General features: G+C 37.0%; 1 long non-coding RNA gene across 1 annotated transcript; it reads right to left on the bottom strand.

The window, feature by feature from the left end:
• Positions 1–20,908: 20,908 nt before the first annotated feature.
• Positions 20,909–45,082, bottom strand: LOC309630079. The gene is made up of 2 exons (XR_014245414.1): positions 44,668–45,082; positions 20,909–38,998 (listed from the first exon to the last, which is right to left on the bottom strand). It is a non-coding gene; the product is annotated as an uncharacterized lncRNA (long non-coding RNA).
• Positions 45,083–72,089: the final 27,007 nt, after the last annotated feature.

Below are 72,089 nucleotides of genomic sequence, written 5' to 3' on the forward strand. Positions count from 1 at the left end.
TCTCTAGGTATTTTTTGATTTCCGCTTTGAGATTTTCAGTGATCCCTTGGTTATTATTTAGCATATTCTTTAGCCTCCATGTGTTTGTGTTTTTTAGTTGTTTTTTTTTTCTGTAATTGATTTCTAATCCATAACATTTTAGCCTGAAAAGATGCTTGATACAATTTCAATTTTGTTAAATGTACCAAGGCTTGATTTGTGAACCAAGCTGTGATCCATCCTGGAAAATGTTCCATGTGCACTTGAGAAGAAAGTGTATTCTGCTGCTTTGGGATGGAATGTCCTATAAATATCAATTAAGTCTATCTGTTCTAATGTGTCATTTCAGGCTTGTGTTTCCTTACTAATTTTTTGTCTGGATCATATGTCCATTGGTGTAAGTGGTGTGTTAAAGTCCCCCACTATTATTTTGGTACTGTCAATTTCCCCTTTTATGACTGTTAGCATTTGCACTATGTATTGAGGTGCTCCTATGTTGGGTGCATAAATATTTACAATTGTTATATCTTCTTCTTGGATTGATTCCTTGATCATTATGTAGTGTCCTTCCTTGTGTCTTGTTACAGACTTTATTTTAAAGTCTATTTTGTCTAATATGATTATTGCTACTCCAGCTTTCTTTTGATATTGCATGGAATATCTTTTTCCATCCCCTCACTTTCAGTCTGTATGTGCCCCTAGGTGTGAAGTGGGTCTCTTGTAGACAGCATATATACGGGTCTTGTTTTTGTATCCATTCAGCCAGTCTGTGACTCTTGGTTGGAACATTTAATCCATTTACATTTAAGGTAGTTATCAATATGTATGTTCCTCTTACTATTTTCTTAAGTGTTTTGGGTTCCTTTTTGTAGGTCTTTTTCTTCTATTGTGTTTCCCACCTAAAGAAGTTCCTTTAACATTTGTTGTAAGCTATTTTGGTAGTGCTGAATTCTCTAAGCTTTTGTTTTCTGTACAGCTTTTGATTTCTTTGTTGAATCTGAATGAGATCCTTGCTGGGTAGAGTAATCTTGGTTGTAGGTTTTTCCCTTTCATTACTTTAAATATATCTTGCCACTCCCTTCTGGCCTTCAGAGTTTCTGCTAAAAAATCATCTGATAACCTTATGGGGATTCCCTTGTATGTTATTTGTTGCTTTTCCCTTGCTGCTTTTAATATTTTTTCTATGTATTTAATTTTTGTTTGTTTGATTAATATGTGTCTTGGCATGTTTCTCCTTGGGTTTCCCCTGTGTGGGACTCTGTGCTTCTTGGACTTTGTTGACTATTTCCTTTCCCATGTTAGGGAAGTTTTTGACTATAATCTCTTCAAATATTTTCTCAGGCCCTTGCCCTTTCTCTTCTTCTTGAACCCCTATAATTCGAATGTTGGTGTGCTTAATGTTGTCCCAGAGGTCTCTGAGCCTGTCCTCATTTCTTGTCCTTCTTTTTTCTTTATTCTGCTCCTTGGCAGTTATTTCCACCATTCTATCTTCCAGCTCACTTATACGTTCTTCTGCCTCAGTTATTCTGCTATTGATTCTGTCTAGTGTATTTTTCATTTCTGTTATTGTGTTGTTTATCACTGATTTTTCTTTATTTCTTCTAGGTCCTTGTTAAACATTTCTTGTATCTTCTTAATCTGTTCCTCCATTCTAATTCTGAGATCTTGGATCATTTTACTGCCATTACTCTGAATTCTTTTTCAGGTAGATTACCTATTTCCTCTTCATTTATTTAGTCTTGTGGGATTTTACCTTCCTCCTTCATCTTCAACATATTTCTCTGTCATCTCATTTTGTCTAACCTACTGTGTTTATGGTCTCCTTTCTGCAGGCTGCAGGGTCGTAATTCCTCTTGCTTCTGTTTCCTGCCCCTTGGTGAGTGAGTTTGGTCCAGGGGCTTGTGTAGGCTTCCTGGAGTGAGGGACTGTTGTCTGCACTCTGGTGGGTGGAGCTGAGTCTTTTCCCTCTGATCAGGAGGGCCGCATCAGGTGGTGTGTTTTGGGATGTCTGTGAGCTTAGTACGAGTTTAGGCAGCCTGTCTGCTATTGGGTGGGGCTGTGTTCCTGTCTTGCTGGTTGTTTGGTGTGAGGCATCTAGCACTGGAGCCTGCAGGCAGTTGGGTGGAGGCGGGTCTTGGTATTGAGATGGATACCTCTAGGAGAGCACACGCCAATTAATAGTCCCTGTGCCTGGGAATTCTCTGGTGGTCCAGCATCCTGGAATCAGCACTCCCATCCTGGAGGCCCAGGCTCAACCCCTGGCTGGAAAAAAATAGAGCCCACCAGCTTCACCATGCGGACAGAGAGAAAAGAAAGAAAATAAAGAAGAAAAGAAAACCAACAGGCAAACAAAACCCAAGACAAATAACAAAGAGAAAAACAAACACACAGTAGCAACAACACAACACACACACATACACAGAACAAAAAAGAAAAAAGAGAAGAAAACAAATAAACAGATACAGCAAATCTAAGACTAATGATGACTACAAAACCAAACTAACAGAAACAAACAAAGAAGCTGATAGAAAAGAAAAAAAGAGAAGAAAAATAAATAATTCAACCCCCCAAGAAACAAAAAAACAAGAGAACAAACAAACAAAAGAATTTTTAAAATGAATGAATGAATTCTCTGGCATTCCACTCTCTTGGACTCGGTGCTCTTACCCCAGAGGCTGAGGCCCAACCCCTGGTCTGGGAGCCAAGACCCCATAAGCCGTGTGGCACAGCAAAAAAAGAAAGAAAGAAAGAAGAAAACAAAAGAAAACCAACAAAACCCAAGACAAATGATAAAAGTAAAACCAAAGAAAAAAAAGAAAACAAAAAATAAAGAACAATCTAACAAACAAAAGAACCCAAAACAAAAACTAACAAAAAACAGTAAGTAATCTAAAATAAAAGCAAACACACAAAAATTATCAAAAAAAAGGAAAACCAAAAAACAAAACAAAGAACAAAAACAATAACAAGACTAAAACATGAAACAACAAAAAAGCGAAGTAAAAATAGAAAAAAATATATTAAATTTTTAAAAAAAAATAAAAAGAGAAAAGAAAAATAAGTAAAAAATAAAAGTAATAAAACCGAAATCAACAACAGGGTACTTCCCTGGTGGCGCAGTGGTTAAGAATCTGCCTGCCAATGACCAGGGCACACAGGTTTGAGCCCTGGTCCAGGAAGATCCTACATGCCGCAGAGCAACTAAGCCCGTATACCACAACTACTGAGCCTGCACTCTAGAGCCCGTGAGCCACAACTACTGAGCCCACGTGCTACAACTACTGAAGCCTGTGTGCCTAGAGCCCATGCTCCCCAACAACAGAATCCACCACAATGAGGAGCCCGTGCACCGCAATGAAGATTAGCTCCCACTCACCACAACTAGGGAAAGCCTGCACGCAGCAACAAAGACCCAATGCAGCCAAAAAAAAAAGAAACAGAACAAAACAAAAAACAAAAAGAAAAGAATAGTAATAATCATATTTTTCTGAGGCCTGTGCTGTCAGTGTCCTTGCCCCCCCAGTGAGCCACAGCCCACCCCTGCCTCCCCAGGAGGCCCTCTAATACCCCTAGGTAGGTCTCTGGACTCAATGTGGGCACTGTGGGGACAGCTCAGACACTGACCTGGCCCAACTCCTGTGTGTACTTGTCCCCAAAGTCCACAGCTGCTAAAGTTAGGCTGGTCTCAGTTGTGGGAGTACTCATTGTCCATTCAGATATTCCACAAATGCAGGGTTTACCAAGCAGATCACGGGGATCTGGCCTCACCTCTGTGTGTGGGTCACCCTCAGGCGTCTGTTCCCCACCTAGGCAAGAGGGGGTGAAAGAAGTGGCTGATTGGGTCTCTTAGGCTGATTGGGACACTTATTCAGGCCATGGAGGGATAAGGCAGCCACAACTGGGGTTGTGCAAAGTGCCTGCAGCAGCAGAGACCAGCAAGAAGTTGCAACAGACTGGGATGTGCTCACTCTGGTGGGATTCCCTCCCAGTGCCCACAGAGGCAGGGGCTGGTGGGTGGGGAAGGAGACTTCAGTGGTGGGCCTGCCCCTTGTGCACCACTCAACAGTGGCACCTCATTTCCAAGGCAGTCCATGCCTCCTCTAGGAGCATTCCTGGCCATGGAGCACCTCACTCCCATCCCCTCAGGCTGTCTCTGCACAGCCACCAGCAGTCCTCTCCCCAAATCCACTCTCCTAACCCCACACTTTAGCACTCTGACCCCACCAGCACTGGCAGCTTCTCATCTCAGGAGGTGCCCAGGGCTGATTCCAGAGGAGGCTTTTGTGTGGGCAGCATGTGTGGGCCTGCTGGGGCCTGCATGGTCAAAGGAGGGTTTGGCGATAGTGGCACTAAGGACCCTGGAGCCTGTGCACCACTCAGGACCCTGGAGCCTGCGTGGCACTCTCAAGGGATCTTGAATAGCCAAAATAATTTTGAGAAAGAAGAACGTAGCTAGAGGACTCACAAATCCTGATTTCAAAACCTCCTAGAAAGCTACAATAATCAAAACAGTATGGTATTGGCATAAAGACAGACATATAGACCAACAGAAGAATAGAGAGCTCAGAAATAAACTTTGGCATATATGGTCATTTGATTTTTGATAAGTGTTCCAAGGTCACCCAGTGGGGGAAAAGACAATCTTTTCAATAACTGGTGCTGAGAAAACTGAATATCCACATGCAGAAGACTTAACATGGCATACAAAAATAACTCAGAATGCATCAAAGACCTAAACGTGTGACCTAAAACTATGAAACTCTTAAAGGAAAACATAGGGTAAAATCTTTATGTTACCGGATGTAGCAATGACTTCTTGGATATAACACCAAAATCAGAGGCAACAAAATAAAGAATAGCCATATTGGACTTCATGAAAATTTTAAATTTTGTTAATCAAAAAATAATATCAACAGAGAAAAAAGGCAACCCACAGAACAGAAGAAAATATTCTCTATCATATATCTAATAAGGGATTAATATGCAGAATATATAGATAACTCCTAAAATTCAACAACAATAAAACAAACAACTTAGTTTAAAAATGGGAAGAGGACTTGAATAGGTATTTCTCCAAAGATAAACATCACTAACCTCTAGTGAAATGCAAATCAAAGCTACAATACTACCTCACATCCATTAGGATGATTACAATAAAAATTCCAGAAAATGTCAAGTGTTGGTGAAGATGTGGAGAAATTGGAACCCTTGCATACTGTTGGCAGGAATGTAAAATGATATAGCTCTTGTGTAAAACAGTGTGGTGAGTCTTAAAAAAATTAAAAATAAAAGTATCTTATGATTCAGCAATTCTTCTTCTGGGTACACATCCCAAAGAACTGAAAACAGGGTCTCATAGAGATATTTGTACATCCATGTTCAGTGCAGCATTACTCACATTAGCTAAATCGCGTAAGCAGCCCAATTGTCCATCAACAGATGAATGGATAAGCAAAATGTGGTACACAGTACAATGGAATATTAGTTGGCCTTAAGAAGGAAGGAAATTCTGATATATGCTACAATGTTGATGAACCTTGAGGACACTGTGTTTAAGTAAAATAAGCCAGTCACAAAAAAGATAAACACTGTCTGACTCTATATGATGTACTTCAAAGACAGAAAGCAGAATGGTGGTTGCCAGGAACTGGGTACATAATTTCACTTTTACTAGATGAAACCAGCTACAGGCATGGATGGTGGTGATGGTTGCACAACATTATGAATGTATTTAATACCACTAAAATGTACACTTAAAATGGTTGATATTTGTGTTGTACAACTGAAACTAATATGTCAATTATACCTCATTTTAAAAAATGGTTAAGATGCTAACTTTTATGTTATGTGCATTTTACCACAATAAAAAAACTGGGAAAAATCATATATGTTTTAAATAAATTAAGAGAAAAATATAGTTTATTATATTTATCCATAGTCATCATTTCTGATACTCTTCAACCCTTCCCCCAAATCTGACTTTCTGTATATTATTATCTCACTTAATGAAGTACTTCCTTTGACATTTCCTTTAGTTCATGTCTGTTGGTGATGAAATCTCTTAGTTGTTCTGTTTTTTCACTGGATATGGAATTTTGGATTGACTGATTTTTTTTTTTTTCTTTCAGCACCTTAAAAATAATTGTCCACTGTCTTCTTGTCTTCTGTTCTCCACTCTTCGTAATTATATGTCATTCATCATTCTTAACATTGTTCCCATGTATAAATATTTTGGATTTTTCCCCCCCAGCTTCTTTTAAGAATTTTTTTTCTTTATCTTTTCAACAGTTTGACCATCATTCACTTAGGTCTTTTTCCCTTGTATTTACCTTTCTGGGGTTTGCTGAGTTTCGTGTTTCTTTACATTTAAGTTTTTCAATATATTTGGAGAAATTCCAGTCATTTCCTCAATTAAATGTCTGCCTCATTCTTTCTCTCTTGATCTTCTCACACTCCAAATATATATAGATATGTTAAAATGTTTTATATTTACCCATGTCACTGAGGCTCTTTTCATTTGTTTTACAATTATTTTCTTTCTATTCTTAAGATTAGATAATTTCTATTGTTCTATTTCAAATTCCATAATTTTTTTCTTCTGTCATCTTTATTGTGGTGTTAAGCCAGTTCAGTGACTTTTCATGTCAGTTATTCTATTTTTAAGTTCTAGAATTAACACAGGGGTTTTTGGTTGTTTTGGTTTTTTTTTTTTTACAGTTTTTATTATTATGCTGAGATTCTCTACCTATTTTATCACTATGAGAATACACTCTTTACATCACTGGGCATAATTACAGGCTACTTTAAAATGCCTGTCTAGTAATTCCAATGTCTTGGTCATCATAGATTTAGTTTCTGTTGATCTTCTTTTCCCTTAAGTGTGAGTCATATTTTCTGTTTATTTATATAGTAATTTTGAATATTATATTTTCCAGATTTGGTGATTGATGCATTATTGAAACTGAATTGTTACTGTCTTCTGAAGAATGCCAATTGTTTTTGCTTGTTTTAACAATTAAGTTGGCTGAATTCAAGTTCTAAACTCTCTCCCCCATGATGAGTGGAAGCTACAATTTCTGTTCAGTTCTTTTAGTCTTATTGGACTTTTTTGAGTGAGCTCTGTGCATTCATAGTTCATACATCAGTCAGAGATTTAGGCAGAGTTTATACATAGACTTTGGGTCTTCCCATCTGAGGTGTTTTCCTTTTTAGGATTTTCCTTTTATTTTTTAGTTGTGGAGATAGCCCAAAACCTTGCCCTCTGATTTGTCACACCAGAAACACTTCATGTTTCTAGCCAAGTTTGCACAACCCAATGCAGCATGTACATGACTATACCCTACCTCAAAGTCACAAAAACATATATTCAACCAGTGTTTTCTTCTTCCAAAAGTTATTTCTCTCTGCTTTTGCCATCTCTACAGTGCTTTCAAATAGCTGTTTTTTATCGAGTTTATAAGTAGAGAGTTGGATTCTCGTTGTAAAGAAATTTAAAGATGATTTTTAATATGATTTATATGATTTGAGCTCATTTACATGTTTAATAGACTTTACTTGAATTTCTTTTTTATGAATATACTGTATTCTTTTTTTTTTTTTTTTTTTTTTTGGCTGCACTGCCAGGGATTGAACTTGCACCCTCGGGAGTGAAAGCACAGAGTCCTAACTACTGCCAAGGAATTCCCGAATATATCACATTCTTAAAAGTATTAATTAAGAATTTTTTTTATGTGGCAGTGCAACAGGTATATAGAGAAATAAATTATCTGAATGTTTCCTCACTTTTGACTGTGTGATGTAAGTTTTGGGATTTATGAGAGCAAGGAAACTTAAAATAAGCAAAAAATAGTACTTGGTGTCTCCAATAGAAAACTGCATTATTTAGAGTATAGACTTCTGGGTTATCCAAATCTAATTCTATGGGATATCTAAACTCTTCATTCCTTTTATGTTATTTTACAACTCTGTAAGGTGCAGATAAATTACAGTAATGCAAATAATTCTCATGATAAACATGCAAATAAATTCTGTCTGATGGAGTTTCAATATACTTCCTTCCCCTCATGGAAGATGCTGGTTTTGAGCCCATTTACAAATTCACTTTAATATTCCTGATCTATACATGTGTCTGTTCTTTGGATCTCCCTTTGAACTGGTTTTAACATCTGCCTGATTCCTTCATTAATGATGATTTAACAAAATCTTTAACATATGCTTTATATTTGTGTGAAAGCTATGATTTTACCTTTATTTGAAAATTTTCTCTTGACACGAAATACAAAATTAATTCAGTGCAAGTCATACTAACAGGTACTTAGTAATTCATCATCCCATACCCTTCTTGGGAATTTATTTTATCGAAAAATTTTAAATTTATTTAAACTTTTATTCAGTGTGCTTGGTGATTATATGTACTTCCTTAGTCACCTGGATAACCAATGAACAGTGAGCTTACCAGTTATAAAATATTTTTTAAAGACAGCTTTGGCTGTTGGAAAGTACTTTCTTATATTAAGCCAAAATCTTCAGGCAATTTCTAACTATTGGGTCTAATTATATTTCTTATGCCATACAGAATAAATATAATCCCATTGTTACATAATTGTCCTTCAAATATAGAAAATAGTCATATTCACTCTTAACCATTCTTCCCCTTCCAGGAAAAATCTCCTGAGTTCTTCAGCCTTCCTGAGATGGATTCTGAGAGGAATTGGAATCCCTTAATTATATTAGACACTCTGATATGGCACTACTTTACAATAGACCCTATAATTCTATGCCTATACATTGATGATTACATTAGCAATTTTGGCAAAGACATCACTATCTTTTTTTTCACACAGAGGTAAAATCATAATATGTGCTTCTGCCCATCCATATTTTCGGTACACAATATTTTAAGATTTTGTTTGAGGGCTTCATTTACATTTTAGTGATATGACTGGTGTTTGGTTTCAATTCTATAAAATGATCTTGACTATACATACATATACTTTATTTATAAATTTATTTTGTAATATTTTATATTTACAATGATACCTTTTTGGCACTGTCTTATTTTTTACTCTTTAATTTTGGAGGCATTTTAGATTTTTATTTTTGTTCACATGTTTAGCTTGATATGTGTACCTTTTTATAATGCCTAATGTTCCTTATTTATCATTCAACTATTTAACTTTTACTTTTGTTTTCATTTGATCCCTATTACTATGGAATAATCAATAAGCTTTTTCTATTTTTCTATTTTCTCATCTTCTCCCTCTACTTTTTATTTACATTACATCTGCATTGATAGAACATTTGCTATTTGTATAATTTCCCTTCTTGTCACCACTTTGTTTTCAAAGGAAACAAACAAAAAAAAAAACCATGGGGAAACACTGAATATGACATGTTACACAGTAAATATACATAAAATGATAGGATAAAACTGAAACCAAAAACATGTCATATTACAGTATTACAAGGGTCATGATCAGTTTTTTGGCCAGTCTTCCCAGAAATCATTTGGTTTGGATAGAACTTGTTCACTGGTAGATTCCTCAGGAAGGGCTTTTGAGACTAGTATCCCCCGCTTCTTGAAAGTTAAGTCCTATTTATTATTACTTTAATATTTCATTATGGCTTGGCTGGATATAAAATCCTTGGGTTCATACTTTCTTTCCTATAGTTTCTGAAAAATGCTACTCTGCTGTTTTGTTTTGTAATTGCTGTTAATATGATGCCAATATTAATTTGTTCCCTTAGTATATGACTTGGTCTTTTTGTCTAGAGACCTAAGGTTTGGTTTTGTTTTGTTTCCTTCAATATTAATTTCTAAAAATTGTATAATGATATGTTTTGGAGTCATCTGTTTCTGGCCCAATTTTTCCAGAAATAGTGGGTCCTTCTAATAAATAAATTCAGGTGTTTTATCTCTAGAAAGTTTCTTGAAAAATAGTTTTAAAAATGATTCTATTCCATTGTTATTGTTTTTAATTTTTTAAGGTCTCCAATTATATGTATCTTGGGTCTTCATTTTCCTATTTTATTTATCAGTCTTTTTTGCTTTGATCCTTTCATACCACTTTCTTTATGTTCCTTTAGCTATTTTTATGCCTTATCTCAATATTCTCAACTTAATTTATTCCCTTTGGGGTACCTTATGCTCTGCCTTCATTTTTAATTAATTTTTGTCTTTTCCTTCTATTTCATTCCTGATTATCATCCTACTTCACAGCTTTCTCAATTTTTTTCAACTTTTTTGAGTTTTTAAATTTCTGATTTAAGTTTTGTTCTTTTTTTAAAATTTATTTTTGGCTGTGTTGGGTCTTTGTTGCTGCACACGGGCTTTCTCTAGTTGCGGTGAGCAGGCACTACTCCTCCCTGTGTTGCACAGGCTTCTCATTGTGGTGTCTTCTCTTATTGTGGAGCACGGGCTCTAGGCACATGGGCTTCAGTAGCTGTGGCACGTGGTCTCAGTAGTTGTGGCTTGCAGGCTCTAGAGCGCAGTCTCAGTAGTTGTGGCACACAGGCTTAGTTGCTCCACGGCATGTGGGATCTTCCTGGACCAGGGCTCAAACCTGTGTCTCCTACATTGGCAGGCGGATTCTTAACCACTGTGCCACCAGGGAAGTCCCAAGTTGTTCTTACATAAACACAAGTGCTTGTTTAATAACATTTAATTTAGGTTGGAGTGTTATGTTATAGTTTCCTTCTGCTTAATTACTATTCTTTCAGGATTTTTCATGAGCTCAAATTTTTATTGTTACTTTCTGTTTTCTTTCTAGCTTTGTATGGATGGGGACAACCACTTGTTCATTTTGAGATGTCATCTTCTGGGACTAGTAAGCAGTTGTATGCAGGCATGGCTGAAGGGCTTCAGATAGCTTGCTAAGTTTTGTAGTTGACTTTGTTCTTTTCTCTTGATATAATGATATATAGTCTTTCAAGAGGCGATAGTTGTGTTTTCTGATTTCCTGATTCTGTTTGTCTGTTTCTACAGAGTCAAGCTACTTTTATATACCCTTGGTATTTTTTTAAAAACCTTGGCTAAACACAATCCATGATACACACTTTCTCTCCTTGACTTTCTTAATCATACTCTTTAATATCTACCTCTTCTTTCCTTTTTCATTGTTACCACCAAGTCTCAAAATAATGAATCCCTTTTATAAGTTTTCCCCTTTTCACCAGAAGCAATACTTTCTTGAGCCTCTCACTTTGAGTCCTGCACACAAAATTGCTTTCACTTCTTTAATAACTATTTTCTGAGTTACTGGTAACAAACCTGACTTGAGTATTTTCTTATTAAGTGTAGGAGTCTCTTTCTAGGGGTAATTTTATCTGAGTTCCATCACTCTTGGTCCCTTGTTCTTCTAACTCTTTCTACCTCTACCTCGCCTCACAAGCACGGGCTCTGGAGGTACATCGGTGCAATTTGGGTGTTTATTGACTTATCCATGGCTTAGGGCTTGTAGTGTTCTCCATGCCCTAGTTATGCTGTAGGCATCAGTCAGGGGTGGTTTTATTTCTTCTTCTTTTTGATCTCTATGGAGTTTTTGGAAGATGTATGAAAATCTTGACTTATACTGATGCTATCATCCTATGAAATATTAGAATGCAACAATTGCTCTTAAACTGGTCCTGATTAGCTCTCACTGGAAACAGAAAAGCCAGATTCATAGTGATATGATAGGTCACAAAGATATATGAAAAGACTGATATATAGAAATCTGTATTACTTTAACATGAAAATTCAAGAATGTTCTTCTTACTGGTCTCTATTTTCAAGAATTTTGAATACAAGTAAGCCCTGATTAATATGCATCAGGGATAAAATATTATGATTTTAGAATTTGTCTATTGAATTCCTCTCAAAACACAAAAACAAATTATCTGTGTAGAATGAATTATAGTTCTAAATTATTCATGCCCCTCTAATGCTGGCCTATATCCATATCATTGGCATACGTCTGTGGTAAGCAGAATATAATTGTGCATCTCTTTTCTTTGAGCTTAGCCAATTGACTTGCTTTGGCAAAATATGTTAGTATATGCGACATAACCAAAACCTTGAAATGTGTTTACATATTTGGGTTTGCCTTCTTGAACTCTTATTTTTAGTCACGAGAAAATCATGCCTCAGATAGTTGCCTCTCCATGGAGAATGAGACCCACATTGTGCAAACCTGGTTCTAATATGAAACTTGGAGGCAAATCCAGTCTAGATCAATGGAATTAAAGATGACCCACAGTTTCATGGATAAAGAAATAAGCCTACTGTTTTAAGGCCCTGAGTTTTAGCGTGGTTGGTTATGCAGCATCACTCACACAATTGCTACCAACGAGAGCTATGATAAAACCTAAAACTGATGGCAGTGTTTTGGGAACTAGTCAGCAGGTGACAAGCATATTGTAATAGGAAGCTAGAAAAACTATAAAGGAAGTTATAAAAAGGGGAAAAAATTTTAACCTATGCCATGTAGCGGCTAAATGTTTGGTAATACTGTCACTCATTATAGTGGGGAGAATAGAAAGTATACCTAATGAACTTTTCATGCTGATTGAGGAGATTTTGAGGTAGATTGCTGAAATCCCAACATGGCTGCTATAGGCTGCATATGATAAAGTTCTATAAGACAGGAAAGAACTGGCAAGGATAAAAATAGAGTTGAGAGGGAATATGAAGAATCCAGGAATGCTAAGATTGCAAAATTGGAAAGTTAAACTGCTTTTCACCATATTAAATATACGGCTATTAAAATATAGCCTCAGGGGAAAGAATAATTCTCTGGTACTTCCAATAAAATATAGCATCAGAGTATGTTAAAATTAAATGTGTGACTATAATACCGTTTTTTAAACCTCTGAAAGAATTAAATGAGCATCTAGTAGACCTCTTCAGCTGGAAAAAAATGAGGAATGCCTCCTAGAAAGTTTAAGAGTATGGTCTCCCAGATATCTTATACACCCAGGGAAACTATCATTGCAATGAAACAATTGTGGTTGTAGCCATTGGAATGTGAAATTGAATGAAATCAAATACATAGAAATTTTAGTTTTTGAGAGAGCTGTATTGGCAAAATCTCTCTCATCTGGACTAAAGAAACTGAAAGTGTGCAAGATGTAAAAAGAGCATTGAGTCTTCTCTTTTCTCTATGTGGAAAGCAGGTTCAAAACCTCCTCTGCTCTGAAGAAAAACATATTCTCCCATGTGTTCTTCAGAAGTGATCAAGAAGATTTTTTTTAGAAACGGAAAGGCCTCCTAAATGACAGAAAAGGAGCGATGGAGAACAGTGGGTGAGGGAATCATGCCCAGAGAGCAGACACAGGACCTAATCAAAGAGCATTGCCTGCTCCTAGGATGGGTGGATTTGGCACTATTTGTCGAGCAGGAGTATGAAATTTCTATGGACAATTGACTGGTATGTGCATTCCTTTATTACTTTTTTTGAAGGGGAATGTTTATGATGCTTTTTCCCATCCTTGTTATACCACTGTACTTCAGATTCTGCTGAAATTTCAATTAGCTTATGAATCACAAGGAACTGCATTTGGGCATAATGTAGATCTTCTGATTCTGAACTTTGAGTCTGCTCCTTTTGGTGAAACTTTTCTGGGGGGTTTTGCCTAGGAATGAGTATATTTTATATGTGAGTAATTATGACCAACAAAGAAGCTGTGAAAGATTGAATCATTCTTCTCAATTCTTAACTCCCTTGCAGTAACAATATACATCCACAGTCCTATCATGATGGAAGGAGAGAACTAGGCAACTCTTGCTTTGGGTTTCATCACAAGAGTTGTTTTAACCATAAGATGCTAGTGGATGTGATACAAACAAAGGCTTTAAAAGGTCTTTGAAGCTGAGCTTGCATTCTTGTGCTCCTACCTTTCATGTGTGAAGAATATGCCTTTGGTAGCTTTGGGGTCCAAAAAGGATGAGAGACACTTAGAGATAATCTGAACCCAACCTGCAGTTTGGAGTTAAGCCCCATCAAACCCATACAAGCCTAACCAAGACCAGCTGAACCTCAGATCCATAAGCATGAAATAAATACTTACTTTTTATGTTCTGAAGGGTATTTTTTAAACACAATATTATTATGGTTATATTTAAATCATGCACTCTCTTTTACTTAACAAAATACTTTGATGAACCTTTGGCAATTAGGAAATTCTTACTGCATTGTCTTGAAGGAGCATAAATGAAGAAAAGGTTGAATTTCTTGGCATAACAAAGTGATATATATTTGCAAGGAAGACCAGGGGCCCAAGCAAACGTGAAGGGACATAACAGAAGAAAGTTATCCTGAAATGAAATAACATCTAAATCTGTAGTTTATTTATAAGTTTGCACTATATTCCAGTAAAAAATTTAATCAAAAGCTCACATAAGTGATATCCTGATGAGTTTACTGAATGAAGTGCACAATTATTTCTTCTTCTGATTAAAATAACACTCAAAGTTTAAACTATTCTTCAATCAATTCTTGTGGGGGATTCCCCCTCATATCACTTTCAGTGCTCTGTAGAAGGAAGACCCCAGAGCTAGCTCATCCCAGTTTTGAAACGCAAAACAAAACAAAACCAAAAATTGGGTTTAAATACTCATCAGGGCACCTCTGACTACACTGAGAGGTCCATATTGGAGATGACCCTCAGATGAGTCAGAGAGCTTATGCTGTTTTTCAAGGTGGAGTTAGAAGAGAATAGCTTTTCCTTTCTTGTTGCTAAGCTTTGAGACTCTGTGTCTGGAGCTGTTTATAATCATATTCCTAATTTTCCTAAAGACTTCTCCCACAAAAGTCCTTACTTGGAAATAATGAAGTAAACACATGGTACAAAGCACAGAATGGAAGCAAATAAGAAACTGACAGCATTTGAGTACTTATTCCAGTCATCCTTAATGGTAGTGATACTCCTCCCCTTCTTGGTTAGTGTGTGTGCAATTTCAAATCTCTCTTTTTTGCTCATGCCAGTTCATAGTTAATTTCTGTCATTTTCATTGAAACTTTCCTAGTTAATGTTTAGGCTTCAATTAAAAAAAAAAAAAAACTCCCTTGGCACTATGACAGGGAAGAAAAAAAGCAGTTTACTTATTAGGAGTGAAAAAACATCCTCAGACTTTTTCATACTAATGACATAAGAATAATATCTATAAGTTCTGAATTCTGATTGGATAAAGAGAAAAATTATAAAATCAAGGTTTTATACTCATTTAAATAATTTTGAACATATAAAGGTAAAGACTGGCATTCTTAAACAAATCAGGAAATATAGCAAACATAAATTCTTAAAATCAATTTGTTAGAGGCATCAAACCAAAGACTGAATCAAACAAAGAACTTGGGAATGAAGACACTATACTATGAAAGGACTGGGAATAAAAACTGAATACCATGGATTATGGAATTATTGAGTCATGGCAAAATAAATGTGTGAGTTATGTTTAAAAAAAGAAAGAAAATGTTAAGACACTGGGAGAAAAAATACACCATTTGAAAATATATATTAAAACTTCAATGGATTAGACCAAAATTCCAGCACTGCAGTAAAAGTCAAAGGTTAGGAGTAGAAAAGGAGGGAAGCATGATAAGTTGGACATTGACAGATTAAATATATCACAGCAGAAAAGGCAGAAAATAAAAAAGAAGACAATTCAAGGGTTAGTTTGTTGAAAGAAAAGTGAACGAATTAAGATAAAAAATAGTCACCATAATTTTAAAACAAATAAAATAAAACACCACCAGTCAGTTGCAATACTGATAGTTCACGTGTAACACACTTGAAGAAACATCTTCATAGACAAAAAAGGGAAGCCTCCAAATAGATTTCATAAAACCCATATATCAGTAATCTCTCAAACCTAACAAAAGCAACACATTGCAAACGAAAAAGAAAACTAAATATTGCCCAGAAATATGTCTGCAGAACTGTTAAGTTAAATATTAACACAAAGAACCATGCAATACATGAAAGTAACAACTAACTGTAACCATGTACTCTTTATAGAGCAAGGATGTTTTAAAATAATGAAATTTATTTATTTGATTCCAGTATTAACTCAAACCTTGAAAAATATAAGACCATTTCACTAGCTTATGCAGGGATATTTAACAGAACTAAACCTTTATTCTTGATGAAAACACTTAATAATACCAGACAGATAATTACTTATTATAAATGTGACCAAATTAGCAAGCAGCCACAATTATGTCAAATTGTAAAAACTAGAAAGTAAAAACTAGAAAGATTTCCTTTAAAATTAGGAAAACTATATGGATACCTACACTCAATACTGCTATTTAACAATACTTTGGAAATACTAGTCTATACATAGATGCTGGAGAATTAAATATACAAAAATACTGAATAGAAAATTTTCTGCCTTATTATTTGCTATTAATATGATTTTACCACTGGGAAAATAAAGAGAAGTCACTGAAAAAATCTATAGAAAAACATATGGGGACTTCCCTGGTGGCACAGTGGTTAAAAATCCGCCTGCCAATGCAGGGGACACTGGTTCAAGCCCTGGTCTGGGACGATCCCACATGCCACAGAGCAACTAAGCCCTCGGGCCACAACTACTGAGCCCATGTGCCACAACTACTGAAACCCACGCACCTAGAGCCCGTGCTCCACAACAAGAGAAGCCACTGCAATGAGAAGCCCGCGCACCACAACAAGGAGTAGCCCCCACTCGCCGCAACTAGAGAAAGCCTGTGCACGGCAATGAAGACCCAATGCAGCCAAAATTTTTAAATAATTAATTAATTAATTAAAAAAAATATGAATCTAGTAAGGTGATGTAGTCACAAAATTAATGTACAAATACCAAAGGCTTTTTTGTCACAAAATATAAGAAAAAATTCCATTAAGTTATAGCAACAAAAATATAAAACTAGGAATAAACTTGCATGGCATTTGTAATGATAATATAGAAAAAAAGATAAATGGCCAAAGGACATAAGGGAAGACAAATAAATGTAAAAATATACTGTATTTGTGGAGGAAATAAACATTAGGAAAGCTCAATACTGTAAAACTATCCATCCTTCTCAGATTTATCTAGAAATTCAATGTGGTCTTAATCAAGATAGTAACAGTATGTTTTTCTTGGAACTTAAAAAAAGTTGATACTAAATTTAGTCTAAATTTAAAAACATGGAAAGATAATCAGGAAATTTTTCTAAAAAGGAAAAATGAGAGCAGACTACCCTTAAAATTAGTAAAACTGAAAATAAATCAATATCAGTAAAATCTTTTTCTTACTGGTTGGGGCTAGACAAATCAATGAAATATGCTACAATCTCCAGATAAAAAATTTTAAAATATAGAAATTTAATATACATTAAAATGTATTGCAAATAAGTGGGATAAAATATATATTATTAACTTCTTTTCTTGGTACTACTGGCCAGCATTGGTACTAGCAAAGTGGGGTTCGGATGTATTCTTGGTTCAGTACTTACACTAAAATAAATCTGAGATGAAGTAAAGGTTTAAAATTCTAAATAAAAAATAGAATAAAAGTTCTAAAGTAAAACATGGGAGACTATGTTTTTTAATACAGAGTGGGGAAAAATACTGAACATGACTTCAGAATGATTAGAGATGTCTGTAGGAAAGAAATAAGTAATATAAATAAATGGGGAAATTATTATATTTGCAACTCTATGACAAAAGCAAACTTTCTTTAATATAGAAAAAGATTTTACATATCAAAAAGAAAAAATGAATAATCAAAAATAAAAATGTGCATCAAGCACAAAGAGGTAATTTATATAGAAATGTACACATATGAAAAGATGCTCAGCCTCATTCATATTTAAATAAACCATTCTGGACAATCATTGCTTTATCAGATTGAAATGATTAAAAAATTATAATAGTTTTGGCAAAAGCCTGGGCTAGAAATAGATACTCTCCTATACTATTGGGGAGGGTGTTAATTAGCACAGTCTTTTTGGAAGGATATGTAATAAAGTCTATCAAAAATTTAAATTCACATACCTTAGCTCAGCATGTCCTCTTTCAAGAACAAGTTTTCTACAGATACACCAGCAGAAGTACCCTAGAAAACCAACACCAGAATGTTCATCATTGCACTGTTTATACGAGTGAAAAAGTGGTTAAAGAAAAGACCCCTCAGTGTTTATCAAGAAATAACTGGCTAAATATATGATGGTACACATTGTTGAAGGAGGTGAACAAAAGAACCCAACAGCAGGTTAACCTGAGAGCTGGACCTGGTCAATCGGAGCCTCCTCACCCCACACTCTCTCCTTGGAAACAACATTCTGCCCACTTTTCCACAGCCAGAGCCATGTTCAAGGATGCAGCCTTAAGAGAGCAGGGTATTGTTGAGACTATCTGGACTGCATACAAGACTGAATTCAGTTCAAGCCTCTTATAAACTTTTAAGATTCTGGTGGGCCAGTGTAGAGATCTACTCCTGGTGCAGACCCCCAAGACAAGCTTGGTAACAGTAAGTTTCCTTGCCTATTAAACATGCCGCCTACCACTCTAGAGTGGTCTGCCTCTTTCTTTGGTTTTCTCTGCCCTCCTTGTGCAGGAGCATTTCAGATTTCTCCCGGGGAGCTAAACATTTCAAACCAACGATTGGTGAGTCAGCCAGGACACTGAAGAAATGAGTCTTGGGAAAGAGGCATCCTCAGGGGAATTCCTGAGTTAGCCATGGACCTTTGTGTGGAGACGGGTGGCCTGTAGGTTAGATGCTTGTGGACCAAAAAGTGTGAACAAGGATTTCTCCAAAATGCTTGCTGGTTTGATGTGCTTGTTTGAGAGCTGTACAATGGCACTGTGGCAAAGTAGAGAAAAAAGGGCTGCTACAGTGGGCTGGACTTTCCTGTGGTAGTTCAGCTGGCCATCGATGCCCAACTAGAGGCTGAAGCCCGAGCTAGAAAGTTGGAAGAAGAACTGAGGTTAGAGAAGAATGTGTGGGTGTCCTCTGTTCTGTTCACTTCGGGGCTGGCAGAAAAGGGGGAAAGCAGGAAAATAAGTTGGAGACCTTAGCCTGCCGTTTTGAAAGTTGGGGGTGGGTGGTGCAACCTGCCTCAGATTAAGGTCCGAGCCCTTGTGATAAAGCCTGATTGGGACACTAAGAGGTGGAATCCCTGAGAAAGTGAGGAAGATGTTGTAATTGATGACAGTGAAACAGATGAAACACCTTGTGCCCTCTGACCTTTAATACAAAGGAAAGCAGAAGCACAGCAACCACAACCCCAGCCAGCGGGGCAGCCTCCGACTCAGGGAACATTCATGATGAAAGAGTATACTCCTGCTGAGCTTATTGATATAGCTGCCCATCTCCAGCAAAAGGCCAGGGAAAGTATCCAGGCATAGTTAGTGAGGTTATGGGATATGGGGTGTGCTGGCATTTCTCTGACCAGGCAGGAAGCAGAGAAAATCACCACACACCCTGCCCTCCAGCAGCACCTGAATGGCCCTGGGAGGTGAGTAAGGGAGATTCAGTTGACTCACTCCCTTGCAGATTGGGTTATTCTAGCCTGCGGGGAGTTTGGCCCAATGAGGGAGAACTTCCTGGGCATTGGAGAACCTGGAAATCTATAGAGGAGGTACAACAAATTGTTAGGGAGTTGGGAATGAGACAGGCCATCCACACTCCCATCTTTGAAATCCCTGATCCAGTCACATTCACTGCAGGAATGAAAGCTAAGATACTCCAGTCTTCTCTCGTACCTGTTATGGGATGCTGGTATCCATGCTGAGCCTGGTCATGGGACAAGACATTCATGATGCTTGGCAATCCATTACTGGTCTGAGAGAAACTGACAAATCCTGGAACAGGTATCGGCTGTGAGAAAGACCCGAGACAGGGAGGAAACTGTTATAGCCAAAATGCTATCCCAATCTCCTGTGAAGGGTCCAGTAAAAATAGCCTGGAAGTAAATGTGGTTTGACCTCGGTGCTCCTTTATTGCCCTGCAGTTTTAAGCAGATTGAGGAATGCCATCAGGGAGTCCTCTAGCCAAAGTCAGGCATCAGAGTAGAGCTGTTCCTTGTCTTCCAGGACCACGAGTACCTTAACTGTGTTCAGTCATGGCTGCGAGTAAACTGTGGGAACCATAACCTTAGCACAAATGCACTGATATCTTTCTGAGCACAACACTGGGACCCTTGATGATCAATGAAGCCCTGTGTAGTTGCAGGGCTTTGAGGTATAATTCCCAATCCATCTTCCAAATTCTTCTCCAGAAGAGGAAAGAGACTTTGAATAAGGAGGAAGAAAATATTGATACCATTTCTCCTTTTACTAAATTCCCTGCCTAATGCACTCATTATTGGTTGTAAATGGTAGATTAATAAAGGCCTAGGGTTAGTGATTCACCTGTATCAGGGTAATGAGACGGGATATTTTCAGAGTAAAAATAGAAAAAGAAAATAAAGGAAAAAAACATCATCTAAAGTATCTGAAAATGCCCCTAAAATCCTATCAAAACCTAAATAACTTAATGTCACATATCTCCACTAATTAAGCCAGGCTTTTCTAAAGAAGCAACATCAAGATAAATACGAATAATTATTCATTTTTTCTGTTTTGTTTAATTATGTGTGTTGTGGATTTGAACCTATTTTTTATTTTAAATGTGCAATGTTTCAGATACATTATGCTTAATATAGGTTTATATAAGTAACCTGGGATCCCGAATATCATTTATGACATTCATAACATTCCTTCTATAAAGAAGTAGCTTCCAAGTTTCCAGGGATGAATTTATAGATGAGATTTTGGGATACAACCTATTTGCAAGTTGGAGATGTCTTGTATCTTTCAATAGCACACTATGCGATGTTTGCAAAATGTTTCCACCTCTGTTATTTCAGACTTCCCATATCACTGTGGAGTCCGGAAGTGGGCAGCAATTGTCTTTAATTCCTTCTTTCTCCATCTGAGATTCTTTTTTTTTTTTAAACATCTTTATTGGAGTATAATTTCTTTACAATGATGTGTTAGTTTCTGCTTTATAACAAAGTGAATCAGCTACACATATACATATATCCCCATATCTCTTCCCTCTTGCGTCTCCCTCCCATCCTCCCTATCCCACCCCTCTAGGTGGTCACAAAGCACTGAGTTGATCTCCCTGTGCTATGCAGCTACTTCCCGCTAGCTATCTATTTTACATTTGGTAGTGTATATATGTCCATGACACTCTCTCACTTCTTCCCAGCTTACCCTTCCCCCTCCCCATGTCCTCAAGTCCATTCTCTATGTCTGCGTCTTTATTCCTGTCCTGCCCCTAGGTTCATACCTGGGTACCCAGAAATCCCTGCCCAGGACTGTCCTCACTTTTCTCAACCACCTCCTCCCAATTTACATTTAAACATACCTGTTCTGAAGCAAAACTCACAAGTAAGAGTTTCCTGGTATGCTAGAAATGTTCAGTATATTTATTGCTTGGTGTTACATGGGTGCATATAAATGTAATAATTAGTTGAGCTCTCCACTTAAGATTTGTGCAGTTTAGGTAATTATAGTTGAATTAATTTTTTTGAAAACTTACCTGTTCTAAATTTCATAAGTAACCCCATAAATTAAGCAAAGGTAATGAACCATTGTTCATAGTGAGTTATTTATCCTTGCTATATGATATATCTGCATTTTAATCAACACCATCATCAACTTTACCCCAAGTCACACAAATAGATTGACACTAATATTTAAACTTTTAAGTGCTAGAGGTTGGTTGAAGGATTTGCTTTAAGATGTTCATTTTTGCATGTTTCAGATCACCTTATTTTTCTTTCCAGAGCACAATTTCTGACTGGGGGGTGTTGTAATACTGAAGTTGTTACTAACAAAGGCACTAGTGGTAAGTAAGTCTAGAGCCTGCTAGTAGGAGCTAGCTTTCGGAGAAAAATATGTTGAAGAAAGTTTACGTTGCCTAAAATTGGAAGAGTTAAATAAAGAGATTTTACATAAGATCTTACCACTTTTGAAGTTATGGGCTCATTTCAGAAGCCGACGATTGTCTCCATATGTGTGTGTGTCTGTGTGTGTGTGTGTGTGTGTGTGTGTGTGTGTGTGTGTGTATATATGATGAGTGGGGAGAAGAATAGAAATTATCTTTCATTTGACTGTATGAAGAAAAGATTTTTAACCAAAAATTTTAAATTTCTGAAGTATTAAATTCAAATAAATATATAGAATGATTCATATTTTCATATACATAATTAAATATATGAATATATATTACTTTTATCAATAAGAAAAATGATTTTGAATTGGTTAATTCCAGAAATTACAGGAGAGGGTGTCACCAACTAAAATGAATTTGGAACTATAACCTGAAGTTTAGTGTTTCTATGAATGCCCTGATCAGAGCAACATTCCACATTTTAAAACTCTGCTTGACGAGGACATCTCAGTGTGGCATGATCTTTAGGAAATAAAAACAGCTTTCCATTCTCTGATCTATGATGAAGTATTTTAAATACGTGCATACGTTTACAAAGTTAATTGAGACATTTTAGACATAACTCAAAAAATTAATCAGACATACCATGTTTCTCAGATGAAAATGGGAGCACAATATAAGAGCTTGCACAAGCCATCCATAAAGAACTACCACTCACGTTATTCTGTTTCATACCTTTCTCCCTTTTCAGCACTCACCAAACACATCATCACTAGCTAATGACATGATATATACACAAATATATATGTGTATGCATATATACGTACGTATATATAGTCCCACGCACTAGAATAAAAGCACAGAAAGGGCAAAGACTGTCTTTGTCTTTTGTCTAACAGCTAGCACCAATACTTGGGATAAAATAGTTGTTCAATAAATACGTTCTGCTTGTCGGACTCATCTCATTCTGTCTTGCCGCTGTAACAAATTACCGCAAACAATTAAAACAACACGGATTCACTTTTCACAGTTTCTATAGGTCAGAAGTCCAGGCACAGTGTAGCTGATCCAGGCTTCATAAGGCCAAAATCAAGGTGTTCCTTTCTGGGTATTCTGCAGATAGATCTCTTTTCAAGCTCATTCAGATTGTTGGCTGAATTCAGTTCCACATTGTTGTAGCAGGGGGGTCCCCATGCTATCCTTTGGTCAGGGGTCATTTTCAGCTTCTGCAGGCTGCTTACCTCCCTTAGCTCATGGCCCCCTTTCTGTATCCTTAAAGCCAGCAACAGTGAATAGAATCTTTCTTGTGCTTTGAATCTCTCTGATTTCCCCCTTTGCCTTGTACCTCGTCTGTTTTCCTAGTCTGCCACATCTCTCCGACTGACTCTTCTACTTGTCTCATCTGTTTTAAGGCCCACAGGATTGCATTATCTTAGCCAGATAATCTTTGTGTTAAAGTCAGTTGATTAGTAACCTTAATTCCATCTCCAAAGCCTCTTCACAGCAGTACCTAGATTCATTTTTTTAATAACTCGGGGATGAGAATTTTGGAGGCACATCTTCAGAATTTCGTCTACTACAGTTCTAAAAAATGAGAATGCATTTGAAACACTTAATGTGCTTGGCTCAGTGGAGAGAAAACATGACACAAACACTACATGTGATTACTAACACATAAACTTTGCCTTATTGTGCACAAAAAAGTGGGAGGAGGGAGGGAGTTATTTCCACATGCATTCTTTTTTATTTTTTAATTTTTTTTGGCTGCGTTGGGTCTTTGTTGCTGCATGTGGGCTTTCTCTAGTTGTGGCAAGTGGGGGTTACTCTTCGTCATGGTGCGCGGGCTTCTCATTGCGGTGGTTTCTCTTGTTGCAGAGTACGGGCTCTAGGCGCGCAAGCTTCAGAAGTTGCAGCACACGGGCTCGGTAGTTGTGGCTCACGGGCTCAGTAGTTGCGGCTCACAGGCTCTAAAGTGCAGGCTCAGTAGCTGTGGTGCAGGGGCTTAGTTGCTCTGCAGCATGTGGGATCTTCCCGGGCCAGGGCTCGAACCCATGTCCCCTGCATTGGCAGGCAGATTCTTAACCACTGCACCACCAGGGAAGCCCCACACGCATTCTTTATCCAAACATTTTAAGGTGAGTTTTTGGCAAGTTGCCATGAGTAGCTTGTCTTAAAGGAAATGTTATGAGAATGGTTACCATATTCTAGAGCACATGCGACTAAGATCCTAGTGAAAACAGTAGAGTATTAAGTGAAGCCAATTAAAGTGGAAAAAATATGTAGTCCAGGAATTGCATTTCCACTTTTCCCTTTCATGCTCATTTTTACTAATATTTTCAAATTAAATAAGAATTCCCTGTTTGGAAGGGAAGTTGCACTAAGAAAAAAGAGGCAAGGCAGAGGGATAAGAATGCTTGAAGGTGGGGTGGAGTATAAGCTTCCGGAAAAAATTAAAGAAAACAGATTTTAACATAGGAACAAAAACTAGAAAAATGAATGATGAGATAAGAAAGTTAGGTGAACATAAGGTTAAACTAGGCAGAGGCTTAAGAGAAATTACAAAACTGAGAAGACTGAGGATTTTCTCTACAGCTTCTTTATTTTACAGTCTTGTCCACAAATAATGTACAAACAGACAAGAAAAATGATAACCATATCCTGGTATTAGTTAATATGCTTGTTTTCTTCCAGCTTCCTACTTCCCTATGCAATTAACTCTCTCATCAACAAAAAGAAACATTAGCATAGATGCTTGAAATCTGAAGCTACTCTACAAATATCTGTGACTAGCACACAGTTATCAGTGCCAAATTGATTTAGGTATTGGGATAAAGGAAATTACAAAGATTGCATCACACCAGATCCAATAGATTGCAGTGCTAGTTTTTAATCTCAAGACCATGTGCGCATACTCTCAATCCTTGGTTTACCTACAGCAATTTCCTTTCAGTAGCTGTCTTCTAATTTCCCTTGGTAACTCCCCAAATGCCCTACATATTGCTCCATCTCTGAAGCTAATATCATACCTATGCATCCTTAGAATTTGAATCGCTGCTCAGATGTTCTTTGGAGACTTTCCTAATGAGTTTATTATCAATGTTCTTACTACATATTCCCCTTGTGGGCTTTTACTGACTTCACCTATAAATCTGATTCTCATAACAAATTCATCTTTGGGAGGATTTCCCATCTGCCCTTTTCCACAGACTTTGCACTGCCTTTCTCCTCCTTTTCATTTTGTGACTTTTACATGCCTCTTTCTCTGTAGTGAACTTTAAGGAACAGAGCAAGAACTAGCACCTAGAGCTACAGTGAACACTGCTGTCCTCTGGGCTGTCACCGAGAGAGTCAAAGTCAGTCTGTGTGGATGGGGCAGAGAGTACTGATGCTTGTCTAAAAGTCATCCTCACGCTGACTCTCCTGACAGCCTCAGAACAGCCCCCGCTTACTTAATAGTCACCAGAGCAAAGGTTAACGATGGTTTCCAACACTTGAAGACAGAAGACTGATCGCAGAACTGAAACATGAAATCTTTGTGATTCATAGCCCTCTAATAACTCCTTAAACAGGAAGATTGGTTTTCAGTAGAGGGAAGGTGTTAATTTCTAGTTGTCTAGTAGTTTCTAGATGACTTGAGACTAACCAACCTAATTCTCCTTTCTCATTTGAATGATTACATTACCTCTTGATTCATCCATCAGTCTTGAATTTAAAGGCTATTATGACTCAGATACAGCCAAACATATTATAGAATCCATCTTATTTTTTTTCCATTACTACTTTTTTCTACTAATTTTGTACACAACAAATCTAAAAGCCATTTGAAAATTGCTTTACAACTGTGCATTTCATTCCAGTAATGTTTTATTCTTTGTGTGTGTGTGTTTGTTGGCATTTAAATATCATTCTTCTGCTCAAAATACTTGACCCACTGATAACCAAAAAGCAAGCAAGCAAGCAAACAAAACTCAACTTTCCTCCTTGGTCTAGCTTTCATGGCCTTCCAAAATTTGCACCCAACCTGTGTATCCAAGCTTGAAAGAAACATCGTCCATCAAAATCTTCCACTCTAACTGACTTCATTCATTGAAGGCCCATTTTAAGAAACATTATAATACCTTCACATCCGGGCAGTAAATATGTGAAGAAACTCATGTAAGGCACAAGGGATAGCATGGGTTCAGTGTCTCTAACCGGGCTGGCTCTTTCTAAGAATATTCATAATCATTAGCTTTTTTTAAATTAAGAAACTTTATTTTTGAAGCGATTTTAGTTTTATAGAAAAACTGAGCAGAAGATAGAGAGCTCCTATATAACCTTTCATATCCGCTGACCCAATTTAGCCCTCCAGCTTCCAGATTGTCACCCATGGCTTGGACCATCCTCATCACTCCTTACACTGTTCTCTTAAAAAAACCTAGCTCACATAAACATCATATAAAAACTACCCATAAGGAGCAAGGCACTAATTTTCATAAAATAAATCACTTACCTTTTTACTGCTGGAAGTATATATGACATTTTACTCTATTTATGAGCTTGCAGGGCTAATGAGAACTCCTTGTGTTAGTTATTTCCTCCTATTTACACTGTCAGTATTTATGATAAACCAGGTGAAAGAGGTTTACATCAATTCTGGTGCCCTGGTAGGCCTAAATGCTAGGCTTTTTAAAGGTGTGGTTACTTGAGTCAAAACTTTAATCCAACTAGTAATCTTCTAGTGGTATTGTTTTTATTTTTACATTTTAATTGAAAAGAGATGGGTAGTTTGTTAATGTAACTGTGTCATTTCAGATGTTCTGAGAGCAGAAGACAGGACACTAAGTTGGGACTAGGAAAGCAAGAGATTGATTGGAGGAAAAAGAATGCCTATGAGGGATAAAGTAGGTTGGGAGAGAGCTCACAGGTCTGACACCTGTGGAAAAAAGAGAGGGAAGGAAGGATTGTAAAAAAAATGTCCTCAGACCACAATGCAGTTCTGAGAAAGTTTCAGCCAGGCTAACAGGGAATCTCTAAGCCAAAGTTTCTGATTAGAGGAATCTCATAGGGGGCAGGAATAGCCTGATTCTATTCCCTTAGCCATGCTTAGTCACTGGTTGGGAGCAGCACAGAAGTGCCCATGGTCCATGGTGAATCTGATGACCCAGCAGCTAGTGGCTGTCTCTCAGCTATGCAACCCACAGCAGGTTCCCTTAAAGGGATACCTGAGAGGGGCACCTTTATAGTTACCACAATAAGTCAGCAAAAATTTCCAAACAGTACAATTATGCAAAGAACATACAATTATAGCAATATAAATACATACTATTATAGGTATTATTATCTATCTTCTCAATTATCTTTAATTTTCCTTTTTATTCTTTAACCCCACCCTACATTTCTGGCAGGTGTGATAGAACTAAATTATCCTGACTCTCCCAAGTGTCTCATGACTTAGCTTTCTTACACTCATATGGTGAAATCAAATGTAACATATCCCAGTAGAAGGAGTAATATGATAAAGTAGATATTGCTTTCTGCCAGGAATAACTGTATATTTGGAAAAGTTATGTGTAAATAACAGTCTTAAATTAAAACACATTGTAAATATCATTCGACTGAGAACATTTTCATTTAAATAGAACATATAAAATTCATATTATAAAGTGAGCACTTTTTATAACACTTTTCCACTGCACTTTTTTTTCACAACCAGAAGTTGCATTTAGTTCTATTCTCCTTTCCATGTGCCAATGTGGTTTACTCATCTTAGAAAAAAGTATTAACTTAATACCCATCATGTACAAAGTACTTAGTTTATTGAGGTTAAGAAGATAATGGTAAAAAAACAAACAAAAAACTGAACAAACAAAAACAAAACAAAACACAAACAGTCCCATCTTCAAAGGGCTTTTATGATCTTTTTCCCTCTGTTTTATATCCATTTTTGCCCATGAATCTAAATCAGTTAGGACCAGATCTGTGGTAGCTTCTCTCTTCATTTTTTTCTTATTCCTTTCACCATTAGCATGGAACACTACCTTAAACCCATATCCTATTTAAACAAGAAGTATGAAAGAGAGTACAATAGACATTTGCCATATTTTCTGGCTGATCAGAATATTTCATAAAGTATGAATAAATTTGGGGAACTCCTAATATTACAAGTTCTCCTCCAAAATAGGACCTGGAAAACTTACCTTACCTGCTTCCTTTGCAGTTAAAGTGCAGGCAGGTGATCTGGGCTCTATCCATCAGGCTCAACCTTCATTAAGACAGAAGTGAACAGCTTAAAGAAGTAAGCTCTGAGGGGGAAAGAAGGGAGTCCATTGTGCTTACAAATGTGGCAGCGATGTCTGATTTTGGGTTTGGAAATATTTACATGGTTTAGTTCCTGGAGTAAAAATGACATTATTGGTGTGACTAGGGCAATAATTTCTTAAGGGCTTCCTGAGGTAACATACATACCCTCAGCATTTTTATACTATACCCATTCTTCTGTTGGTTTGGGGCATTATTATTCCTAGAAGCTTGTCTGGCAGCTTTTAACAAGCCCTCCCAAAATCCTAGTAGCTGCCTAACATGATTTTATTAAATTATTTTTCAGTTAAATCAGTCACTGTTGAATTGTGGACTGTGTTCACAGGAGGTGGAACTTGCTCTAGGAGCTGATTCACTGAGAATGTCTTCATCTTACTTGTAACATGTTTCAAATTCTCTGGCCATCTCAATTTTTCATTCTTGTTTGCTTTGTGAAGGTTCCTGTTGTTTACATTCTGAGGCCTAGAACTTTATGAAAATGCATGTCCACAGAAAGACCTACAGGTGAACACATATACCTCACTTCATATGGCTCTAAATTGGAAAAACCCCAAATTCCATTGACTGGAGAATGGATAAACAAAGAGCAGTACATCAATGCAATGGAATATTAATCAGCAATAAAATAGAGCAAATTACTAAATATTATTGACACAAAGGGCTACAAACTGTTTGATTCCATTTATTTTGTACTCTGGAAAGTGCAAATCTGTAGGGATAGAAAGTAGATGAGTGGTTCAGGGGCAAGGGATAGACTGAGGAAATTGGCTCCAAAGGAGCCTGAGAGAACTTTTTGTGAAGATGAAAATGTTTTTTATCTTGATTATGCTGCTGGCTACACAAATGCATACATTTTTCAAAACACATAAAACTGGAAATTAAGGTTTGAATTTTATTACATGTAAATCATACCTCTATGTATAATGATGTATTATCAGGAAAAGTAGATTAAAAACAGTAGATATTACCAGAGATAAAGAGGGACATTTCATAGTGATAAAAGAAACAATTCATCAAGAAGCCATTGCAATCCTAAATGTATATGTGCCAAAAAATAGACTTCAAAATACCCAGAGAAAAACAAATAGATATGACAAAACTGAAAGGAGAAAAAACAAACACACAATTATAGTTGAAATTTCAACACTCCTCTCTCAAGATTTAATGAAGTAGATAAACACAATAAGCATATAGAATGTTTGAACACTGTTATTAACCAACTTACCTGACATTCAAGGACATTACACCCGCAGTAGCAGAATACACTAGTTTTCAAGTACATGTGGAAAATTCACCAAGATAGACGATAATCTGACCAGAAAAGAAGTCTCAATATATTTCAAAGAACTGAAATGGTCTAAAGTGTGTTCTTTCACCAGAATGGAACTAAACAAGAAACTAATAACAAGAAGGTCTAGAAAACTCCCTAATATTTGGCTATTAAATAACGTGTCTCTAATGACATAGGAAAAAAGAAGAAATCACAGGGAAAACCAGAAAATCTTTTGATCTGAAAAAAATAAAGTATGACTTATAAAAATGTGTGTGACACTGCTAAAGCAGTGATTAGAGTGAAATTTACAGTAATTAGGGCTTATAATAGAGAAAGACAAGTGGTCTCAAATGAATGATCTGTGCTCTTACCTTCAAAACTATAAAAAGGGAAGCAATGTAAATATAAAGTAAGCATATGGAAGAAAATTATAGAGATAATGATGAAATTAATAAAATAGAAAACAAATAAAAAAGAAATATACCACAAAACCAAAAGCAATTACTTCTAAAAGATCAATAAAATTAATATATCTCTAACCAGACTTATCAGGAAAAAAGACAAATGACACAAATTATGAGTATCAAGAATTAAAATGGACAAAATTACAGATCCCACAGACAAGATAAGGATAATAAAGAAACACTGAAAAAAGTTTGTTGATAAAATCCACAACTTAGATTAAATGGATAGAATATAAACTATCAAAGCCCCTTCAAGAAGAAATAACTTAAGTAGTCAAATAACACTTAAAGAAACTGAATTGATAGTTCAAAACCTTGCCACAAAGAAAACTCCAGGGTCAAATGCCTTCAGTGATGATTTTACAAAACTCTGAAGATAGACATAATGCCAATTCTATACAAATGCTTCTAGAAAATAGATTAATTCCCAACTCATTTAAGAGTCAAGCATCTCCTGATACCAAAAACAATAAAGCAAATATACAAAAAAAAAACCCCCTACAGACTAACATCCTTCACGATCAAAGATGGAAAAAGCCATCTTAGCAAATTAAACTCAGCAATATATAAAATGGATAATACACCATAACCAAGTGAAGTCTATTTTATACACATCAGTTTGCCTTAATATTCAAAAAATCAAAAAATACAAATGTGTATTTTCAATAAAGAATAAAAGAAAAAAATTATATAATCATCTCCATAGTTGCACAGCTACTTATGAAAAAAAGCCTCTCAGCATATTTCAAATAGCAATCTCATAAAGAACATCTACAAAACACCTAAAACTAGCATCATGCTTAAAAGTAAAATACTGAATGCTTTCACCCTATAATTAGTAACAAGGCAACTTGTACTCAACATTATAATATAGGACCTAGCCAGTGCAAAAAAGGCAAGAAATAGAAATAAAGTAGAGTTTGGAAAGAAAGAAGTAAAACTATCTCTTCTTAGACAAATGTAGACAATCCTTTCCCAAATTCTCCAAAAACTTATAGGAACTAAGAAATTAATATATCAAATTTGCATGTGTAAAGTCAATATACCAAAATTAATTAAATTTCATTAACAAAAGAAAAGACAAAAACTACATGATCATCTCAATAAATGCAGATAAAGTGGTTGATGAAATTCAACAATGATTCATGATAAAAACTCTTACCAAATTGGGTATAGAGGGAACATATTTCAACATAATAAAAGCTATTTATGACAAACCCACAGCCAATATAATACTCAGGTGAAAAGCTGAAAGACTTCCCACTAAAATCTGGAACAAGACAAGGATGCCCACTCTCACCACTTCTATTCAACATAGTATTGGAAGTCCTAGCCATAGCAATCAGACAAGAGAAAGAAATAAAAGGTATCCAAGTTGGAAGGGAAGAGGCAAACTTGTCACTACATGCAGATGACATACTATATATAGAAAACCTTAAAGCCTCCACATAAAAACTACTAGAACTGATAAATGAATTCAGCAAGGTAGCAGGATACAAGATTAGCATACATAAATCAATTGCATTTCTTTACACTAACAATGAAATATCAGAAAAGGAATGTAAAAGCACAATACCTTTAAAAATTGCACCAAAAAAAAAAAAAAACCCTAGGAATAAACCTGACCAAGGAGATGAAAGACTTATATGCTGAGAACTATAAAATATTGATAAAGGAAGCTGAAGATATTCAAAGAAATGGAAAGATATCCCATGCTCTTGAATTGGAAGAATTAATATTGGTAAAATGGCAATACTACCCAAAGCAATCTAGAGATTTAATCAGATTCCTATCAAATTATCCATGACATTTTTCACATAACTAGAAAAAATAATCCTAAAATTTATATGGAACCATAAAAGACCCAGGATTGCCAAAGCAATCCTGAGGAAAAAGAACAAAGCAGGAAGCATAACACTCCCAGACTTCAGACAATACTATAAAGCTACAGTAATAAAAACAGTGTGGTATTGGCACAAAAACAGACATACAGATCAATGGAACAGAATAGAGAGCCCAGAAATAAACCCACACAGCTACAGTCAATTAATCTGACAAAGAAGGCAAAAATATACAATGGAAAAAAGACAGTCTCTTCAGCAAGTGGTCCTGGGAAAGTTGGACAGCTGCATGTAAATCAATGAAGTTAGAACATACCCTCGTACCATGCACAAAAATAACTCAAAATGGCTTAAAGACTTAAACATATGGACCTCCCTGGTGGTCCACTGGCTAAGACTCCACGCTCCCAATGCAGGGGGCCCAGGTTCGATCCCTGGTTGGGGAACTAGATCCCACATGCCGCAACTAAGAGTTTGCATGCTGCAACTAGAAAGATCCTGCATGCCTCAACTAAAGACCTTGCATGCCACAACTAAAAGATCCCACATGCTGCAACTAAAGATCCCACAAGCCACAACTAAAAGATCCCACATGCAGCAACTAAAAGATCCCACATGCTGCAACTAAAGATCCCACCTGCCACAAGTAAAGATCCCACATGCCACAATTAAAGATCCTGCAAACCGCAATGAAGATCTCACATGATGCAACTAAGACCCAGGCACAGCCAAATTAGAAAAAACAAAAAAAGACTTAAATATAAGACAAGACAACATTAAATTCCTAAAAGAGATCATAGGCAAAACATTCTCTGACATAAATTGTACCAATATTTTCTTAGGTCATTCTCCCAAGGCAATAGAAATAAAAAGAAAAATAAACAAATGGGACCTAATCAAACTTACAAGCTTCTGCACAGCAAAGGAAACCATTAAACAAACAAACAAAAAACCGAAAAGACAACCTATGGGAATGGGAGAAAATATTTGCAAATGATGCACCACTTCTATTCAACATAGTACTGGAAGTCAAGGGCTTAATTTCCATTATATACAAACAGCTCATACAACTCAATAACAAAAACCAAACAACCCAATTGAAAAATGGGCAGACATAAATAGACATTTCTCTGAGGAAGACATACAGATGGCCAATAGGCACATGAAAAGATGCTCAACATCGTTAATTATTAGAGAAATGCAAATCAAAATTACAATGAGGTACCACCTCACACTGGTCAGAATGGCCATTATTAAAAAGTCTACAAATAACATGCTGGAGAGGGTGTGGAAAAAAGAGAACCCTCCTACACTGTTGGTGAGAATGTAACTTGGTACAGCCACTATGGAAAACAGTATGGAAGTTCCTCAGAAAACTAAAAATAGAATAACCATGTGATCCAGCAATTCCAATCCTGAGCATGTATCCAGACAAAACTAAAATTCAAAAAGATACATGCACCCCTATGTTCATAGCAGCACTATTCACAATAGCCAAGACATGGGAATAACCTAAATGTCCATCAACAGAAGAATGGATAAAGAAGATGTGGTACATATATATAATGGAATTCTACTTAGCCATAAAAAAGAATGAAATAATGTCATTTGCCACAACATGGATGCGACTAGAGATTATCACACTAAGTGAGATAAGTCAGAAAGAGAAAACAAATACCATATGATATCACTTATATGTGAAATCTAAAATATGACACAAATGAACCTATATATGAAACAGAAACAGACTCACAGACATAGAAAACAGACATATGGTTACCAAGGGGGAGGGTCCTGCTGTATATCAATATCCTGGGATAAACCATGGTGGAAGAGAATATAAAAAAGAATACATATATGTGTATGGCTGGGTCACTTCGCTGTGCAGCACAACATTGTAGATCAACTACACTTCAATAAAAAAAAAAATTTAAAAAGAAAACAGAATGAGTGAAGTAAACAAGTGGTCCCTAATGAAAATACACAAATTTATATGTAAATATACACATTTACCTTTTAACTAAAGATTTTTTTTAAAAAAATACAAAATTAATTAAAATTTTATATACTAGTAACAATTGCAAATTGACTTGTTTACATCATTCACAATATAGCATCAAAATATGAAATATTTGGTGAAAAAATTAACAAGATAGGTGCAATATCTATGTGCTTAAAGCTACAACAATTGCTGAAATAAATTAAAGTCCTAAATATGTAGAGAGATATACCATGTTCAAGAATGCAATACTATTATACTGTCAATTCTCTCCAAACTTATAGATTCAAAACAATCTTAAACAAAATTTCAGTAGGTCATTTGAAGAAACTGACTAGCTGATTTAAAAATTTATGTGGAACTGCATAGCCCCTAGAGTAGTCAAAATAATTTGCAAAGAACAACATCAGAGAAAAACATACCTGAGTTCAAGATTAGTACAAAGCACAGTAATGAAGGCAGTGTGACATTTGCATAAATATAGACATCCAGGTGAATGGCAGAGAGAACAGAGTTCAAAAACAGACACACATGTATGGTCAATCGATTTTCAACAAAGCTACCAAGGTGTTTCACTGTGAAAAATTTATTCTTTTCAACAAATTCTGCTGGAACAATTGGATAGCTATATGTGAAATAATTAAACAAATAAATAAACCTTGTCCCTAACCTCACACCATACACAGAATGTAACTTGAAATGAATCACAATGCCAGAGCTAAAAATTATAAAACGTACAGAAGAAAATATAGGGGGAAAATTTTGTGACCTTGGGATAGGCAAAGATTTTCTAGATAGTTCAGAGAAAGGATAAACCATAAAATAAAAATCAATAAGTTAGAGTTCATTAAGTTTAATAACTTTTGTTTTCAAAAGGCATTGTTAAGGAAATAAAAGGCACACACAACACTGGGAGAAATAGATGCAAAACTTATATCTGATTAAAGATCCATGTCCAGAATATATAAAATATCTTTCAACTCAATTATAGTGAGACAAAGTTAAATAAAGAGTTGGCAAAAGGTTTGAACAGACACTTCACCAAATATGACATACGGATGGCAATATTCAGCATCATTCCTCATTGGGTGTATGCAAATAACAGCCATAATGAGATACCACAGCATAGCGACTATAGGGGCTCAAATTAAAAGGACTGATTATTCCGAATGCCTGTAAGAAATTGAACTTGATCTCTCATACATTGCTAATGGGAATCCAAAATAGTATATACATTTTGGAAAACATTTGGTAATTTCTTGTAAACATACACTTCCCTATGACTTAACAAACCCACTTCTAGATACTCACCCAAAAGAAATGAAAATACATATCCATAGTAAAACTTGTATATGAATTTTTCTTAGGAGCTTTATCCATAATAGCCCAAAACTGGAAACAGCACAAATGCCCACCATCTGGTGAAGGGATAAACATGTGGTGTATCCCTACAAAAGAATATTATTCAGTGATAAAAAGAAACTAACTGATACATGAAACAGAATGAGTAAATTTCAAAACGGAGACTATATATTTTATATTACCCTTTATGTGAAATTCTAGAAGAGGGCAAACTGCAGTGTTAGAAACATATCAGCATTGTTATCTAGGAGCCAGGCGCAGGAGGAGGGGATTGACTGCAGAGAGTTGTGAGGGAACTTTTTTGTAATGATAGTAATGTTCTATTTTGTGATTGTGATGGTGCTCACATGACTGTAAACATTTGATAAACACATAAAATTGTACATTTTAAATTGGAAAGTTTTACTGTATGGAAATTATATCTCAATAGAGTTGTTTAGAAATAATATGAATATTTTTAGTACTAAATTCTGTAAATACTTTTTTGAACCCCACCAATCAATAACAGAGTAGGCACTGTTTGTAAGCCAGCTGCAGACCCTTTCTTCTAATTTATTGGGTTAGCAACAAGCTTAGATTGAATGCAGTCAGGTTTCTTTTATATTGTAGTGTTTAGGGCTAAATTCTAGCCCCTTCTTCAAAGGGTGTGAACAAGACAGAATGAAACCATTTCTTCCTTTCTTCTTCTGTTTTTGTTTTAGAGCTTTCGTGAGGTATAATTGAAATTAAAAAAAAAAAAAAACTGCAAGTATTTAACATACACAATTTGATGAGTTTGGACACATGCATGTTCCCATGACACCATCAACACAAAGTAAAATAAAAATATCCATCACCTCCAAAAGTTTCCTTGTGTCCCTTTGCCTTTTTTTTTTTTTTTCCTGAACCACTTCCTAAGATCACCCAGAGGGCTACTGAGTAGTGCTGCTCCCTCTGCAGTCACTTAACAATCTCTTTTCTCTAGAGGAGCCCATCCACTCCTTGTGCCTCTTTTTGGTATGCAAGTACACCTCTCTTTCTATTCCTAATTTTTTAAAAAACAAAGCGCCTCCATCTGGAGGTTCATCAGAGACTCTTTCCTATCTCTTGCTGATTTCAAGTCTCCAACTTACAATGACAAAAACGCTGAAGAGAATCCCAGCAGAGTAAAGTTCTGGGTAAGGAAAACTCTGAGTCATTCTTCACTGCATGCTGCTCTGCCTTCTCTTTGCCTTTCTCCACCAAATTACTGCACTCCATTCAGTGCTTTCCCAACTGAGTCCTGCGTCAGCAACTTTCTGCAGCTGCAAGAGCAGCTGCTGCTTCTACCTCCCTCTCCTCACCAGAGGCTGTCATCTTGTCCAGCCCAGAAAATCCATCCAGCAGGCCTACAGAAAAAGGAAAAATAAAGAGCTGTTAGTATTATATATTCATGAAAATTTTCTAAAGTTTCTGTCCTTGCCTCAATGTGATGTGGTCTCGAAATTGTTAGGAATGACTTGAGATGTCTTTAAAGAGGAATGCTTCCAGTGGGGTATCTTCTCAATAGGGGTGATATTTTTAACAATTGATGCTTGCAAAATACATTTATTTACATTGAATCATTTCATCTTCCAAACACACCATGGAGCAGATGTCATTATTGCCTTATGTTGGCAAGTTTTGGGCTCAAGTACCAATGCAGAAACACACTAACTGGAGACCTTTCCCTTGTTATTTGAAAAATGGTAATAAGGGAACTCTGTGAAAATTAAAATAAGTTAATGTGTGATTATCTTCTGTAAAGTGCCTAAAATTTTGAGCATCTGTGGACCTTGACTTCATATTGAATATATGTAATTTCCTTCAAGAAGACTTCAGGTCATTGCATCTATAGATGTATCAAATTTTAAATTTAAATTGTCAAGCTGGATTTTAATAGTTAACAGAAAAAAATAAAATTAGTCAATTGCCTATCATCTTGTGCTAAGGGTATATGAAAATACACATTCTCTCCTCCCACCGGTATTTAATTTTCATTTTCTCCTATCTTGATCACCATAGCATAGGTTTGAATTTATGTAAATTATTACTATAAATTGTCTTCTCATGATGATTTTCGTATTTCAAGGATTAATTAGCTGTACGATAGGGAAACTTTAATGTTTAATTAATAGGAGAAATTTAAGAGGTCTTAATTGGGCAGAAAAAAATTTCTCTTCTTCTAAAAGTGTATCCAGAATACAGAGGTTTAAAAGAAAATGGAAATGCTATGTGATATATTTGGCTGTCAAAAACTACTTGATTTTGTTGTTGTTTTGGTAAATGTCTGCCAAGCACAAGCCTACTATTCTAAGTAGATGATGAATAGGTAAATACCAACATTTCCTGTCATTTGCTTAAGTATGCTCAAAAAAGTTCCTCCCTTAAGGCTTAAATAAGTTACCAGCATCTAAATCTCATTTATCACCATCCTTCAACCCTAAGTTTCTCTTAATAACCTCCTGAACTTTTTAATCCTTTTTAAACTGTCCTTATCTGGCATAGCAGCAATGCAGGCAATTCTCTTGTTCATTATCTTGCCCTACTGTAAACACAGATTTCTGGGGGTGGGGGTCTGGAATCACCAGGACTAATCACAATTAGTATTTCAGGAGTGACATTTGGTGCAATGAGTCAGGGAAAAACTTAGCAATAAGCTGGAGGTGATAAGGTATCAAGGCAAGATTTCAGGGTACACACCTGACATAACAGTTTCTTAGAAGTGAAAAGATGTGCTTTGCCTCTCCCAGATCAAATAAAAAGTCATTAACCACTCTTTATTCCGCATTACCCCCAGATGTTTTGTGAAGTTTAAGAGAATACTTTTGTTTTGGTTGACTTGGCTGTTTGAAGGCAAGTGAAAAATAATTGAGGCTGATAAACACATCAAATTTAGTATAAACTATTTTAAGCCCCACTTGACCTTTAGTGAGAACAGAATACATTGAGCTTCTGTGTTTTTAGAGGCATACTCAAAAGCATTTAGAACCATTCATAGACCACAGAATGCTCTTTGAATATTCAAAACACTAGTGTTGTTTTTAATCTATTCAGGATGATGACACCTTGCAACTGTACACCTCTTTGTTTGAAACCACGATGACAGACTATAGCAGACCAAAACTACTGCTTTCCATGATAAAAATTATATGTATGTATGTGTATATATATATATATAATACAAATTAAAATAATGTAATTGACAAATAAATTGTGAACTATGAATCAAGAGTTTTGGTGGAATGAACACTAGTAGAGAAATGTTCAAGTTAAGGCTGGAAGTGGAGAAAGACAGTCACTCAGAGAAAGGAGGGAAGGATCAAGAGAGAAATTCTAGAAGAAGGAAGACTGCTAATATCCTTTCCTAATGTAAGGTAATTCTTGACACAAGATAAGGTCATCAGACAGCCAAATCCCCACACCCACCTACACACACACACAGACACACACACAGATATTTCAAAAGTACTGAGCGCATGGGTCACTCTTACATGATTTCAATGTCATGCATGTCCTAAAATGTAGTCCTTTATATTTGTTATGCTTTTTATCATACTGAACAGAGAGCTTATTAAAGTTTACTCATGTGCCTCAACATTAAAAATGCTGTTTTAGACTTTTCAGTTGTTACATTTCATTATGTAATCAAAGCAATTGATACCAGTTCTTTTTGTTTTCACATTTGTTTTATGGGTTGCCTATAATTACTTTTTCTAGACTTACAAATACTGTCTAAAGCAGTCAGAAAATGCTATTTCTGGACTTCCCTGGTGGTGCAGTGGTTAAGAATCCGCCTGCCAATGCAGGGGACATGGGTTCAAGCCCTGGTCCAGGAAGATCCCACATGCCGCGGAGCAACTAAGCCCATGCGCCACAACTACTGAGCCTGCACTCTAGAGCCCGCGAGCCACAACTACAGAGCCCGTGTGCCTAGAGCCCATGCTCCGCAACACGAGAAGCCACCGCAATGAGAAGCCCGTGCACCGCAACGAAGACTAGCCCCTGCTCACTGCAACGAGAGAAAGCCTGCGCGCAGCAATGAAGACCCAATGCAGCCAAAAATAATTAATTAATTAATTACTTAATTTTTTTTTTAAAAAATGCTATTTCTGCTGCATATTTGCACCATGTTGACATGACTAATCTGGGAGTACATTCTCAGAATTCCCTTCCCTGTGTGGTTCTGCATTAGGACTGACTACAAGGAAATTTGCATGAGATTTGGAAGCCAGTGAAGTAAAGGTTGGATAACGTTCAGTCCCCACCACAGCTTGTGCCCACTGATGCTAATACGCTAGTTCACCTTGTTAGTGCTGGGTAGCAGCTGGGCCTTCAGCTCCTCTAGTTTCCATCATATCTCCTACTCAGCCTCTTCAAGGACTGGGCCAGTTGCATGTATAGTTCCTTGGAGAGAGCTCTAGCTCCTTCTGCAGGCCACCCAACTTGTCAAAGTCAGAGGTGATAACACAGATGTGGGTTCCAGTTTGTCCATATGGATTCCTATTTATCTTCACAAATTCTGGTCTGTCCTCATTCTTCCCTAATTCATGTTCAGCATTATTTTCCCAACTGGCCCTACTGAAATAGAAATGACAGGCCCACCGCCAGGTGCAGAAGGCTTCCATAAACAGGCTTCCACAAACATCTTCACAAATAACCACAATCTCGTCCATGCTTATTCTTTGTTTCATATCACTCATAGTAGTGATATGCTGCTCTAACTCAAACCTAATTGTCACAAGTGTTTTCACTCCCTTTTGTAGTGAAACATATTTTATTCCCCTCCACATTAAGGAGCTTACCTTAGAATAACTGAATTCCATATCTGTGTATCTATGGATTTGAATTTTAAAAGGTGAATGTCAATAGAAATAATAAACACACTGCAACAGTATTTGTTGAGCTAGGTGAAAAGTCTCAAGTTTTAGTTAAAAAAATAACCAATTGTATGAGAAACACATAGGGTTCCCTAAAATAATAGAATATTAGAGTTAGTAGGGGCCTTAGAAATTATTTAATCCAAACTTTCCATTTTACAGTTGAAGAAATATAGAAACAGATACTCGCCTAAGATCACAAAATAAAGTACTAACCTTGGACTAAAATACAATCCAGTCTAATTCCCTTTCTCTTCATATCTTCATAATCCTTGACTTAGTATCAGTTTATGTGAAAAACTATAGGGGATTCCAGTTGACTGAAAACTTACTATGATTCAAAAAGCATAATAAGTCTGTCAAAAATGCTAATGTGATAATAGGCTATATTAGTAAACTATAGTATCTAGTATCAGGAAAATTATAATCTCACTGTAGTCTACCCTGGTCAGATCATATTTATGCATTGGAGCACCTAAGAAAGCCTAGGTAAATTATATAGAAAGTGACCAGAATTCTATGGGTTTTAATGCTATGATATATAAAAGAGAATTAGGGCTATTTTAATTGGAGGAGGGAACACTTGGGCAGATATTAAGTATCACCAAATATTTGAAGAGCTTCCACACAGAAGAGATGTTAAATTTATTTTGTGTGACTTTCCAGGGCATAAATAAAATATATGGTTGGATATTAGAGAGGCTGATTAATATTTAGAAACACTTTGTAAAAAATAGAGAACTTCAAAGGTGAATGGGTTGGCTTATAATGCAGCCAGCTTCCAATCAATAGAAGTTTTCAATCAGAGGTTTTTTTTTTTTTTTTTTTTTTTCAATCAGAGGTTTTGATGACAATCTATCAGGTAGTTTTAGTAAAGGATTCCTGAAAGGGTGAATGTTAGAATTAATGACTTCTAAGCCTCCTTTACATCTCTGCTGCTAAGAAACTGTTGTTTGAATAACAACATTATCGAAATAAAGTAACAACCTCGATTACCTGAAACTTTTATTTCTGCTATAAACTATGTGGAAGCTCTAATTCATCTTTAATGTTTAGTTCTGAAGTACCAAACAACTTCCTTGAAAGTTCCTTTTCTAGAATGAGCTGTATTTAATCCAGATAAATATATTTGCTGGAATAAAATTCAGACTGTCAGAGTTGAAGGTCAAAAATACAGGTGTTAACTATACAGGGGAAAAGGTCCTCTAGACAACACTATACTAGGTACATTCTGGATTGTGCCCAAGAACCCCCTTCCACAGAAATGCTGGCTGGAAGTGTCCCCAAGATGACATTAAAGTTGCTCCCCAGAGAGTCATAGAGCTTTTGCTATAGTATCTGAACAGGATGCCAGACCAAGGAAAGGGGGTGTCCTATCAGTGGCAGCCCAGCAGGCCGGGTTATTGGCATGGATCGTTTTACCATGGCAGTCATGGACAATAGAAACAGGACAAGAAACATCTTTCTCATCCAGAAGTCGACACAGAGGGTGTTCCTGAACTCAACTATCTTAAAGGAAGAGAGTTAAAGAGAAAAGGGATTTCATGGAAACCGACAATGATGCCTTTTAAAGAGAAAACTAAGTAATCTTGTTTGACTTTTTTTTTAATTAAAAAGTTGTCCTCCTAGAAATGCACAGCCAAACTGTCAGATTCATAGGACAATGCTCGAACAAAAGGCTTCCCTTGTGCACACAAGGAAGGCACACATCAAGTTAGCCTGGGGCCTTCTCTGGGAAGAAATTACAAAGCAAAGGAATCATGAGTGTATATCAGAAAAGGAAAAGAGCTCAAAACAGAATCTGATCAACAATTTTAAGATATAAAATAAGAAGGGAAATCTGTTGCTATCCAGGGAACACTCTCAAACGCGGCAGCATATCACAATCACCAGTGGAGCTCATTAAAAATACAGTTAATCAAACTCCACCCTGGAATAATTGTATCAGAATGTGGACTGCTTTGGAAATCCCTAATCTTGAACATCACAGAATATTCACCATACTTCTGCCTTGATACTTGCACAACCATAACTGTTTTTGACTTCTACCCTGGAGTTTCTTCAGTAATCAGGTGTATTGGGTAATACTAACAGTTAATAGCAGTAGTATAGCTACATCACCTCATTTAATAATCAAAACAATCCTGAATATAATTATGATTTCATTTTACAGATGATAAAACCAAAAAGAGAAGTACTTTTCTAGCAACCATGCTGCTAAACGACATACTTAGAATCTGAACACAGATATGACTCCTTAGCTCATGTTCTTTCCACTACACCATACAGAAATTGGTTGAACCAACCACATGACAGGGCCAGTATTCAATTATTTTACCCACAAAAATTATGATTTTATATCATTTAATATAATAAGTTCAAAGTCATGAAGGAAGGCAAAGTACCGTATAAGGCATTACTGTGAAGAAATAAAGCTATATGAACATTATGTTTTGCAAATTAACTTTTTACTTCAAATACATTTGTATTTTGATAAAACTAGAAATAAAATATCTTATCAGCTATTGAGGGGAAAGTCCTTGCTTAGCTGACATCTGTCTGCTTGTGTTACTTAAGGATGAATCAGTAGTCTGCAGCCTGGACCTGGGTGAGAGAAACTGGGCACCCAGAGCACAACATTTAGGGAGGCACTCCCTCTCAGGTGCTCACCCAGCACTTGTGTGAGCTTGAGAATGACTCCCTTCTTACATTTGCACCCTGGATGACCCCTTTGCTCACCCTAGTCCTGGCTTCACACTTTATCTCTATTTCCCTTCCTCTTCTTTTCATTCCTATTTTGTTTATGCAAACCATACAAGGCAGGCAACCAACACCATAAGATACAGGTCCAAGGTAGAATCTATTTTTTGTGCATAGTGAAAAAGATCACTTACACTGCTCTGGGGAGAAAATGCAAAGATTAAACAGAGTAAAATGGTAAGTATATGGTTGAAAAATTTAAAAAAGCAATTTATTCAAAAAGGTGGCTGAGGTCGAATTGCTGTTCTTATTACCCATCAAGTTATTTAGAGTTGTCCTTTCTCCATGGCATGATGACTTGGGTTATCATCACCATGACCACCCATTATTAATTAACTTTATGAGCGGGGAACACTTTGTGTGTCCAAAGTCATATGTGTACAAAAAAGCATGATTCAATACCACATAAAAGAAAAATGCAACTCAATGTGTTTTTAGAAAAGGGAGAACAATCATAGACTCCTAGTATAACAGAATGGATGACAGTGCAAGGCCTTAGAGGGCACCTGGGACTCAGGAAGGACTACTTTCTATATAGTCCTTCCTAGAAGATAATCTTGCCTTTCTTTGAATACATTTAGAAAAGAGAACTAATCCTACATGAGACATCCTTCATCAATTCCAAACAGTATTCCTACTCTAATGCTCTTTCTTCTTCTAAGCAAAATCTTTTTATGGGTTTGTCCAAGTCTTGCCCAGTGTCATGTGCCACCAAACTGTTATACATTTTTGTTTCCAAATTGAGCTCTCAAATATTAAGAGATAGGCTTTTAATATGTGTTATGGTTATACGCACTAAACAATCCAGGTTCCTCCAATGAGCTGGACAAAACCAAGTTCCGTTCCTTTGAATATACCCCATTTTTTTTCAGTGGGTTTTTAAAACATATTAGTTAGGTCACAACATCCATTCTTACAGTCTTACTTAACATAGAACCAAAAGTTCTAACCAGGCATGCAGACTGGAAAGAAAGGAATAAAACTATCTCTATTTGCTGTGATATGACTGTCTACATAGAAAACCTAGAGTTTACAAAACTTTTAAATAACTGAGTTTAGTAAGGTCATAGATTACAAGTTCAACACCAAAATCAATTCAATTTCTGTATACTAACAGTGAACATACAGGAACTGAAATTAAAAATACAACACCAATTATAACTGCTCCAAAGAAAATGAAATATTCAGGGATACACTTATCAAAACATGCATAGGATCTGTATGCTAAAAATTATAAAATATTGATAAAAGAAATCAAAGAAGACCTAAATAAATGGAGAAATATACCATGTTCATGGATTAGAAGATTCAACATCGTGAAGATGTCAATTCTCCCCAAATAGAGTTATAAGTTTAATGTAATACCTATAAAAATCCCAGCAAGTTGTATTTGTAGACATAAACAAGCTTACTTTAAGGCACAGGCCATAGAATAGCTAAAACAAGCTTGGTAGAGAAGAATAAAGGGGAGGAATCACTCTACCCAATATTAAATCTTACTATATAGCCATAGTATTAAAGACAGCAAGGTATTGGCAAAAGAATAGACTCATAGGTCAGTTGAACACATAATGAACCTAGAAACAGACCCATAGAGATATGTCCAAATTATTTTTTAAGGTGAAAGAAATTCAGTGTAAAAATGATAGCCTTTTCAATAAAAGGTGCTGGAGCAATGGAATGTTCACAGGGAAAAGAAAAAAATGAACCTCTACTTAAATCTCACACTTCACATCTTATATAGCTATTAATTAAAATGAATCATATGGGACTTCCCTTGTGGCACAGTGGTTAATAATCTGCCCGCCAATTCAGGGGACACGGGTTTGAGCCCTGGTCCGGGAAGATCCCACATGCCGCGGAGCAACTAAGCCCGTGTGCCACAACTACTGAGTCTGTGCTCTAGAGCCTACGAGCCACAACTGCTGAAGCCTGCATGCCACAACTACTGGAGCCTGTGCACCTAGAGCTTGTGCTCCGCAACAAGAGAAGCCACCACAATGAGAAGCCCGTGCACCACAACGAAGAGTAGTCCCTGCTCACCACAACTAGAGAAAGCCCGCGTGCAGCAATGAAGACCCAATGCAGCCAAAAATAAATAAATAAAATAAATAAATAAATAAAACAAATGAATCATAAATGTAAAATATAAAACAACAAAAATTTTAGGAAAAAAAAAGAAAAATCTTTGGAATCCAGAGCTAATCAAAGGCTGTTATACTTGACACAAAAGTAAGATCCATAAAAGGAAACTAAAAATTGGAGCTCATCAAAATTAAAAGTGTTTGCTCTATGAAAGCCCATATTATGAGGATAAAAAGACAAGCTACAAAAAAAAAAAAAAAAAAAAAAAAAAGACAAGCTACAGACTGGAAGAAAATATTTGTAAACAACATACCTGACAAAAGAACTAGTATTGAGAATATATAAATAACTCTCAATACTGACCAGTAACAAATAAATAAATAAATAAAATACAATTAGAAAATGGGCAGAAAACATGAACAGACATTTCACTAAGAGGATATACAGATGACAAATAAGAACATGAAAAGATGTTCAACATTATTAGCCATCACAGAAACATAAAGTAAAACCACAATGAGATATCAGCACACACCTATCAGGATGGTTAAAATTAAAAAGTTGTGATAACTCCAAATGCTGGTGAGGATTCAGAGAAACTGTATCACTCAGACATTACTGATGAGAATTTTAAATGGAACAGTAATTGTGGAAAACAGTTTGATGGTTTCTTACAAAGCTAAACATGAAATTACCACATGACCCAGCAATTGCACTCTTAGGCATCTATCCCTGAAGAATGAAAACTTTATTTTCACCAAAAATCCCCACAAAAACAAATATTCATAATAGCTTTATTTATAATAGACAAAAACTAGAACTAGCCCATATATTCTTCAAGTGAATGTTTAAACAATCCATGGGGCATATATACCATGGAATATTACTCATCAATAAAACAAATGAGGGACTTCCCCAGTGGTCAGTGGTAAAGAATCCGCCTTCCAATGCAGGGGATGCAGGTTCGATCCCTGGTCGGGGAACTAAGATCCCACATACCGTGGGGCAACTAAGCCCGTGCACCACAACTACTGAGCTCGCGCGCCTCAGCTAGAGAGCCTGCATGCCACGAACTACAGAGCCCACGTGCTCCGAAACCCGTGCACCACAGCTATAAGAAGCCCACATGCCACAACCAAAGAGCCCACACTCCACGAGCACCGCCACAACAAAAGATCCCACATGCAGCCACAAAGATCCTGCGTGCCACAAAGAAGACCCAACACAGCCAAATAAATAAATAAATAAATAAATAAATAAACCAAATGAATTATTGAAAGCAACAAGTTGGATGGCTCTCTATGAAATTAAGCTGAGTGAAAAAAGCCAATCTCAAAAAGTAACAGACTGTATGATTCCATTTTATAACATTTTTGAAGGGACAAAACTTTAGAAATGGAGGGCTTGGGGGTAGGGGTGAGGGTGCAAAAGGATAGTACAAGGGATCCTTGTGGTGTTGGAATTGTTGGATATCTTGACTGCGGTGGTGCATACACAAACCCTCATAGATGACAAAAACGTAGAGTACTTAATACACAGACAAAGATACACACACACACACGTGCGCACACACAAGCATCCAGGTAAAACTGGGAAAATCTGAATAAGATGTGAATATATCTTGGTTGTGATATTATTATAATTTTGAAAATTGTTATTGGGGGAAACTCTCAATTTTTTTCAAGAACCTTCGTTTGACTCAGTTCTCTTTTAGTCTTCAGATACATCAGAGAGTTTCAACTAGGGACTCATTTTCTATGCATTGAAACTTCTGATAGACGACAAGAAAGAAAGCAAATGACTTCTCATTTAATATGCTGGCAATAGCAACATAATCAGGTCCCAGCTAGAGCAACAATCAAACAATATCTAGTAACTACCTTATTGTAGGCTGTAGGAATTAAGATTGAAAACATGGACAGCCACATCCTCAAACCTACAGGTTTTCCTAAAAATTAATATAGGAATCTTCAAAACGTAAAATCAGGTTTCTCCAGTGTGAAGAAGCCGTGATTTTTTCACGTGCATAATTCATGTGGCGTGGATGTAATTTTATTGCAAAACTGAGATGCCCTCATGCAAAAGGGCAAGCCACTTCTCACTTGTAAAACTTGCGAATCTCAAGCCCAAGCTACAGCAATGGCCAGTGGAAAAGTTTGCTCTCATGAAATTAAAAACTTAGTAAAAGGGTCCTGGCTGGTAGGTGGAGAGAAGGAAGCTTCTCCTTTAGTCTTTATACCACAGTTTGTAAACAAGTAGCAGAGACAAACAGGGAAGTAGAATAGCAACCCCACATCGAGTCAGATTTTGGAAACAGGAAAACAAGGCAAGATGAAGCTCTCGGTAGAAAAAGTAAAGAAATCTGTTCAGAACTGGACCCAGCTGTGAACCTTGGAAAAAGTTGGCATATCTCTTGGGCTAAGAACCTATGCTTTGTAAAATGTACTGCTTTGAGATGTCTTTCTTTTTTTTCCTTTCTTTTGTTGCTTTTAGGAAACTTCTTGACATTTCCAGCTATTCTTAACACTACTAAAGGGATTTTTGTCTGCATTTGGGCCTGAGCTTAGGGAGGAGCCAGTGGCAATGGATTCCCAGTGAAGTGCCCAAGAGAAAGATAAACCTCATAGAGAGGAGATATGGGGGCACCTGAGGGGGCCACAGCTCTCCACTTGCTAAGTCATGAAGTTTGCATGCTTTGAATTAATAAGGGAACAGTGCTTTTATCCATAAGGCAGTAAATTTTTTTTTTAATCTCTCTCACCTTTTACCCCCCAAAGTCTGTGTTAACTCTAATAACCATTTGCTCTGTGGCTTCATATCAAGGCTGCTATAGTTTACTACCACATCATCTAGTTCCTGTTCTCATTCTTCTGACGAAAGCACACTGTTTGGATTGCTGGTGTCATAGTCTGTGGACAATCCAAAGTCATTTTCTGTCACTTGCTTCTCAGGGCACTTTATGTTCAAGGTGGTATCGATTCACAATGCACCAGTGTGGAAGCAGGAGGCACTGGATATAAAAGAAACAGAAAATATAGTCCTGTCCTTGGAGAATTTATAAGTCATGAAAAGGGCTTGGGAAGGCTTAGAAAGCAATTCGCTAATAGACTGTAAACAGAGTATTATATTAAGGCCAGGCAGAAACTACAGAGCAAAGGAAGGATAATAAAAATAATAACTAGAATTAGATTGTCTTTTCTAATTTACAAGCACCTCTCTTGCCTTACCTCATTGGCTACAACCCTTTCAAATAAAGCACTAACTTTTTATTATCCCGTCTAGGTAATGATGGAACGAAGACTCAGAGTTTGTCAATACTGTGACCACACTAGGGTTCTGAGCTCTTGTTCTTATTTCTACAACATTCCACAGTCAGAGTCTGAGGACGTGAGATTAATCTGGGAAGTAGGTGAGTTTGGAATAGGGCTTTATGGGAAGTAAAATTATGTACAACAGCAGAGAGAAATGAAAAGAATGTTCCAGGTGCGCTGTTAATCTTAAACTGAGCAAAAACAGAAACACTGCACATGATGCAGGAACCATTTGTTTTTATTTTTTACTTTTTTCTTCTTTTTTGTTTTTTCTTAACATCTTTACTGGAGTATAATTGATTTACACTGTTGTATTAGTTGCTGCTGTATAACAAAGTGAATCAGCTATACATATACATATAGCCCCATATCCCCTCTCTCTTGCATCTCCCTCCCACCTTCCAGACCCCACCCCTCTAGGTGGTCACAAAGCACCGAGGTGATCTCCCTGTGCTATGCAGCTGCATCCCACTAGCTATCTATTTTACATTTGGTAGTGTATATATGTCCATGCCACTTTCTCACTTCGTCTCAGCTTACATTTCCCCCACCCTGTGACCTCAAGTCCATTCTCTACGTCTGTGTCTTTATTCCTGTCCTGTCCCTAGGTCCTTCAGAACCATTTCTTTTTTTTTTTTAGATTCCATATATATGTGTGTCAGCATACGGTATTTGTTTTTCTCTTTCTGACTTACTTCACTCTGTATGACAGACTCTAGGTCCATCCACCTCACTACAAATAACTCAATTTAGCTTCTTTTTATGGCTGAGTAATATCCCATTATATATATGTGCCACATCTTCTTTATCCATTCATCTGTCGATGGACACTTAGGTTGCTTCCATGTCCTGGCTACTGTAAACAGTGCTGCAATGAATATTGTGGTACATGACGCTTTTTGATTTATGGTTTTCTCAAGGTATATGCCCAGTAGTGGGATTGCTGGGTCATACGGTAATTCTATTTTTAGTTTCTTAAGGAACGTCCATACTGTTCACCAAAGTGGCTATATCACTTTATATTCCCACCAACAGTGCAAGAGAGTTCCCTTTTCTCCACACCCTCTCCAGCATTTATTCGTAGATTTTTTGATGATGGCCATTCTGACCAGTTTGAGGTGATACTTCATTGTAGTTTTGATTTGCATTTCTCTAATGATTAGTGATGTTGAGGATCCTTTCATGTGTTTGTTGGCAATCTGTATAGCTTCTTTGGAGAAATGTCTATTTAGATTTTCTGCCCATTTTTGGATTGGGTTGTTTGTTTTTTTGATATTGAGCTGCATGAGCTGCTTGTATACTTTGGAGATTAATCCTTTGTCATCTGCTTCATTTGCAAATATTTTCTCCCATCCTGAGGGTTGTCTTTTCATCTTGTTTATGGTTTCCTTTGCTGTGCAAAAGCTTTTAAGTTTCATTAGGTCCCATTTGTTTATTTTTGTTTTTATTTCCATTTCTCTAGGAGGTGGGTCAAAAAGGATCCTGCTGTGATTCATGTCATAGGGTGTTTTGCCTATGTTTTCCTCTAAGACTTTATAGTATCTGGACTTACATTTAGGTCTTTAATACATTTTGAGTTTATTTTTGTGTATGGTGTTAGGGAGTGTTCTAATTTCATTCTTTTACATGTAGCTGTCCAGTTCTCCCAGCACCACTTATTGAAGAGGCTGCCTTTTCTCCATTGATATTCCTGCCTCCTTTATCAAAGATAAGGTGACGATACGTGTGTGGGTTTATCTCTGGGTTTTCTATCCTGTTCCACTGATCTATAGTTCTGTTTTTGTGCCAGTACCATACTGTCTTGATTACTGTAGCTTTGTAGTATAGTCTGAAGTCTGGGAGCCTGATTCCTTCAGCTCTGTTTTTCTTTCTCAAGATTGCATTGGCTATTCAGGGTCTTTTGTGTTTCCATACAAATTGTGAAATTTTTTGTTCTACTTCTGTAAAAAATGCCATTAGTAGTTTGATAGGGATTGCACTGAATCTGTAGATTGCTTTGGGTAGTATAGTCATTTTCACAATGTTGATTCTTCCAATCCAGGAACATGGTATATCTCTTCATCTGTTTGTATAATCTTTAATTTCTTTCATCAGTGTCTTATGGTTTTCTGCATACAGGTCTTTTCTCTCCTTAGATAGGTTTTTTCCTCGATTTTTTTAAAATTAATTAATTTATTTATTTATGGCTGTGTTGGGTCTTCATTTCTGTGCAAGGGCTTTCTCTAATTGTGGCAAGTGGGGGCCACTCTTCATCGCGGTGCGTGGGCCTCCCACTATCACGGCCTCTCCCGTTGCGGAGCACAGGCTCCAGATGCACAGGCTCAGTAGTTGTGGCTCATGGGCCTAGTTGCTCCGCGGCATGTGGGATCTTCCCAGACCAGGGCTCGAACCCGTGTCCCCTGCATTGGCAGGCAGATTCTCAACCACTGCGCCACCAGAGAAGCCCCTATTCCTAGATATTTCATTCTTTTTGTTGCAGTGGTAAATGGGAGTGTTTCCTTAATTTCCCTTTCGGATTTTTCATCATTACTGTACAGGAATGCAAGAGATTTCTGTGCATTAATATTGTATCCTGCTACTTTACCAAATTCATTGATTAGCTCTAGTAGTTTTCTGGTAGCATCTTTAGGCTTCTCTATGTATAGTAGCATGTCATCTGCAAACAGTGACAGTTTTATTTCTTCTTTTCCAATTTGGATTCCTTTTATTTCTTTTTCACTCTTATTGCTGTGGCTAAATCTTCCAAAACTATGTTGAATAATAGTGGGGAGAGTGGGCAACCTAGTCTTCTTCCTGATCTTAGTGGAAATGGTTTCAGTTTTTCACCATTGAGAATGATGTTGGCTGTGGGTTTGTCATATATGGCCTTTATTAAATGGGTGTTGAATTTTGTCAAAAGCTTTTTCTGCATCTATTGAGATGATCATATGGTTTTTCTCCTTCAGTTTGTTAATATGGTTTATCACATTGATTGATTTGTGTATATTGAAGAATCCTTGCATTCCTGGGATAAACCCCACTTGATCATGGTGTATGATCCTTTTAATGTGCTGCCGGATTCTGTTAGCAAGTATTTTGTAGAGGATTTTTGCATCTATGTTCATCAGTAGTATGAGCCTGTAGTTTTCTCTTTTTGTAACATCTTTGCTATTGGTATCAGGGTGATGGTGACCTCGTAGAATGAGTTTGGGAGTGTTCCTCCCTCTGCTATACTTTGCAAGAGTTTGAGAAGGATGGGTGTTAGCTCCTCTCTAAATGTTTGATAGAATTCACCTGTGAAGCTATCCGGTCCTGGGTTTTTGTTTGTTGGAAGATTTTTAATTGCAGTTTCAATTTCAGAACTTGTGATTGGTCTGTTTATAATTTCTATTTCTTCCTGGTTCAGTCTCAAAAGGTTTTGCTTTTCTATAAATTTGTCCATTTCTTCCAGGTTGTCCATTTTATTGGCATATAGTTGCTTGTAGTAATCTCTCATGATTGTTTGTATTTCTGCAATGTCAGTTGTTACTTCTCCTTTTTCATTTCTAATTCTATTGATTTGAGCCTTCTCCCTTTTTTCTTCATGAGCCTGGCTAATGGTTTATCAATTCTGTTTACCTTCTCAAAGAAGCAGCTTTTAGTTTTCTTGATCTTTGCTATCATTTCCTTCATTTCTTTTTCATTTAATTCTGATCTGATCTTTATGATTTCTTTCCTTCTGCTAAATATGGGCTTTTTTTGTTCTTCTTTCTCTAATTGTTTTAGGTGTAAGGTTAGGTTGTTTATTTGAGATTTTTCTTGTTTCTTGAGGTAGGATTTTATTGTTATAAACTTCCCTCTTAGAACTGCTTTTGCGGCATCCCATAGGTTTTGGGTTGTCCTGTTTTCATTGTCATTTGTTTCTAGGTATTTTTTGATTTCCTCTTTGATTTCTTCAGTGATCTCTTGGTTATTAAGTAGTGTATTGTTTAGCCTCCATGTGTTTGTATTTCTTACAGTTTTTTTTCCTGTAATTGATACCTAGTCTCATAGCGTTGTGGTCGGAAAAGATACTTGATACGATTTCAATTTTCTTAAACTTACCAAGGCTTGATTTTTGACCCAAGATATGATCTATCCTGGAGAATGTTCCATGAGCACTTGAGAAAAATGTGTATTCTGCTGTTTTTGGATGGAATGTCCTATAAATATCAATTAAGTCCATCTTGTTTAATGTATCGTTTAAAGCTTGTGTTTCCTTATTTATTTTCATTTTGCTTGATTGATCTGTCCATTGGTGAAAGTGGGGTGTTAAAGTCCCCTACTATGATTGTGCTACTGTTGATTTCCCCTTTTATGGCTGTTAGTATTTGTCTTATGTATTGAGGTGCTATTGTTGGGTGCATAAATATTTACAATTGTTATATCTTCTTCTTGGATTGATCCCTTGATCATTATGTAGTGTCCTTCTTTGTCTCTTGTAATAGCCTTTATTTTAAAGTCTATTTTGTCTGATATGAGAATTGCTACTCCAGCTTTCTTTTGATTTCCATTTGCATGGAATATCTTTTTCCATCCCCTCACTTTCAGTCTGTATGTGTCTCTAGGTCTGAAGTGGGTTTCTTGTAGACAGCATATATACGGATCTTCTTTTTGTATCCATTCAGCCAGTCTATGTCTTTTGGTTGGAGCATTTAATGCATTTATATTTAAGGTAATAATCGATATGTATTTCCTATTCCCATTTTCTTAATTGTTTTGGGTTTGTTATTGTAGGTCTTTTCCTTCTCTTGTGTTTCCTGCCTAGAGAAGTTCCTTTAGCATTTTTTTAAAGCTGGTTTGGTGGTGATGAATTCTCTTAGCTTTTGCTTGTCTGTAAAGGTTTTAATTTCTCCATCGAATCTGAATGAGATCCTTGCTGGGTAGAGTAATCTTGGTTGTAGGTTTTTCCCCTTTGTCACTTTAAATATGTCTTGCCATTCCTTCTGGCTTGAAGAGTTTCTGCTGAAAAGAAAGATCAGCTGTTAACCTTATGGGGATTCCCTTGTATGTTACTTGTTGCTTTTCCCTTGCTGCTTTCAATATTTTTTCATTGTATTTAATTTTTGATAGTTTGATTAATATGTGTCTTGGTGTGTTTCTCCTTGTATTTATCCTGTATGGGACTCTCTCTGTGATTCCTGGACTTGAGTGACTATATCCTTTCCCATATTAGGGAAGTTTTCACCTATAATCTCTTCAAATATCTTCTCAGTCCCTTTCTTTTTCTCTTTCTCTTCTGGGACCCCTATAATTCGAATGTTGGTGCATTTAATGTTGTCCCGGAGGTCTCTGAGACTGTCCTCAGTTCTTTTCATTCTTTTTTCTTTATTCTGCTCTGAGGTAGTTATTTCCATTATTTTATCTTCCAGGTCACTTATCCGTTCTTCTGACTCAGTTATTCTCCTATTGATACCTTCTAGAGAATTTTTAATTTCACTTATTGTGTTGTTTATCATTGTTTGCTTGCTCTTTAGTTCTTTTAGGTCCTTGTTAAACGTTTCTTTTATTTTCTCCATTGTATTTCCAAGATTTTGGATCATCTTTACTATCATTACCCTGAATTCTTTTTCATGTAGACTGCCTATTTCCTCTTCATTTGCTTGCTCTGGTGGGTTTTTACCTTGCTCCTTCATCTGCTGTGTGTTTCTCTGTCTTCTCATTTTTCTTAACTTACTGTGTTTGGGGTCTCCTTTTCAAGGCTGCAGGTTCATAGTTCCCATTGTTTTTGGTGTCTGCCCCCAGTGGCTAAGGTTGATTCAGTGGGTTGTGTAGGCTTCCTGGTGGAGGGGACTAGTGCCTGTGTTCTGGTGGATGAGGCTGGATCTTGTCTTTGTGGTGGGCAGGACCATGTCCGGTAGTGTGTTTTGGGGTGTCTGTGGCCTTATTATGATTTTAGGCAGCCTCTCCGCTAATGGGTGGGGTTGTGTTCCTGTCTTGATAATTGTTTGGCATTGGGTGTCCAGCATTGGAGCTTGCTGGTCATTGAGTGGAGCTGGGTCTTAGTGTTGAGATGGAGATCTCTGGGAGAGCTTTCGCCATTTGATATTACATGGAGCTGGGAGGTCTCTGGTGGACAAATGTCCTGAACTCGGCTTTCCCACGTCTGAGGCTCAGGCCTGACTCCCGGCTGGAGAACCAAGAGCCTGTGAGCTACATGGAGACAGAGTTCAAAGCTATGGCAGCTTGATGCTGAGATGCTGAGTATGGTTCCCAGAGAGGTGGCCTGGTGGTGCCACTCTCACTGCTTGGGGTGAAACTCTGCCTCTTTAACTGCTCCCTTATATAATGGGCATAAGGAGACATCGAAGGTGGTGGCTGAGCCAGGTTAGATTGGCACAGCGGGAAGCACACGAGTGAACCATTTGTTTTTAATGAACTCTTTTTGAATAATGTAAAGCCCTGTGTGGTGGGGAGACAGTTTCTGTGCACTCATCCTTTCTCTCGTTTTGATAGCTATATTTGTTAAATGTATAACCTTGAACAGATCATACAATCAATCTACTCTCCTTGTTCCATACATAAATTGGACATAATAATAACATTTTCACTGGTGGCAACTAGCTCAAAGGAGTTCAATTCTTCTTACAAACATAAATCTTCAGTACATCTCTTTGCAGCAAGGAGAAGGCAGGTGTTAATTTTCATGAGGCTGCATAAGGAGACTGTGATACATGAATTCCTTCTGAAGTAAAAAAAGTAGCCTAGGTAAACTAAGAACCATTTCACAGGCATAAAGCCCACGTCCACATGGTGTACATAATGAGGCATAGCATTCCCTGCAAGCTAAAGTTCCCTTAGCACACCACTAAGAGCAACATAAATAAAGCAGAGAGGCAGGGCAGAGTCACTGAAGAAAAAGTGATAACCTTCCTGTAATCAAAGGGCAGCTATGTATGGTGGGGAGGAAACTCCGTGTTTTTTAACATCAGTGTTAAAGGTCAAATCAATCTGCTTCTGGGGGAAATGGTAATTTTCCCTCCCACAGCTGGAATTTCATTTCCATCTTCCCTTAATGAAGTCTACAACCTAAAATGCCACACCGGTGAAAAGAGAGATGCAATATTGGCTTATCATTTGCAACATCCATCACATTTCATCAGTGTAGAAATATACAAAATGTACAAACCCAACCAACAGGATTGCCAAAAGAACCTCCTGTTTCATTGTGCTGCCACCCCACTTTGCTCTTTGTCTGCCCAATCCCAGTGTACTACTTTTTGCCAGGGTTTTATTTGGGATATCATTTACTCTTTGTCGAGCAGCTAATAAGTCTTTAGAATGTGCTCCCCTGGCAGAGAAGAGATGAGTAGAACATAATCCCTGACCTCAAGGTGGTGAATGATGAAAAAAATCTGAGTGGCAATCTACAACACAACCTTTGAAAGCAGTTAAGAATGAGCATTTAAGTGAAAAGTAGCTAGAAAGGGGTCAGGTGGCCACCATGCTAACTTTGGGATAAGTTATAAGAAAAAGAAATGGATTAAGACATGAAAAACTGTCAGCAGGGAAAAGAATTAGGCAGACAGGCAGAATGAAGCAGAAACATCAGGAGAGGATGCATCAAGGGAGGAACAGAGTGTTGGAGGGAAGAGGAGAGAGAGATAGAAAGACAGAGAGAGAGAGTGACAGAGCAAGACAGAGAGAAAGAAAAAGAGAGACACACATGCAGAGAGAAAGAGATAGGAGAAAAAGAGAAAAGTGTAAAGTTGGAGAGGAGGAGGCATGCATAATGCAGTATAATAAATAGTCTGTCAGAATGCAAGCATCTGAAGGGTAGAGACCATCTTTGAAGCCACCTACAATACTTAAAATAGTGTGCTATGTATTGAAACCATAGTAGGCACTCAATTTACATTTGCTAAAATAAAAAAAAAAATCTGCCACATTAGGAGATCTTTTGGCTCTTTTGCCAAAATCATCAGAGGGATACATTTTGATTTCTTACAAAATTACCCTTGTCTGCCTTTTTCCTTCAGGCCCTATCACCATTGAGCAAATGGAATTCATTTTCTTTGAGAAGTGCAGCAAGCTGTAAACATACATATTATAAAAGTTAAAATAATATAGACTTCAAAATAATAGATATTAGATATTACAGTTAAATTTTAAAGAAAATACAATATAGTAACTGTATGTGAGACAACCAGAAGCCAAATGAACTTAGACAAAAAATGATGTACAGTGGGGTAGATTATTGGGACATTAATTCTTATGTGTGAGTGTGTGTTCGATTTTGTAATTCTCACCTCTCTGTTTCAAGGAGATAGATGTTAGTATCCTATTACTCTAGGACTAATGAAAGTGTAAGGAGATTGCTACCACCACCTCAATGTCTTCCTGAGGAAGATGAGCAATAATGCAATGTCTCTGAGGAGTAAGGCAAGCTCTTGGTGAAGAAAAGGACAGAGCAGAGGCAGAAGAGCTTCTTCAAGACCAGAGAATAGAAGGGCCCTGCAAGAAACAGGAGTGCTTGCACTTCTCCTTGGCAGAGCCAAGGCAGATTGAAAATCTTGGGGGCATGGGGGGGTTCTGGTTGTATGGTACATTCCCAGCAGGTAAACTATATGAGCACAGCTTCCAGCTGTGACAAAGATCCTTCTGCCCAAATGTGGCACAAAAACCACAGGAACATTTTCCTTCAGGAACGATGAAGTCTTTGAAAATGAAATCATATGTGGACCAAAAACCAGAGTTATCTCCCTAAAAGTTATACTTTGAATAAGACCCCTAGAATCATTTCACGCCCTGAAGGGAAGAATCCCAATTAATGACAGAAAATCAATTTCTCATTAGCCTTAGGAAATGGAGGGGTTTGGTGTCAGATTTGATTTGATATTAGAAAACTAAAGACAACCTGCTAACATTTAAGAACCGTTGCTTTAGGGAGAATATTCTCCCTAAGCTACAAACAGGAGGCAAACACCAAAACTGGCAATCTCTTATAGGAAAATTTCTAAAGAAAAGAATTAAAAACAAGGAGTTCTTTTGCCTACCCTATATATGCAATGGAAGGAAGATTGAGCCAGGTTGTTATTATACATGTATGATCGAGAGTAAGGGAATCTTGTAATTGCATAAAGATTTGGGGGTAAGGGTGGAACTCTGAGGCTGAGCTATATGCAGTGTTTAGATCAGGCATAAGCTTGTCAGACAGTGTGATGGGCTCTGGTCTGACAGGTGTGTACTTACAAGAGTATTCAAAGACTTAGGTGGAGACTTATGCTAAAGGAAGGAAGGCGTAGGCAGAATGCTTAGACTAATAACAAAGCATTGTTGTAAAAGGGAGGAGTGATTCTGAGTACAACTTGGTGTCTGTAATCTGAAGTTGCCTTCCACCGGAATTCCAACGAACTTATTTACGTGTTATTTTAAGGAGAAAAGAAGTAAACACTAATAAACCAATTTGTTTATATTTCTTTAAAGGTGTTATGACACAGGGAATCTTTACTTGGGAAACAGGGTGGCAGAGAGAACCTTGCGCTCCTGCTAAAACAACTGGAAAACTGTGTAAAATATAAAACTGTACAAAATAGAAAACAACTCTGTTCAGACACTGTGCAATAGGCTACACTTTGACTCTTGAGAAGAGGTAAACAAATGATGGATGCCTTAGGACAGACTAGCACAGGGAAGATAAATCCAAGGAGAACACAGTGATTTTGCTGAGTTGATGTGACGGAGATCAGAGTTGAAGGGACGGGGTGGTTGGATTTTGCAGGGCAGAGTACCAGAGAAGAGGTAATTATTCTGAGAAAGATCTCTAGAAATTGCACAAAGGTTCCTTGAGGCTTTGACTGAATATTAGCTAAGCTTAAAAATATGGGTCTTCATAGGACTGGGCTAAGAACAACCCCTAGAAAAAGAAGAGCTACTAAGAGCTGTAATGTGAACAAGTCCCAGATACCACACAGCCTTGGGACATACTTGATTTCTGACCAACCAGAGGGGACACTCCTCATTGGAGCATTCAGTGGAGATCCCAGGAGGCTCCTGCTTTAGTAGCAGAGTTAAACAAATAAAAGACACTCTAAGCCTAAACTAATAAACAAGTCTTAAGGTTAAAATAAAGCTTAAAACAATCAAGTTGACTTGTAATTTTTTTTTTTTTTAACAAACTGGATTATTCTGTTTCTAGGGTACAGTCTACCCCATTTACCTGCATATCTTTGTTTCTATTGTTTCCTTGGCCTCACCCCCACCCTGTCCTCTGCCTGTTAATCTCCCATTCATTCTTTTTTTTATTTTTATTTTTTTAATTTTTAACATCTTTATTGGAGTATAATTGCTTTACAATGGTGTGTTAGTTTCTGATTTATAACAAAGTGAATCAGCTATACATATACATATGTCCCCATATCTCTTCCCTCTTGCATCTCCCTCCCTCCCACTCTCCCTATCCCCCACCTCTAGGTGGTCACAAAGCACCGAGCTGATCACCCTGTGCTATGTGGCTGCTTCCCACTAGCTATCTATTTTATGTTTGGTAGTTTATATATGTCCATGCCACTCTCTCACTTCGTCCCAGCTTACCCTTCCCCTCCCTGTATCCTCAAGTCCATTCTCTAGTAGGTCTGTGTCTTTATTCCCATCTTGCCCCTAGGTTCTTCATGACCATTTTTTTTTTTTTTTAGATTCCATATATATATATGTGTTAGCATACAGTATTTGTTTTTCTCTTTCTGACTTACTTCACTCTGTATGACAGATTCTAGGTCCATCCACCTCACTACAAATAACTCAATTTCGTTTCTTTTTATGGCTGAGTAATATTCCATTGTATATATGTGCCACATCTTCTTTATCCATTCATCTGTTGATGGACACTTAGGTTGCTTCCATGTCCTGGTTATTGTAAACAGAGCTGAAAAGAACATTTTGGTACATGACTCTTTTTGAATTATGGTTTTCTCAGGGTATATGCCCAGTAGTGGGATTGCTGGGTCGTATGGTAGTTCTATTTTTAGTTTTTTAAGGAACCTCCATACTGTTCTCCATAGTGACTGTATCAATTTACATTCCCACCAGCAGTGCAAGAGGGTTCCCTTTTCTCCACACCCTCTCCAGCATTTATTGTTTGTAGATTTTTTAATGATGGCCATTCTGACCGGTGTGAGATGATATCTCATTGTAGTTTTGATTTGCATTTCTCTATTGATTAATGATGTTGAGCATTCTTTCATGTGTTTGTTGGCAATCTGTATATCTTCTTTGGAGAAATGTCTATTTAGGTCTTCTGCCCATTTTTGGAATGGGTTGTTTGTTTTTTTGATATTGAGCTGCATGAGCTGCTTGTATATTTTGGAGATTAATCCTTTGTCAGTTGCTTCATTTGCAAATATTTCCTCCCATTCTGAGGGTTGTCTTTTGGTCTTGTTTATGGTTTCCTTTGCTGTGCAAAAGCTTTTAAGTTTCATTAGGTCCCATTTGTTTATTTTTGTTTTTATTTCCATTTCTCTAGGAGGTGGGTCAAAAAGGATCCTGCTGTGATTTATGTCATACAGTGTTCTGCCTATGTTTTCCTCTAAGAGTTTGATAGTGTCTGGCCTTATACTTAGGTCTTTAATCCATTTTGAGTTTATTTTTGTGTATGGTGTTAGGGAGTGTTCTAATTTCATTCTTTTACATGTAGCTGTCCAGTTTTCCCAGCACCACTTATTGAAGAGGCTGCCTTTTCTCCATTGATATTCCTGCCTCCTTTATCAAAGATAAGGTGACGATACGTGTGTGGGTTTATCTCTGGGCTTTCTATCCTGTTCCATTGATTTATATTTCTGTTTTTGTGCCAGTACCATACTGTCTTGATTGCTGTAGCTTTGTAGTATAGTCTGAAGTCAGGGAGCCTGATTCCTCCAGGTCAGTTTTTCTTTCTCAAGATTGCATTGGCTATTCGGGGTCTTTTGTGTTTCCATACAAATTGTGAAATTTTTTGTTCTAGTTCTGTGAAAAATGCCATTAGTAGTTTGATAGGGATTGCATTGAATCTGTAGATTGCTTTGGGTAGTATAGTCATTTTCACAATGTTGATTCTTCCAATCCAAGAACATGGTATATCTCTTCATCTGTTTGTATCATCTTTAATTTCTTTCATCAGTGTCTTATAGTTTTCTGCATACAGGTCTTTTGTCTCCTTAGGTAGGTTTATTCCTAGGTATTTTATTCTTTTTGTTGCAGTGGTAAATGGGAGTGTTTCCTTAATTTCCCTTTAGGATTTTTCATCATTACTGTATAGAAATGCAAGAGATTTCTGTGCATTAATTTTGTATCCTGCTACTTTACCAAATTCATTGATTAGCTCTAGTAGTTTTCTGGTAGCATCTTTAGGATTCTCTATGTATAGTATCATGTCATCTGCAAACAGTGACAGCTTTACTTCTTCTTTTCAGATTTAGATCCCTTTTATTTCTTTTTTTTCTCTGATTGCTCTGGCTAAACTTCCAAAACTATGTTGAATAATAGTGGTGAACGTGAGCAACCTTGTCTTGTTCCTGATCTTAGTGGAAATGGTTTCAGTTTTTCACCATTGAGGATGACGTTGGCTGTGGGTTTGTCATACATGGCCTTTATTATGTTGAGGAAAGTTCCCTCTATGCCTACTTTCTGCAGGGCTTTTATCATAAATGGGTGTTGAATTTTGTCAAAAGCTTTTTCTGCATCTATTGAGATGATCATATGGTTTTTCTCCTTCAATTTGTTAATATGGTGTTAATATGGTGTATTGATTGATTTGCATATATTGAAGAATCCTTGCATTCCTGGGATTAACCCCACTTGATCATGGTGTATGATCCTTTTAATGTGCTGCTGGATTCTGTTTGTTAGTATTTTGTTGAGGATTTTTGCATCTATGTTCATCAGTGATATCGGCCTGTAGTTTTCTTTCTTTGTGACATCTTTGTCTGATTTTGGTATCAGGGTGATGGTGGCCTCGTAGAATGAGTTTGGGAGTGTTCCTCCCTCTGCTATATTTTGGAAGAGTTTGAGAAGCATAGGTGTTAGCTCCTCTCTAAATGTTTGATAGAATTCACCTGTGAAGCCCTCTGGTCCTGGGATTTTGTTTGTTGGAAGATTTTTAATCACAGTTTCAATTTCAGTGCTTGTAATTGGTCTGTTCATATTTTCTATTTCTTCTTGTTTCAGTCTCAGAAGGTCGTATCCTTCTAAGAATTTGTCCATTTCTTCCAGGTTGCCCATTTTATTGGCATATAGTTGCTTCTAGTGACTTGTAATTTTAACTGCCTTCCTAAACAAATGCCAACACTTCTTTAAAAGAAGACAACAGAATTCAGAAACTCAGCAAGTCAAGTCTCATCCTTATCTGGTAGGCATTCAAAAATCAGTAGGATGAGAGAAGCAGGAAAATGTATGCATAACCAGGAGAAAATCAGTCAATGGAGACAGAGTCAGAAAAAAAAAAAAATAGAGATGTTGGAATTAGTAGGCAAGAACTTTAAAAGAGCTGCTATAAATATGTTTGATGAGTTGAAGGAAAACATGAGCATAATTAGGAGAGAAATGGAAGTTTCATGAAAAAATAAATTTCCAAAGTTAAAAAATACAATATCTGAAATTATAAATTCACTGAATGGGCTTAAAATAAAATTAGACACAGCAGAAGAAAAGAAAAAAATAGTCAGTGAACTTGAAGACCTAGCAAGAAAATATCCATACTGAATCACAAAGAGAAAAGAGACTGAAGGAAAAATGAGAAGAATAGCTCCCCACAGTTTGTGAGATGCAGCTAGGGCAGTGCTTAAAAGAATATTGATAAATGTAAATGCTTATATAATAAAGAAGAAAAGTTTAAGGGGAAAACTGGGGAAATACTTCCTCTTCAGCCCAGGACTTGGACCTGTTCAGTTTATCGAGGACTCCAGAGACTTTCCCATTTTACCTTGATGTCTTGAAGCCTACAGAACTTCTATGTTAGTGTCCAGAAATGGTGGAAATTCCTGGAGTGGGGCAGGTGAATTTTTCCCTATCAGAGGCAGGGCAGAGAAATCTTCACTAGCTTCATAGGTCAAGAGGGCTCAGTAGAAAATGGCTCAGCAGAAGAAGGACTTGGACAGAGGAGGAAAACACAGAAACCTCATTGTAGCTGATACAACTTATTCATAAGTAAATGTAAGAGAAAAAACACCCAAGGTATCTACCAGATATAACTGGGGCTTCAGTGGGGTGGGGTTAGAGATGGGGAATATCTTGTGGGAAGTTTAAGGTCAGTAAAACATATTTGATGGCAAATTCTCCCTAAGTGAGTAAAATATAGCCTTGGGTACAGAGAAAGTCTACATAGTGGTCTTTTTAAAGTCTGATTTAGTAAGACAGTGTATTAGTTATCTATTGCTGCATAAAAGTTACTCCCAAACTTAGTAAAGCTTAAAATTACATTTATTTTCTCGCAGTTTCTGTAGCTCAGGAATCTAGGCACAGTTCAGCTTGTTTTTTCCTTCAGGGTCTCCCATGGTTATAGTCCGGGTGTAGGCTGTGCTCTAGTATCTAAGTCTCAACTGGAGAAGAATCCACTCTGAGATCACTCCTATTATGATTGACAGGATTTCATTCATCATGAGTGTTGGACAGAGGCTCTCAGTTCCTAGAAGGCTTGTGGCTGGAGGCTGCCCATAGCCCCTTGCCATGTGCACCTCTCCAACATGGCAGCTTGCTTCACCAAAGTGCAAATGGAGAAGTCCAAGGGGAGAGAGTCCAGCAAGATGGAGGTCACAGTCTTTTGTAATTTAATCATGAAAGTAGCATCCTGTCAGTTTTGTCAGATTCATTCCATTAGAGGCAAATCACAAGGCCCAGCCCACATCAAAGGAGAGGCTATAAATACCAGGAGGTGGGGATCTTTGGGTGTCTTCCACAGACAGGAAAGCAAGTAGGAGTGGGGGAAGTATTTACCTATGCTGCTGTGGCATGATGTTCCTTTTGGAGAGTGACGTCCTAAATAAAATTCAACATTTGGGGCTTCCCTGGTGGCGCAGTGGTTAAGAATCCGCCTGCCAATGCAGGGACATGGGCTCGAGGCCTGGTCCAGGAAGATCCCACATGCCGCGGAGCAACTAAGCCCGTGCACCACAACTACTGAGCCTGCGCTCTAAAGCCTGCAAGCCACAGCTACTGAGCCCACGTGCCACAACACTACTGAAGCCCGCTCATCTAGAGCCTGTGCTCCACAACAAGAGAAGCCACAGCAATGAGAAGCCCGTGCACCACAACGAAGAGTAGCCCCCACTCGCCTCAACTAGAGAAAGCCCACGTGCAGCAACGAAGACCCAACATAGCCAAAAATAAATAAATAAAATAAATTAATTTAAAAAAAAATTCAACACTTGGAGTGGATCAAGTCCCTCAGGTGCTCAGAAAACCGACAGGCTCAGATGCCTGGAGTCACCACAGTGAGGCAGGAGATGAGGGAAAATTGTAAGAAGTAGCTAGTAAGGGAAAAGAGGGAATGGTAATGCTAAAGCATATAAGAACTTTTACTTGCTTTTAAAGTGATATTTCCTTTTTATGGCTGAGTAATATTCCATTGTATATATATGCCACATCTTCTTTATCCATTCATCTGTCGATGGACACTTAGGTTGCTTCCATGTCCTAGCTATTGTAAATAGAGATGCAATGAACATTGTGGTACGTGACTCTTTTTGAATTATGGTTTTCTAGATAGCTAGTGAGAAGCAGCTGCATAGCACAGGGAGATCAGCTCTGTGCTTTGTGTCCACCTAGAGGGGTGGGATAGGGAGGGGATATGGGGATATATGTATACATATAGCTGATTCACTTTGTTATAAAGCAGAAACTAACACACCATTGTAAAGCAATTATACTCCAATAAAGATGTTAAAATAAATAAATAAACCAGGCCAAAAAAATAAATAAATAAAATAAAATGATATTTCCCTTACAATAACAATTTTGTAGACAACATTTTAAATGATATTTTAACATAAGATGTTTTGTGTGTGTATGTGAGTGGATTTTTCTAATCCCCAAGCCATCACTGAGTTCCTGAAGAGAGAAGTTTAAGAAGTCCAGTAAGTATGATTTGTTGCAGTGTTATTTAAACTTCAACCATTCAAGCACCTCCTTTGTGACTTTTTCCAGGGCTGTATTATTATGAATATTTTTTTTAAGTTTAATATGCATTTTTACTCTAATAAAAATATTTAAGACTATTTTCATAATCACTGCTATACCAAGAAATCCATTATTACTAGTCATAAATATTTTTCTTGTATATATTAAAATTAATGTAAGTCTAGTAAATATTGTAAATGTTTTTCTATGTACTACTTATAATCAATTCGTCTCCAGCAAAGGCAGACTGTGTTTAGAAAAACGCATGTCATGGAAGGAACATGTGTTTTGGGTTTGAATAGTCACTTTGTCATTTTCTATTTATTAAAATATAGGTAAGTAAGTACTGGGCTTATTTGAACCTTATACTCCCTTTCTATGAAGCTAGGATGATAGTATTTAACTTGAAGTACTCTTGTTTGGTTTTAATGAGATAATAGTTGTGAAAAGGATCACATTTAGTATCCAATAACAACTGTAAAAATAGTAAGATTGGCAATAACTAATATTTATTGTACAATTACTAAGGCCAGGCACTGTACTAAAGCATGTGAATATGTTTTCAATAAAAGTTAATGTTTTGTCAAAAGCTATCATATCAAGTAATTCAACAGTCCCATCAAGTATTGATTATCACAGCTCCCAAGTTTTTAAAGGAATGAAAAATGTTTGAGGGTGTGCTGTTAGATTAGAACATTTACAGTGAATCCAATATTAGAGCTGGAAAAAAGTAATATGATAAAATGGAATTAGGTCTACATTATAGATAAAATTTATGACATTTAAATGTCTCCCTTTGAAATGTGTTATAATATATAGATTATATCTAATTAGCCCTCAGTTTCTAAATGGGCACATAAAGCTCTTGCAGTTGATTATGCCGCATTTAAAGGGCAAACACATTCACATATGTGGGGTTTCCTACAGCTTTCAGGTACAAGAACAGAAAGTATGTCAGAAGTGTGCCTTGTGGGTGGTAATGTTTAGAAACCAGAGACAACTAGGCAAATAAGACATGTTCTTTATGTGTCTTGATTCCACTATCCCAAATTTGCAATGCTCTTGTCAAAATGTTTCTAAAATATCTATTCCAGTATTGAGTTCTATCTTCCAATGAACTCTGATCTTACTCGGGTCTCACTTCCTCTACCTAGTGTTTTCTGTCTACTCAAATTTTCTCACTTAAGGTGTTTACATGGAGCAGACTTTCCTGAAGTGTTGAGGTGACAGGTGTTTGCTTCAGTCTGCTGCTTAGCTGCCTGAAAACTCCTTGCTTCACTATTTTCTGGGGCTCCTTCCTTTAGCCTCCCAGAGAGGACACTCCCTTGTACATTATTATGCAGAGTAACTTAGCTCTCCACCACCTACCCAGCTCAGAGCCTGCCATTGCAGGGGACAGCGCCAAGCTACAGATTCTTCCAGGGCCTCCCAAAGTACACAAATGAACTGGAAGAAGCTTTGAATTTCTTTACTTTCTATCATCCCAACCAATCTCCATGAGAGGAAAGAAACAGTTCATAGAGATGATTTTATCCAATTTCGTTTAGAAAGCAGAAGCATCTATAGTCATTTTGGGTGTTAAGTAATAACTTTTCCTCTCTTTGTTGTAGTTGGATAATTCCAGGTACAAACAAGGAGTGCTCAATGCTCCTACTCTCATTTCAACTGTTTCTGCTTCCAAGGAAGGAGTTCCTGACTCTACCTTCCAGCATGCTTCACAGTGGTTATGCACACATAGAAACAGAATGAACTAGACCTTTGGGATAATCAAATCCAGTTTGATTTAAACAGCTATTCAAGGAGATGAATAGTCAACAGCTGAAATCAACATATCACACCACTCCATATTCTCAGTGTATCATTTAAGTATCTAGGATGAAAGGTTAAAAGTAACAACTTGAATATGTCTTAGCAAAGATAGTTATTAGTACTCTGAGACCAACAATTGTCCCCAAGAATTTTAATCGGTGAAGATGCTAGTAGCATTTGAAAGATTCTAACCCTAACTGTATCTGGTCCTCTCTTTACCTGGTACATTACTTCCTCTCAGCCACATTCATCACTAATTTATACTCTAACATTTCAACACATGGGAGAAAACAGGAGGCTACAGGCTTCTAGAATCCTGAGCAAGCTTTTTCTCCTTGACAATAGCTATGATCCACACTTCAATCTCTACTGCAGCTGTCACTAGAAAGCCAAACTTTCAGCAGAAAAGCCACAAATACCAGACTAACGATTGTTAACAAAACGCTCACTTTCTCTAAAAATATCAGAGGATTGAAGGGTGACCCCATATGGGCTGGGGTGGATATGATAAAATGCAAATGCACAGCTTCCAGTGGGAGAGAGAATGATACAGTACTAGGTCAGAAGTGTGGCATGAATGAGGATATTTTTTAATACTAATGTAACTGGGGGAGGACTATTTACAGATGGGAGGGGCAGCCGGTAGAGAGAGGTTGGTGGGAGCTGGGAGTGAAAACTGAGCAAGCATATGGAGTTGTAAGGAAACAAATGTTCCAAGGAGGCAGAAGATGTGGAGGCAGGACTCAGACTGCAGAATCTCAGTAACGATGCATTGGGCCTGAAAAGAGGGAGGCAAGCTCAGGAACTAACCTTGGATAAAGTTGGGATGCTGAAGGCTCTGGGAAGTGTAGTTTCCACTAGAAGGCCAGAGAGGAAAGAGCCTTGCCAGTCCAACAAAGAGAGACAAGGTTTTCCTAGGTTTGGGACTAAAGTAAGTAAATACAGAAATGGGAGAGGGTAGAGCAGCATCTCTTTTAGATTTTGAGGAAAGTCTTTCAGGCATCCAGGAACATCTGAATCTTCTTGTACTCAAAACATCTTTAGAGATAAAGCAAACAGAGCAAAATATTAGCACTAGGTGAATCTGGGTAAAGGGTGATCTTCGGTGGCCCTTTGGTGTTCTTTGACTCTTCTTATGTTTGCATGAAGGCACCTGATTGATGTGGAGTCGCTCTTCAGTTTTGCTCAACACTGGGACTTCATCTATAACAAATGTTAGCTTTCTTCCTCCAATGTCTCAGTTCAAGGAGCAAGCAAAGGCTGATGGGACAGGCGAGTTTCTCACGTAAGACAAGCTACTCCAATAGGCACTCCCTGCTCTCAACGTCTTCTCTGCCAATTTAATTGACATCACATTCTTATCTTCCCCCTCGGTCCTAAGATTCTCCCCAACCCCCAAGCTTAGTGTAGTTAGATGATGTGATGTAATGCACAGCAAACTCTTACTACAATGTGACTGACTACTGAATTACACATGACGATTGAATTGGTTCAGTGAGTTTACTAGCAACAAATCATGAAATTTATAAGTCACTTTGCTCAAGTACTGTTTCATTTCCCTAGATCCTGTATTTATGCTGAATCTGCAGCAATCCTCAAGCTAGGCTCTGCCAAGCCCTAAACAAGTGATCGTAAGAGCTCCAATTATTCTTTGTCAGCCCCTCTTCTGTCCTCATTTTCAGCTTTCAATGTACAATACCCATTACCACCTTAACTTCAAGTCTATTAATATTTAGCGCATAGGATTTAATGTTGAGATGTCTGCCCATATCTTAACACTGTATTTTCTTACCACACCACTCCCATTTCAAAATATGTTACTGGTTTTTAATACATACACAATTATTAACACCTAAGTAAGGTCCTGTTTAAATCCAGGCCCCTTTTCTAGAAGAGACTGATTCACATATTATGATTAAGCAGTCTTTATGCTTTTAACCAAACCCACTTCGTAAATAGTCTAGACTTTGAGGTTTCTACACAATGTAGTAAAACAATCTGTGTACACTGACATGGCGTGTCAGGTGCTGTCTGGCAAAGGGCACTATGCATAAGAACAACAGAAATGGCAGGAAAAGTCCACAAGTCTCAGTCACACTGTCTCTGTAGTAGCAACCCTGGGTCCCTTTGAAGTTGACTACTTCAGCAGAACACTACTGGAAGTCTTCTTTTGGGGACTTCCCAGGGATCCCCAGTTCAATACATATGCCTGTACACAGCCCCTACATCACAGGAGAGCAATGTAACAGAGGCACACTTGCTCGCAACCACATCAGACTCCGATTCCTCTTTGATTGCAAACTTCTAGGCAACCAGAAGTCTCCAACAAAGCCTAACTTCCACCTCAGACGCAACATCTTTCATTACACTCCAGGGTGAATAAGCCTTTCAGCTGCCTCCTTGTTGTCTGGCTTAGATTTTAACCTTCCTTTCAATCATATGTGTTTCTCTCACTCTAAAATAGAAGAGAGTAGATGGAGGACACTAGGTTTTTATGGCTCTTAAAGATGATCTACAGAGAGACCCTGGGGCGCTAGCCCCTCACGATTTTATTTCAGACCACGTCACCAGAAAGGCAAGTAGGAAGGGATGCTATTGTTAGCACTTCAAATCAACATGCAGTATCACCTTTTGTTTTGACCTGTTCAACCTTTTCTTTCAAGAAATTATCCTTTGATTCTCAAACTCCCTTGCCCTTGTCTGAGAACAAAGAGAGATTCCCCCCCCCTTCCTTTTTAGTGCATAAATTGCTTTAGTCATTTTCAAGTTATGAAGTATGGGGGAAATTTTCATGCAGAGAAAATAGTTATGATTTTTTTATGGATAATTCAAATATAGTTGAACCTTAGAACTTTAAGATGAAGCATGAAATTGTTATGAGTTTGGGGGAAAAAAACTGAGCAATCAAAAACCAGTCTTCATATATGCACAATAAAATTGAGTTTTAAATTGTGTACTCATACCTCTGTGTAACATGGCAGGGATATTATTGTTTGTTTTCATATTGTGCTCTATTTTAAAATGTACATAGTTATGCAAATAAAGTTAGGTAACTCAATCAAGGTACAGCTTTCCTTTTATTAAATTTACCACCTTAGTTTCTTAAATCTAAAACATAGGAAAATTAAATGCAAAAAACGTCAAAAGGAAATAATTGAAATGTTGATGTTACCTCTTCAAAAAATTAAACATATTTAAATTTTTCATCAGGACAAGGTTAATTAACATTACAAGTAATTAATCCCATCAGTAAAAGAAAACATTTCCAAATTGTGTGTCTCTATCTGACTCTCCATCATGTTCCATCCCTTCCCCTACCCCCATATCCCTGGTCTTTGAACAATTACTTTTCTGGCCTGGAATGCCCTTTATTCCTCTTGTCTATCTGGCTAACTCATATTTATCCTTCAAAACTCGGATCTGTTGTCATCTTATCTTATCCCCCTTACCCTTGCTGGCCTGGAAAAGTGGGGTCTATCTTTATATATTCTTATCTTGAATTAATTTTACTGTATTATAATTTTTTTGTTTTTGTCTGACCCTAGATTTGGTTAAAAACTCTTGAAGTTAGGAATTTTGTCTTACACATTTCTTCAATCCCTAGTGCTTGCTATAGTGCACATAAACATTCACAATATATATATTTGATGATATTTATCTTGACATTTTCCCACTAATTAGTGATTTGATAGATTTGTGAACCTTTTTTTTTTTTGTGAATATGTTAATCTGAAATAACAAAAGCCAGCTAATATTATTTCTTTTTCAAAAGACCTTTAAAAGGAAGGAAGCTATGGTGAACACTTTAAGCACATTTGCTTATCCTGGTCCTTTTAAATCCTCTCAGAACAAAACTAGAAGGTATTAGGTGAACTGTATGAAATTGCCATTGGTCAAAAAGAGTCAAATATTCATAATTTTATAAGATTCAACCTAAGAGATACTTACTCTATACAGTGCCTCAGTCATCACCATGAACTTAACCTGGTAAGGATGGGGTTATGCTTCAATATCCAGGCCCTTTAGCTCACCCCTATTCCTGTTTACTAGAGAGCAGGATTGTTATGCTGTGGATAACTAGTGCCATGTGTTCCTCACTGTTGTGCATCATTTAGGAATAAAGCCTCAGAGGAGTAGGAATGGACTAAGTAGGGGTGTACATCAGAGGAAGACGTTATCCAATCCTGGCCTTGTATGCTTACTGTCAGAGTTAACGTCTTCAATCAGTGAGATTCCTCATCAAATATGTTCTGAGATATGCAGACTAGGCTTCAAAACATGTAATATGTGGTACCTTTTATCTCACAGGAGGAGATCCCCACATGGCCATTTGCCCACCCCAAAGCAGATTCCCCATCAGCTTTCCTGACTTCCCTTCTCCAAGACTATTTTGCCTGTGCTGCGTTGGGAGAGCCAGAGCCTGTCTGACCTCCATTTGCCTCCCTCATCACTTCTGTTGGCTGGGTCCTATCCTTTCTTGTCTGTTTTAACACAATTTCTTCCAGAAGAGTGAATTAATCCTTCCTGCTTCAGGAAACTAATTACAGATGCATGAATATGCACTGAATGGTAATATAGCTAGGTGGATTCAAATTCATAGTTGGTTAGAACTATAAACATAAACCACTTTAAAACACTTAAGTTATAGTACCACTAACTCTCTACCAGTAGTGGTGTGACTTATGTTCTCTTAGCATCAAAATTTTTTATCCATAATATAAGAGAAGAAAACAAAAATGGTTGCCCTTCCTACCACCCAGGATAATAGTATTAAATGAGATCATGTATATGAATATGCTTTGTGAATGGTTTAGCATCATGCAAATATAAAATATTAGTATTATGTGCATTATTATGGGAATCTGTTCTACCCAACATTTTTATCAATAACTTGAACAAAGACATAAAAGCAGAATTATAAGCTTTGCAGATGACAGACATATGGGAGGAATAGGTAATAAAAAGAAGGGAAGAGAGAATCAAAGTTCAAAGAAATCATAACAGATTGGAGTGACGACTAAATCTACTAAAATGATATCTAATATGAATAGATGTAACATACACTTTGGTTATAAAAAATAATGTCAGGAGAGACCTGTTAAGACATCAGTTTATATGAACCACAGTTATGTGGCTCAGAGTTGAAGGTAATTTTTAGGTTTATTTAGAGGGATATAGTGTCCAGAACAAGAGATAATATGCTATATGTGTTAGATCATTGCTTATATATGAAGTATTTAATATTAAAATATGAGGAACTGAGCCCCATGTTAGGAAGCTGAAATATGATCTAGGGAAAGCAACCAGAATTTAGAAAGCCTTAAAACTATATCACATGAGAAGCAATTGACAGAGTTAGAGTTGTTTTGCTTGGAAAGTGAGGATAAGGGTGTCTACAAATGTTTCAAGGGCTTTTACATAGCAAGGGTCTAAGAATGTCTACTACACAGAGTAACTGGGAGATCTAAAAGAGAAAACATGGCACATGCTAGATTCTCAGTAAGTGACAGTTGAATCTAAATCCATTCTGCATTGCTCTATTGGGAAGAATATGAACCTATGGCTAGGTGGGTCAGTAAAGTTAAAATAAAAGGAATGAGTTTCCTGTGGTTGGAAATAATCAAGAAAACTAACATTTATTGTTACTTAGAATGTATCTGGAAGTTGCTAGAAGTTTTGTATATATCAGTGTTGTCTTATCAGGCAGGTATATAATTAGAATCACATTGTTATAATTATACACCTGCATTCCATCCATACCCATCCCACAGCTAAGAAGAGTTAATATAGAAAAAGCCAGTACATTTTCCAAAAAAAAATGAAAGGGAGTTAATGTTATTACTTTTTAACAGTGGAAAATCATAGATACAGAGAGATTATGTAAACTAAATACTGAATAATACTGTGATAGCCCTTTTCTAAGGTAGTAGTTTTCAAACATTAGTGTGTATCAGAATCACTCAGAGGTCTTGCTAAAATATATATGGCTGTAACTTATGCCCAGAGTTTACAAATCAGTAGACCTTGGATGGGGCCCCAAAATGTACATCTAACAAA

This window comes from Balaenoptera borealis, assembly GCF_965194805.1.
Source record: "Balaenoptera borealis genome assembly, chromosome: 5".
Classification (NCBI taxonomy): domain Eukaryota; kingdom Metazoa; phylum Chordata; class Mammalia; order Artiodactyla; family Balaenopteridae; genus Balaenoptera; species Balaenoptera borealis.